We start from the raw sequence: 72,089 nt of genomic DNA, 5'->3' as shown, positions 1-72,089 counted from the left end.
GTGTGTAATTTTGAAAAGAATGATACAACCAAAAAAAAAAAGAGTGGAAAAAAAACCGATTTAAAAAATTAATTTTTTTGTTTTGTATTCTCTAATTTCAAAATACGATGTGGCAACAAAAAAGGACAATCTCGAATTTTCCATTTATTTTTTTATCTTTCCTTTTAAAGATTTTATATATAAAAATTTGGTAATTATGTGTAAAAATATGTTTTAAAGAGAAAAGATTATAATATTATGTGTGTGTTATAAGAGCGAGAAAAAAAATGTAAATTTTGAGATTTTTCTCATTTAATTACATATTCAAACACTCATTTATTTAGGAGTATTTTTAAGAAGGCTAAATATTCTATAATTAGATGAATATAAATAAGCAATAACTTGAAAATGCTAATGCTCTTGTAGAGAATAAAAGCTGAGGGGGGTTTTGAAAAACTACGTACTAAATCTTTTGCTTTATTTTTCTTTTTCTTTTTCTTTTTTCCTTTTTCATGTAATTGCTCTTGCATCTTTTGGTACGTGACAAGGACATATAGCAGAATTCCGAAACTGTTAAGTTTTAATTTGTAGTTATGTGAAACAGTGTAAATTTTAATTTGTGCCAGTACAATCTGCCGATTTCGATGGAGTTGCATTAATGTTGTGACAGTGTACTCTACCGCTTATTCTAAAAAAAAAAAAGAACAAAGAACAAACAAAGTTTCTTTCCAAACTAATTTGAAGAGAAATTTTTTAAATTTTTTGTATATTTCGTTTTGGGAAATAAATTTTGAAAATCTAACTGTTGAATTTCATATTTCTTATATTCTTAATATGCATATCAAATTTCGTTCAAATCGGATATTATTTACTATTTGATCAATTAACTTATATTTTATATACAACTTTAGATTACAAAAACTTGAAATTATAACATTTATTTAATGACATAGCAATTGATCTTTGATTTTCTTAAAATTTTTGTAAGCATTAAGGATATAGTAAGAACATGCAATCTAACTGTTAGATTTTCAAAATTCACACTCAATATAAATATATATGATGAGTTTGTAAGGATTCTAACCCGAATCTCTTCTTTTTTCCATAAAACAATGTTAATGTGAGAATCTCAATCCTCTGCGAAACATTGTGTTGTGTTAATTCAAAGAGAGAAAGAGAGTAGACTGGCACAACTTTTGAGGAGAACAGTGTAGTTGTGAAAATTTCCAACCAATTCTTTGCCCCGCCAAGTACTCTGAGAGAGGGAGAGGACAAACAAGTCTGGCATGGTGTATGAAATTTCCAACCCTTCGTTTGACATTTTAGGAGTAGATTGCAGTTCACGCGTATGTAGAAAATTTCCCAAAAGCCTTCGTTAGAGCATAAAAGAGGACAAACAACTTCTTATAACATTGCTTTGTGACCAGTTTTTTTCTTTTTGCTGAATATTGTGACCCATTCATTATAAAGTTCTTTTTACATTGCTCTTCACAAGCTTTTTAAGTGAATTTTACATTACTTTTTGACCAGCTATAAAGGTTTTTATTTTACATTACTTTTTAACTAGTAATATCGGTTTACATCATTTAATAAAGAGTTAAATAAATCTTAACTCAAACTCAACTTGGGTTCCATATAAGATAGGAAATTAAATGATCTTAGAATTTTAATAATCAGCTTGATTCAGTTTAGCACAATTACAACCTATCTCACAAAACCCGAGAATACTTTATTATTGCCCATGTTATTCAAACAAATTTAAACATATTTTGAGGTTCTTAGAATTTTAAACAAATTTAAACATATTCAAAAAAATTTATTGTCCACAAAACATTTAAACTAGCAACTATGTACTTTTGTTTTCTCTATGGTTTCTTTTTCCTTTTCCTCTTTTTACTAATAGAATATAATTGAAGCTAATTCTTCAAAATGCATAGCACAAGGTTTAAGGTTATATATAGGTCATAAAGAATAGCAAGAAAAAATTTCAAAATAAAATTATAAAGTATTTGTGTATCGCGTGAGATATCATCTAGTCTATATTTATATCTATATATTACTAAAAGCTGAAGTGTAGCATTTATTGCTGCTGAGCTCCTGCTGCACCACCTCATCACCACATAATTATTGTTTTTTTATTCCTATTTTTTTTTTTACAAAAAAAAAAAATAAATAGATTATTGACTTTACATATTCGTCTTTGTTGGTTTTAACACCTATGTATATTTCATTTTTTATTTCCAATTTCCTATAATTAACCTGATGTACAATGCTATATCATTATATTTTTTAGGACTATATTTTAATTTTAGTTTTACTCAAAAAATTTTATGAAAATATTGTCGACGTAACACTTCTCTTAAAATTAAGCCTTTTAATCTTCTATCATAGTCTTTAAAACAATATTTTGGATATTGTCAAAGAGTCTTGCCCAGGTCCAACCAAGTTGGAGATCAACCCGAAAACTTAGTTCCAAGGTAAGGTGTAATGCTATCTAGCGGTTGTTTAATTTTCATATAGATTTATGTCATGAAAAAAGAATAACTAGTTCTACTTTGGTTGACAAAGGGATTCCTTTAAGCATCTTAAGGAAGTGATTGATGATTAAAAATATTGGTATTAATTTTTTTAAGAGAATTATAAAATTTTTATTCATAAGATGAAATCAATACATCATGAGAAATAGCTTGCTCTATAAAACTTGGATGGTCCTCCATCCATGTTACATAATTTGAGATGTCTCTTGCATCAACATGGAACCCTAACAAAAAAAATCCATTATCAATAATAAAATTGTCACATATACTCACTAACTGTCAGAAACATAAATTAAACCAAATCCTTAGCACACTGAAAGATGCTCTCATACTAACGCATAATCCAAAACTTTGTTTTTTGTCCCTCACACACGCCAAGTGCTACAATATCAAACCCTTAACCTTGCTTTTTAAGTTCCTCACACATACCAAATGCTACAACATCAAACCCTTGTAGTGCCACTGCCTATATCTAATGAGTCCATTTTCGAACACAACAATTTCTATACTTAATTTCACAACTTACTAAGTTGTGTGATTGTGAGCGATTTATGTAAAGTGATGGGTCGTACAAAGCAAAAAATGTATGTCCACCACTCACAATCGCATAACTTAGCGAATTATAAAATTGGACATATGATTGGCTATATCCCTACAATTATTATTATATAATACTTTTGATACTTCTGATAATACTTTTGGTGAAACTAAGAATAACTTAATGGACAATGAATATGAAATAATAAGTCCACATAGGCAGACTCCATTCCCTTGGCACATGAGGGTGGATCTCTATATGGGACTCATGATTTGAGCTCGCTCTTCTCGTGAAAGGGGGATGAGCCTGTTGAGTGCCAATAATTTCTTGAGATGATGGCAAGAGAAAAGCAATAAGCCAATAAGTGCAATTTGTGTGCACATTGTTCAGCCAACTTATTTAAAGGAGGGACAAAAAATTAATTTTAAGCAAATAAGATGAGTTAGAAACAAGCTTAGTTTAGCATCTTTTTTAGATCCGCTTATTTTACTGAAACTGAAATTTTTTTGCTAAAAGTACTGTAAATAAAGATAAACGTTAACTGAAATAGTACAGTGGGACTCAAAAATAGTATATGTACAGCCTCGTGATGCCCAAGCCCATTTGGGCCTTAATTTCTAGCACAGTAATGTGGCCCATGGGCCCAATCTTTTTCCACCCAAAATACAAGTCCAAGCCCACACAAACTGCAAGCCCCGGGCTTCATCACCCAATTCTTGCTCGGGGAACCATGCCGAACAAGGAAGGAAGAATAATGACCGGACGTACCATCGGTAGCATACCCGGCTGCGCTCGGGGAGCCTTAGCCGAGCATGGCTGTTGGAGTGGGAACCAAGTTCCAAGGCCACTCTCACCCCACTCCGCTCTCACCTACCCACCCACGTAAAGTTGATGATATTAGACCTTCCATTACACTAACCAGGAATGTAATCATGGCCTCTCCACTAGCTTAGAGCTATAAATATGAGAGATTGGGGGAAGGAAAGGGGATTGGAAAAATTTGGGGTAAAAGAAACAGAGAGTGAAGGGAGAAGAAAGGCTTTGAAGAAAGGGAGAAGCAGCCAGAAGGAGAGAGAAAAGTGATCTCATTGAGTCTCCTTGCCAAGAATGACCCAGCGTAGGAAACCCAAATCCATCATACAAGTAAGTTGTGAGTCCAAGGGAGGCCTAGCCCATTAGCCTCATTTTCGGTGTGCACAGTACCAAAAAGTGCATGGATCCAATGATTAGTAGCAAAAATAAGCTGAATAGTGAAATAAGTTAGCTTTTTAATTTGGAGCCAAACGCACAAGCATCAAGAGCCAATGTAGAAAATTTCACGTGAATTATCCAAAAAGAATATAAAATGTAAAGTGTTTATTAAACAGAGCAGGGCTTCCATCTTATGCACACGAGACAAGACTAGCACGTAGCTATATTTTATGCTAGGTGTTAGTCCTGTGTCATCTCTAACGTACAAAAAGACTAGAGGGGAGCCAAACTCCATTGAATAAGATGATTTACAAACAAACATAAGAAAATCTAGAATCACAATTTTTTTATAATCACAACTTTGATGTAGTAATCTGTGAATAGTGAAGAAAAAATAATGATCATCCATGTGGAAGTGATAGGCAACAGCTCTCAATTTATCATATTAAAATTTTGGCAAAGTTGTGACCAAAAAAAAAAAATTTGTGGTCCTAAAACTGCTGAACATGCAGAGACAAAATTAGGATATTAATTAACTTGTGTAACTTTAAAAAATATATATATATATATATATATATCAACAAGAAAATTGATCAAGCTACTACTAATTTTACAAATGGTAAACTTTAGATGTCGTTACTTAAATGATACATATGGTTCCCCAATAAAATTCATACATTAAGTTATATTGAAATTAATTGCCTCTGAAAAATATAGCGATGTTTGTATTTTATTAGTAGATACTTGAATTTAATTGGGGAACATACTTAATTTTTGCTCATTAATTAAAAACATTACAAATTGATATGGCAATAAACATGATTACTACCACATCAATAACATAATAAATAAATTAAAAAAAACCAAACCTACTTCCAACTTTATTACAAAATAATGTGACAATAAATATAATTGTCATTACATCAACAATATAATACTTTTTTTATTATGTTTTAAAAATTGATACATCTGTTTTGTAAATCCTATATTTTAAAATTTATAGTAGTTGTAGCATTATTCTAAATAAATTTCTTTGACCAATCAATTAAAGAAAATACATCCCATAAAAATAATAAATAATTAAAAGAAAAAACACAAAATAACTTTGTGATTATTTGTATTTTTATTTTGAAAAAGCCAAATATTATAGTTATATTTCATATAAATTACCAAACAAATAAAAAAATTTCTATATATTATCTATTTATCTATTTAATATTATGGAATTAAAAAACTGATTAATATTACCAAGGATAAATAATTAAAAAAGTCAGTTTTAACTTTGGATCACAAACAACTTAACAACAAAAGTCATTTGAATAAAGGAAAAAAAAAAAAAAAACCAATTCTAAAAATACCAAAGGAAAAAAAATTAATAATTAAAAACAACACACCTTACTGGCATATTTGGTCTTACAAACAGTCACATAAATGTGACGACTAACTTTTTTTTTCTTTTTCTTTTTCTTTTTTTTATTGGGTTCTTTCACATATTTTTTAAATAGAAAATTCTTTAAACTCTCCTTGTCTCTTTTTATTTATTTATTCAATATGAATTTTAAAAATTTAATTGTTAAATTTCATGTTTTTTATGTTCTTAACATACATATTAAATTTCGTTTTAATTAGGTTTTATTTATTATTCGATCAATAAACTTTTTTTTATGTATAATTCTTTACCACAAAAGCTTAAAATCAAAATATGACATTATTGACACAGTTATTGATCTTTGATATTTTTAAAATNTCTCCAAAATAAAGAAACAAGAAATAATCAAGGGGGCCATGGGTCCAAGGCCCCTTAGTGTAGCTGTGGGTCCGTCGCTGCAAACAAAGCTTAGCCACAAGCACATAGTTAGCAAGAGACAAGGTAGACAAGTGCATGTAAAGTTCTTAAAAAGAAGACAAAGTGAAAACTGTTTTATAACATTAATATTTTTAAATACTGAAAATTGAACAATAATATCTAAATAATGTTACCAAGTAGGCTAATATCTTCAAAATTCACATCTCACCAAAAAAAAACTAAGAGATAGGTTTAGAAAAAACTTTTATATATATATATATTATTTTTCAGGGGAATAACTTTATATTTTCGGAGAATATAAATAATAAATCCTCCCTCCAAAATAAAGAAACAAGGAATTCAAGGAGGGCCATGGGCCCAAGGCCCCTTAGTGTAGCTGTGGGTCCGTCGCTGCAAACAAAGCTTAGCGACAAGCGCATAGTCAGCAAGGAACGATGTAGACAAGTGCATGTAAAGTTCCTAAAAAGAAGATAGAGTGAAAACTGTTTGATTGCATAATGCCAAAAATGGTCAAAAGTTACAATAATGCAAGGCTGAAAAGTATTCAAGCGTGAAGGTGAAGTTGGGCCTGACCTTCATAGATTAAGGTTAATATTGGATCAAATTAAAACTACCTGGATTAATTAAAAGGTGTCACAACTTCTAGCTTAGATCAACCCATAAGTTTTTCTCTCTTAAACTTTAAGATAGATTAATGGGTTAATCGATTAAAATATAAAAATAGATTAAAAAAAGATCAAATATAATTCTAAATAATGGCATCCAGCTGGAGGAGTCTGCTAAAGGAGAAAATACACAGTGTACTATCAAGAGACAAAGAAATAAAGGAGCAATTCATTGAAAGATGACAATTGACAAGAGATAGATTAGAGCAGAAAGTGCCCCATGCACGGTGCACTATCAAGAGACAACGAAATAAAGGAGCAATTTCTTGGAAGATGACTAGAGATAGAGCCGAAAGTGTCACAAGCATGTCGACTGACCAAAGCCTGTCAAGTTGTTGACTGCGGATGTACCCAATCAAAAAGATCTTGATGACTTATTTAACTATGAAAAAAAATTGAGTTTTATGGAACTAACTTCTCACGGTGAAAGTAGTCGAATATTATGTTTTAGCAAAATTTATAGTAAATTAACATTGTTTTGAAAATATTTAACAATTTATTATTATTTTTTTTTAAGAATCTTAACGGTGTAATCGGCATATGGTTTAATAGCCACGATTTATTTCTTACACTAAAATAGATTAGCATTGCCCATTCCGAAAATGGTTTCAAGGCATGGAATAAAGGCTCCTATGTGGATGCTCTTAGGAAACGTTATCTAGTTTGATTTCAATGTACACCTTGGGTTTTCTTCTCTATAAGGATTTTTCTTACAAATTACTGTTTACTGATTGAGTCTATATGGTAGCTGTAGGTGATAATATTTGTCCCTGCATTCCCATGAGTATTTCAAACTTGCCAGGAAACACACACGAAAGAGGGGGCTGGGGAAGACTTGACTCAACATCCTGAGGCACGGCTCTTCGTAGACTTGACTCAACCTTTTCTCTGCTAAAGTACTACATCGAAATTTTTGAATCATAACGACCAAGACTATCTACCTCTCAAGAAAATGAGTATCAAAAACTAGAAATGGCTTGATTCAGTGTCAGGCTAACTAGGAAATCCTGATTGGTTTTGCTTGCAATCGTGAATCACAAGGACCGAAACTTAAGCATTGATTAAGTTACACTTGTGTATTCTTTTAATTTCATACTGCATATGTTAAAACCACTAATGTCAAGCCATTAAGTCATTCCAACATAAATAACAAGTAGGAAAGAAAAAAGATACTCGACTGTACTAAGATCGAGTATTATAAAAAGATACTCGATTTCACTAATATCGAGTACTACAATATTTTTTTTAGTTCCACAAGTTCTAAGTTAGTAGTGTTACACTAACGACTCACTAGAAATTGAAGTACTAAAAAAGTGATAAATTATTAAATATTTTTAAAACAGTGCTAATTTACCACAAATTTTATCAAAACATGATATTTGGCTATCTTTACCAGGTTCCCTCGATACCTTGACATCGGTTTCAGTTCCATGAAACTTGGTAGGGCATTGACTGTATTGTTGGAATCCAACAGGCTTGTCAACTTGGAAGACACAAAGTGCTCACCTAAACCTAACCAAGAGTAGGATTGCATTAAAATCTAATTAAGAAGTCTGAATACATGAACATCATGCCTATCATAACAAATGCATCGCCTGTCCTATCCTATCATAATAAATACACATCCCACTCGGCCTATCCTATCCTACAATAATAAATATGCATCCCCATGTGGCCCTGTTCAGAAAATTACGATGAGAAGGTAAATGTATTTATGGGTCTTGTTAACGTTGTGAGTCTCATTATAAATTTAATTTATAATTTTTTATTATAAATTTATAGTAAAATTACACTTTAGTGCCTATTTCAATCCCTAAAAATAGAAAATTATTTATATTTTGGTCATTGTCATCAACCTACTAACTGAAAAGACTTATATGGTAGACAAAGTGCGTTGTTGCACAATAAATACTGGTGTAGCTATTAGAACAAGAGAGATGCTACGTCTACAATATTTTTACAACAAATCACAGGTGGTTAGTTGTTAATGGTTCAAATTTGAATTTAATACTAAGATTACTTTTTTGCTTCAACAATAGCAACTAGTAACAACCTGTTACTTAAGATTTGTTGTAAAAATATTGTTAAAATATTGTGGACATATTATTTTTTATTAGGATAATATTTAAAAAAATTATTTTTTATTAGAATAATCGCCTAACTTTTTTTTTTTTTTTTTTTTAATTTTTTTATTGGGTTCTTTCACATATTTTTTGAACAGGAAATTCTTTAAACTCTCCTTGTCTCTTTTTATTTATTTATTAAATATGAATTTTAAAAATTTAATCGTTAAATTGCATGTTCTTTATATTCTTAACATGCATATCAAATTTCGTTTTAATCGGGTTTTATTTATTATTTGATCAATAAACTTATTTTTTATGCATAATTCTTTACCACAAAAGCTTAAAATCAAAATATGACATTATTGACATAGTTATTGATTTTTGATATTTTTGAAATTTTACAAGCAAAAAGAATAACAAGCACATGTAATCTAATCATAAAGACTGTTTGGTACCCGCTTTTAAACAAAAGTTTACATTGTTTAAACGACAATAATACTTTTGATACGTATTTTCATAACACTCAAACACGTATTTTTATAACATTAAAAATTGAATAATAATATTTAAACAATGTTACCAAGTAAGCCATATTTTCAAAATTCACATCTCACCAGAAGGATAAGAGATGGGTTTAAAAAAAACTTATATATATATATATATATATTATTTTTCAGGGGAATAACTTCAAATTTTTGGAGAATATAAATAATAAATCCTCTCTCGAAAATAAAGAAACAAGAAATTCAAGGGGGGCCATGTGCCCAAGGCCCCTTGGTCTAGCTGTGGGTCCGTCGCTGCAAACAAGCTTAGCCACAAGCGCATGCTCAGCAAGAGACGATGTAGACAAGTGCATGTAAAGTTCTTAAAAAGAAGATAAAGCGAAAACTGTTTGATTGCATAATGCCAAAAATGGTCAAAAGTTACAATAATGCAAGGCTGAAAAGTATTCAAGCGTGAAGGTGAAGTTGGGTCCGACCTTCATAGATTAAGGTCAATATTGGATCAAATTAAAACTACCTGGATTAATTAAAAGGTGTCACAACTTCTAGCTTAGATCAACCCATAAGTTTTCCTCTCTTAAACTTTAAGATAGATTAATGGGTTAATCGATTAATATATAAAAATAGATTAAAAAAAGATCAAATATAATTCTAAATAATGGCATCCAGCTGGAGGAGTCTGCTAAAGGAGAAAATACACAGTGTACTATCAAGAGACAAAGAAATAAAGAAGCAATTTATAGGAAGATGACAATTGACAAGAGATAGATTAGAGTAGAAAGTGCCCCATGCACGGTGTACTATCAAGAGACAGCGAAATAAAGGAGCAATTTCTTGGAAGATGACTAGAGATAGAGCCGAAAGTGTCACAAGCATGTCGATTGACCAAAGCCTGTCAAGTTGTTGACTCCGAATGTACCCAATCCAGAAGTTCTTGATGACTTATTTAACTATGAAAAAAATTGAGTTTTATGGAACTAACTTCTCATGATGGAAGTAGTCAAATATTAGGTTTTAGCAAAATTTATAACAAATTAACATTGTTTTAAAAATATTTAGTAATTTATCACTTTTTTTTTTTAAGAATCTAAATGGTGTAATCGGCAAATGTTTTCAAAGCCACGATTTATTTCTTACACTAAAATAGATTAGCATTGCCCATTCAGAAAATGGTTTCTAGGCATGGAATAAAGGCTCCTTAGGAAACGTAATCTAGTTTGATTTCAATGTACACCTTTGGTTTTCTTCTCTAAGGATTTTTCCTACAAATTACTGTTTACTAATTGAGTGAGTCTATGTGGTAGCTGTAGGTGATAATATTTGTCCCTGCATTCCCATGAGTATTTCAAACTTGCCAGGAAACACACACGAAAGAGGGGGCTAGGAAGACTTAACTCAACCTTGTGAGGCACGGGTCTTCGTAGTCCAGTCATTTTTCTCTGCTAAAGTACTACACTGAAATTTTTGAATCATAACGACCAAGACTATCTTCCTCTCAAGAAAATGAGTATCAAAGACTAGAAATGGCTTGATTCAATGTCAGGCTGACTAGGAAATCCTCATTAGGATAATATTAAAAAAAATTATTTGACATTTAAAAATTACCACATCAGCATATAAATTAGTAAAAAAAAAAAAATAATGTATCAAAAACCAAAATAAATAATTAAAAAACTAAAATAATTCTAGTATCTCTTAAATAATAAAAAACTGAAGAATTTTGATTTTTTAAAACTAAAATAATTCAAAAAAACAAAAAAAAATAAATTTTAGTTGAAATTTTTCCCAAAAACAATAAATTTAGTTGTATTTGTAATTTGCCCCAAAAATAAATAATTTTTTTTTTCAAACAAGTTTTCTCTCTCTCTCAAACCCGTTGGAGCCCCCGGATTTGTCTCTCTATCTCTCTCTCAAAACCGGTAGAGCTCCTGGATTTGTCTCTCTGTCAATCAAGCCTTAACATGATTTAAAGTTACTGGAAAAGCTGTATAAGATTCCGTGGAAGAGGGATATCTACATGTTTCACATAGATTAATTGACCACAATGACCCCGGTATGGTTCGTTGAAGGTTCAAAGAGTTATTTTGGGCTTTACCCAGAAACTTCCATGACAGTGCGATTAATGAAAAATTATTGTATCAATCTCAGCATCCAAAAACATTCTAATTTCAAAGAGAGAGAGACCGACAGAGAGGAGAAGACGGGCACAACTTTTGAGAAGCAAATTGCATAATAATGCTACGTAACGGGAAAGTTTCTATCCCGAATTTTTTTTTTTTCACCAAAACAGTGTTAATGTCAGATAATCTCAACCCTCATATGGTGTTGTGTTAATTCAAAGAGAAAAAGAGAATAGACTGACACAATTTCTGTGAAGAACAGTATAATTGTGGAAATTTTCAATCGATTATTTTCCCTACCAAGCACTCTGAGAGAGGGAGAGGACAAATAAGTTTGGCATGGCGTATGGAATTTTCAACTTTTTTTTTTTTTTTTTAATGTTTTAAGAGTAGATTGCAGATCACGCATATGTAAAAATTTTTCCAAAAACCTTCGTTAGAGCATAAAAGAAAACAAACAACTTCTTATCATATTACTTTGTGACCAACTTTTTTCTTTTTGCTTAATATTGTGAACCATTCATCATTCATTATAAAAAAAATTTTACATTACTTTTCGCAAACTTTTTAAGTAAATTTTACATTACTTTTTGATTAGCTATAAAGATTTTTATTTTACGTTACTTTTTTACTAGCAATGACCCCGGTATGGTTCAATGAAAGTTCAAAGAGTTATTTTGGGCTTTACTCAGAAACTTCCAGGATATTGTAATTCTATGTAAAATGCGTGTCACTTTCTGAAAGTGAGACTATATATTAAAGTCTCGCCTCTTTCATTCATTCACTCACCCTCAATTCCTAATTCGTCTTTCACTTTCCTCACTTTCTATATTGACACTGCTTTCACAGCTTTCTTTCTCCTCCTCCATTCAACTTTTTTCAACTCTCTGCTCGTGAATCCCAATGGCCTCATCTCACCAACCCAAGGACTTTGATGTTTTCTTGAGTTTCCGAGGTGAAGATACTCGCCGTGGTTTTGTAAGCCATTTATATAAGGCTTTGGATCAACATGGTATTCAAACCTTCATTGATGATAATCTCCATAGGGGAGAAAACATTTCTGAAGAGCTTCTCAAAACCATTGAAAAATCAAGATCATCAATAGTTGTATTTTCTAAAAATTATGCATCCTCTCGTTGGTGTTTGGATGAACTTGCTAAGATTATGGAGTGTAGCAAAAAAGTGCTACCAGTTTTCTATCAAGTGGATCCATCTGAAGTTTGTAAGCAAACAGGGGATTTTGGAAACGAACTGACTGAGCTTGAAAAAAAAATTGAAGATAAGACAAAGGTACAAAGGTGGAGGGACGCTTTAAGTAGAGCAGCCAATATTTCTGGCTGGGACGACAAAAACCGGTATTTGTATAGTACTACGTACTCCTATTTGTTGATCTTTAAGAGTTTTAATTGTTTTGTGATGTCCATTAAATTTTATTGTTAATTAAACAATAGCTAGAATTAATTGTTAGCTTTTATTTTCTCTTTAAATTTTATTAAATTATGAAAGTAAAATTTTCTTGTCATATCTTTTATACAATGCTTTTTTTATTTATTTATTTTTTTAAAAAATTTTTGAGAAGAATCATTTATACTAAGCTAGTTAGCTATAGATTAAAGATGGAAATAAAAGAATTTAATATTAGATTACTTACCGTTATTAATTAGGAATTTCACTCCTCATAATATTTGGAAAAATTTTAAAGAAAAAAACTTAATTCATTTTTTCTAAGCACATAGTGAGATCCAGTAAGATTATGTTGTCATCTAAGTGGACTTTTAATGCCACTTCATCCCAAAAGCTAATTGCTACTCAAAAAAATGAATTATATAAAAATTTTCAATCTGAGTTACATGTCGCTCACTTCATCTAACTGTGATGTAAAAATTAAACGTCTTGCATTCAGTTTATGTTATTTATTTTTCATAGTCCGACTCGTTACATGTGTTAATTAAATGCTCTGTGAATGACAGTGGCACTGAATCTGAACTTGTCCAAAAAATTGTTGAAGAGATCTTAAATTCTGATATCATTCAGATGCCATCAAATGGTGCTACAATGCTGGTTGGAATAAATTCTCGCATGGAAGCGGTAACAAAACTTTTAGATTTTGAATCAAATGATGTTCGCATGGTGGGGATCACTGGCCTTGGTGGAATAGGAAAAACTACAATTGCAAAAGCTATTTATAATAGCTTTTCAAAACGTTTCAAAGCAAAAAGTTTTCTAGAGAATGTTAGAGAGTCGTCAAAGACAGAGGAAGGCAAAATACGTTTACAAGAGGCACTTCTTAAGGGTATCTCAGGGGATAAGAATTTGAGGGTGAGTACTATATATGAAGGAACCACAAGGATAAATAGAATTCTTCGCCTAAAAAGGGTTCTTATCATTCTTGATGATGTGGATAATGCCGACCAGATAGAAACATTGCTCGGACAATGTGAATGCTTTGCATTTGGAAGTAGGATCATTCTGACAACAAGAGATAAAAGCTTGCTAGCTGATCGAAATGGTCTTTCAACCTATGAATATGAGGTTGAGGAATTAGATGAAGAGGAAGCTATTGAACTCTTTCGTACGCATGCCTGCCCAAGTAACGAAGTCCCGGAATATTATTTAAAACGAGCTATAAGTTATGCCAAAGGCCTTCCTTTAGCTCTAAAAGTAATGGGTCGTGATTTGTGTGGGAAACCAATAGATAAATGGGATGAAGCGTTAGAGTATTATAAAACAAATCCTCATGAAGATTTCAAAAAATACTAAGAAGAAGTTATGAAGGATTAACCGAAGTTGAAAAGAATATTTTCCTTGATATTGTATGTTTCTTCAAAGGATATGACATGAGTTATAATATGATTAAGGATGTACTGAAAGCTTGTGCATATGGTATTCAAAAACTTATTGATAAGTGTCTCTTGACTATTGATGAAGATAATTATTATCTGTCGATGCACGACTTATTACAACAAATGGGTATGGACATTGTTCGACAAGAAGCACCACAAAGCAGACTATGGTGTTATGAGGAAGCTTGCATAGAGTGAAGAGGTTTCTGATGGAGATGCAATGCAGATTTCAACGATGAAGACCCCAATTTGATGATTGGTATGTTTCTTGTTTCAGCATTGAGAGCTTTCCCCAATAATTCAAGAACGTTATTGTCTGCTTCTTTTGTCTTATATGTGTTGTTCCTTAACCTAAATATCAACGTTCTTTCAGTTGCATTATTTCATTTTCTGTATTGCTATCCTAAAATCTGATGTTATAGTACTGATAATTGTGCTTATTTCTGCTTGATTTATGAAAATCCAGCTACTGATGTTGTGACTATGGGGTAGAGGAATTAGATGAAGATGAAGCTATTAAACTGTTTCGTAAGCATGCCTTCCCAAGTAACGAAGTCCCTGAAGATTATTTGGAACTTGAGAAACAAGCTATAAGTTATGCCAAAGGCCTTCCTCTAGCTTTAAAAGTAATGGGTCGTGATTTGTGTGGGAAACCAATAGATGAATGGAATGAGGCGTTAGATTATTATGAAACAAATCTTCATGAAGATATTCAAAAAATACTAAGAAGAAGTTATGAAGGATTAACCGAAGATGAAAAGATTATTTTCCTTGATATTGCATGTTTCTTCAAGGGATATGACATGAGTTATAATATGATTAAGGATGTACTGAAAGCTTGTGGTTTAAACCCATATGGTATTCGAAAACTTATTGATAAGGGTCTCTTGACTATTGATGAAGATAATTATTATTTGTCGATGCACGACTTATTACAACAAATGGGTATGGACATTGTTCGACAAGAAGCACCACTAATGCCTGGGGAACGTAGCAGACTATGGTGTTATGAGGAAGCTCTTGATGTATTAACTGAAGATATGGTATGTGTGTTATTTTGATACACTTCCTCCCTTTACTTCACATGAGAGATGTATTACACTTTTTTTTTCCCTTTTTTTGTTTATTTATACTGAATATTATTTTTGTTTAAAGTTTATTAACTATTATATGTTTTGGTGATTCACTTACCCTATTGTTCAACTAGGGTTCAGATAAAATTCAAAGCATGATATTGTGGCCGCCTAAATCAGAGCCAGAAGAGGTGCAATTAAAGGCACAATTTTGTAAGATGAGAAATCTTAGATTGCTTTTGATTCATAATGTACGTTGTTGCAATGGACCCCTTGAATGTCTTCCCAATGGATTAAGCTTGCTTGATTGGCGTGAATATCCATTTTCTTCATGGCCATCTAATTTTTTCCCTAAAAAATTGGCTGTGCTCAACATGCCTTTAAACCTATTAAAGGAACCACTCATCCAGGTATGACCATTAGCATTTATAAATTATTATTTTTTCAAAGTTTTTAATTTTTAATTTATTTATATATACTTCATTTTTTTAAAGTTTTTAATTTTTAATTTATTTATATATACTTCTTTAAAGATTAAACCATGTTCTAACTTTCAAAAAAAAAAATTTCTACAGAATTTTTTCTGTGTGACACGTGTTGACTTCAGTGAGTGCGATCAGATTACGAAAATACCTGACTTATCAATGACCCCAAACATAACGAACTTGAAACTTACTTTTTGTACAAATTTAGTTGAGATTGATGACTCCGTGGGGTGTCTTGATAAGCTTGAAGAGTTGGTCCTTTTCTTCTGCGAAAAACTTGAAACTCTTCCGAACTGTCTCACGATGAAATCTCTTAGACATTTTGACCTGGGAGGATGCGGGAGGATTAAGAAGTTCCCAACTATCTTGCACAAAATGAAAGGGGTTAAATATTTATGTATGGGTGGGAACTATACTAATGAGTTGCCTCTGTCATTTGGGAATTTGATTGGGCTTAAGGGCTTAGAAATATCACCGTATTCAGGAGAGGCACATCTTCCGGGTAGCATCTATAATTTACAAAGTATAGAGAGGCTTGAACTTAATGGCAATTTCATATTTCCAAAGAATGTGGAGATTGATAGACAGCCAATGTGCAATTCTCTTGGTTGCTCTTCCAAATATGTTTTTCCAATGTTGAAACAACTAAAAATTTATGGCTTTAAAATTCGCTCAGAAATAGAATTTATTTTGAATTGTTGTTGCCCCCTCACACTAGAAGTGTTAGAAATCCAATACTGCATTGTTGTCACCCTCCCAGAAAGCATGAGCAGATGTGAGAGATTACATAAGCTTACTATTAGAGATTGCCACTCGCTGGATTTACAATCATTGTTTCAGGTATATCTCTCTCTTAAAGATATTAAGAAACTATTTGTGTTACCTTCACAAAATACTACATGATTTGCTAAGATGTAACTTGCTGAATTTGCTAATTGCATGCAGCTGCTTCCAGAAATCATAGGGCTTCCACCAAATCTACCACCATGTTTAGGTGTAACAAGCCACATGTTAATGTTTCCACACTCATCTACAATGCTTCCACCTTGGTGGCAAGAATGCCATTGTGAATTTAGTTCTGCGGTAACAGGAGAAGAGAATGATTTTCCAAATTGGTTCAACCATCAAAGGGATGGAAATTTAATATCATTCTCGATTGGTCCCGAATTTCCAACAATTGCTCTCTGCACTGCTTTTGGAATACAAGATTCTTGTTGTGATTTTGATTTTGATTATTATGTCTTCATTTCCATCAATGGTAGTGAACGAATTTTTGGAAGAAATTTCTTTAGAAAACGTAGGAGCTGTGGGCATTTGTATTTTTCCTGTAGACTTCAGAGCTCATTGCAGGAACTATTTCGGGACTCGCAACTAACTGATCGGAATCATGTTGAGATCCTCTGTGAAACTTTCCCTGATCCTTTCCGTGATCCTTTATCCAGAGAAATTGCTCCTCCTATTGTTACAAGGATAGGAGTCCGTGTAGAATGCAATTGCCTTTCTTTGCAATCAGGTTTGGGACTTCCAATGGATACAGAAAATGGATCAGACTTAGGTTCGGCATTTGACTCATCAAATGTTGATGGGTTTGATTTGGGTTCATCTTCAGTGGCCCAGGCCCCTGTAAATGATGATTTCGACTCCAATCAGTTTCCACTGTGGGGGAGAATGGCAAGACTCTTGATTCGACTGTTTGTGATGGTCTTTTTTTATTTATTTATTTTATTTTTAATTTTTAAGTAATTGTAATTTATCAATTGGACTGTTCAATGGGACATTGGTCTTATCATGACAAAGATGCTCTAAGCCAAAGATGCAATATAATGAAAGGGTTTCTGATGGGGATACAATGCAGATTTCAACGGTGAAGACCCTAATTTGATGATTGGTATGTTTCTTTTTTTTTTTTTTTAGTGCCCCACCTACTTTCACATTATCTCTTTGGCCGGCTCACTTCTTTTTTCTTTTTCATTTTTCCCTCAAACACTCTCTTCACTCTCTCATCCTCTCCCACCGGTACACTCCACACCACCATCTCCACCATCATTTTTTCCGGCAAGATCACCAGGAAAATCCTTAAGAACATCCAAGCACCTTCACATATTTTATTTGAGGTAAAAGCTCTAATCTCTTTTTATAGGTTTTATGCTATTGTTTGAGGTTATTTTTATCTAAGCTTTGATAAGGATACCCATATGATTTATGAGCTTTAGAAGTGATATTTATGTGTTTATATGTATGGGTTTTGTATTGGTGGAATTATTTGATGAGTGGGTTTATGGTTGTGCTAATGGTGGCTATCTAAGGTTTATTTATGTTGGAAATTTGGGGGTTTTGAGTTATAACATGTGGTAGGTTGTAAAACTAATTTCTCCATTGCTACTAGGTTTATTTGGATATTTGTGATTTTGCTTTCAATTCCAATTAGTTTCCACTGTGGGAGAGAATGGGAAAACTCTTGATTGGTCTGTTCTTGATGTTTTTTTTTTTTTTTAAAGTAATTGTAATTTATCAATTGGACTGTTCAATGGGATATTGGTCTTATCATGACAAAGATGCTCTAAGCCACAGATGCAAACATTTGAGAAGGCAATATAATGAGAAATGTAACCACTGATATTATGTCTAGTATTCTTATATCCAATCTTGTATCTTTAGAACATTTGTTGTTCTTTATGCTGCATCCTTACGCTTCATCATATAGAAATTAATTGTTCTGAGTGTCACAGATTATTGTTGCATACACTGAAGGGGTTTCTGATGGAGATGCAATGCAGATTTCGACAGTCAACACCAATTTGATGATTAGTATGTTTCTTGTTTTAGCATTGAGAGCTTTCCCAAGTAATTCATGAACGTTATTGTCTGCTTCCATTGTCTTATATGTGTTGTTCCTTAACCTAAATATCAATGTTCTTTCATTTGCATTATTTCATTTTCTGTATTGCTATCTTAAAATCTGATGTTATAGAACTGATAATTGTGCTTATTTCTGCATGGTTTATGAAAATCCAGCGACTGATGGAGGGTATTAGCAAGTTGATCAAGATGTTGGTTTCATGTAATGGTGTCTATAAGATTTTCTTTTGACAAGCCTATAACAGACAGAGAGATTTATATTTACTTTGATTTTGAATTTTTCTAAAGTTGCAAAATTTTAAAGAACTCTAAAAAATTTCAAATTAAGATCTTTTGAATGAACATACCATAATAGAACTTTCCCAATTTTCAAAGATTTATTTCTTATATACAGAAATGACAGCCATGATGAAAGGCAAAATTACCAAACTCTGGACATTGAGGACTATGAGCTGGGACTCTCTCTCTCACTCTCTCTCAATACTACCTATAGGTAGAAAAGATTGGTACAATCAATTCATGACTTCCCAGAACTAGATTTCTTTTCAGTATACAATTTTGTTTTCAACACCGTTTCAGTGTATATTCTTTTCTGTTATGCTCACCTGCTGTCCTATGTGTTCTATTATAGGCATTTAAATGATCTTCTGACTCTTGAATTTTTATGTAAAAGTCTTTTTTTTTTTTTTTTTTTGTTCTTGTGTCATGTGTTCTTTTATTTACATGATAAATATAATCACACAAGTTATTCCTTTGAAGGGTAAAAATATTAGCAATTCAGCCCTGGTGAACCATCATTCCTAGAAGTTGGCTTCCAATCAGATACTTAAATTTGTGTGCAATGATGCTTCTACCTATTGAGAAACCTTATGCATGAATCGGTATTTTGCCAGTTGAACATGTTTTTAATACATTTCTGCTTAATTAGTTTGCCTTAAAACTCATGGCTACACTTGTTTTTTTTTACAATTTTTTTTTAGCGTGCAAATTCTTCATTTTATAGGCATTTACATGATCTTTTCACTCTCTACCATCAATGTAAAAGTATTTATTTGTCTTTGCAGGCTGAGGACTTGGTATAAGTTTTTTTAAGGTCTATTGGACAATTTAATTGACTTGATCCATTCAAAGAAGATAACAAAAGAAAATAGAAAGAACATTTTTGCAGTTGGTGATTCTTCTTCTTCTTCTTTCCATTCAATATTTATAATTTTACTTGTTGATTTGATTTTTGAGAAATTCAAAACTTTTCAATTCAGCACATGTATCCGGAATCTGAATTACATACCAGAAGATATATATTGTTTATCCAAGTATTATACGTATGATTCTAAATCATAATATTCATTTGAGGGGCATCAAAATATATTAGGTTCTCTATCTCATACACACCAGTTTATGAATCAACCATGAACCATCCTATTTTATTACACTAAAAAAGACAGATTCTTGATGAGAAATAGTATATTTGTAAGCCCAATTATAACAAAGAACAAAGAAGCAAATGTAACCCATTTTTATTTTATATTTTTTTAAATATTATTAGTCATTTTTTCCAGCATAAAGAAAAGCAACATTTTCAAAAGATCAAGCAGGGCAGAAAAATATAAAATATATTGAAAGCTTGAAGTGCAATATAAAAGTCTGGAAGTCATCCAAGAAAATGTGCTTCTCAACAAAGGAAGACATTTAGTGATAGTATTGAACATATCTGAAACAGCAAACATCAGTCACATAATCTTGCAAGATTTGGAATCCCATGACTTGAACTTGATTAAAAATTCAATACTTTCCACGTGTCAGATCAAAAACAGGAAACATCAATCACATGGTAGCCAATAATATGTGGTTCTTGTGAAGAGCGATGCAGTGATGCTTGAGATACATGTATGTTGTTTTGGGTTTGGAGTCTGGATGTCCTAATTTGTTTTTGTTTTATGCGTAGGGGCATGACATTTTGTAATTTTCTTTGTATTTGTTTCAGATTTGGCTAGTCAAAATGGACTTTAGCTTGTATCTCCACTATGACATTCTCAGATCTGGTAAACATATTTTCAACTGGCCTTTGCAGCATTATAGATGGTTAAGTAAGGGGGATCCTATAGCCCTTCTCTTATGTTTCTTTTTTGTAATGAAGATGCTGAAATGGATGATTGCAAGAGCAGCAAGAGGCATTCTTATTGTGTTTCAGGTGGGAAAGGAAATTGAGATTTCTAACTTCATTATAGATGATCCCTGCATCATCTTCGATTGGAAATTTAACTGAGCTTGGTTATCTTAGTTTTCTGCTTCTTTGCATTGAGACACTTCTGCATTAAAAAGGAATATGGCTTCAAGTGAATTGGTTTGAGCGGAAGATGAATTGGCAGCTTTGTAGGCTGTAAGGTAGGTTCTCTTCCCATGCGAAATTAACTTTATTAATTGCTGCATGGATCTCTGTTTTAGGCTGCTTGGAATTTGATGATTGAACAAATATGGACATTGAATTCTATCAATATATATATATATATATGGACATTAAATTGAAGTGCATTTAACTACTTATTTTCTTTCTTTCTTTAGTATGTTGATATAGGTGGTTTATATGTACGATAAATTGAAGTGCATTTTCTATTTTTGTGTTTGATTTCATTCTAAGTATCAGATCAAATATTTGCGAAATTGTAGAAAAAAAACGTTATTTTGTCTAATATAAATATAATAAAGCAGAAACATCTAGTGAGGCTCTGCCATGATTTTTAAATGTTTGTGAAATTTAAGATTTATAAGATAAAATAGTATGGTTGTAGAGGAGGGTGGGGAGGGGGCGGGGGGGTCAAGACAGAGGGGGAGAAAGTAGAGCAAAGCCACAAAGTTCAAGTCATTACTCTAACTTGTATATATGGCGGTTCTTTTAGGTGAAGAAAATGATCAATCCTTTGCCAATAATGAGCTTAATGAAAGAGTATACAGGCATTATGGGTGTCCTCAATTAGAATGGCTTTTCTTGGGATGAATTTGCAGAACAGTGGCACTATGGCGGCTGATGTTTTAGCTTTGGGAAGCTTATATCAAGGTGCCATTCTATCCCATTAGTGATTTTGCTAGGATAATGGGTTTTCCTCTAGTTATCACTAAAGAGCACCCTAAAGCATAGCATACAAACTTGTATTTTTTTCCCCTTTGATGAATTGATATTAATTCTGTATTCATTTAGTAAACTGAGTGTTTTTGATGATCATATGGATTGTATAATAATCAATGAACTGGATAATTTTGAGTAGCTTTCATTTAAAAATGACATTTTGCAGGAACATTCGGATGCAACTGCATACAAATATAGGGGATCTCATATTTCTGATTTGTGCTTGATTTATGGTAATGAAAGTCAAAATGGAAGATCAAGTTGTTTGGACATGAAAATAGAGGTCAACAATAATGCCCTTTGAATGGGATTGACGATAACTTGGGATATGCAATATCCAGCTAGGGAGCTTGAAATATCTTATCAGGGGAAAAATGAAAGTTTGCAACTTCTTAAGCCTCAGCATGTTCTCAAAAATTTCAGAGATCATCAAGGGAGAGATACAAGAAGCACTTGAGGAAAGGCCATGAGTAGTCAAAACAAACGTAGGTACCGAGAAGGACAAAGACTACAATTGAATAGAATGTATTGATACAACACTTCAAATTGTTCCTGAAATAGATGGGAAGCTCTTTTTGGAGGGTTTTTGAACTCTTAGAAGATGCAAGAATGGCCATGAAATTTGCAACAAGGAAATGGTTATCGAGAAAGGTTTGACAGGACATCTATTTTGCTTGTCAAATCGGGATATTATGTAGATTTGATTCCGGAGTTTTGTCAATGTAAATAAGATCCAATTTTAGAGTAAAGATATTTTTGGAATAGAATTTCTTGCATGAATTTTTTATACCTATACCCAAATCATTTTCAAGTGTTCAAGGTTTTTATAAGAAGTCAGTTTGATTTTGTTGGGAGTACCTGCAGCTGCATGGTGATGTTTACTTTCTTGCTTCATTGATGAAAATGTAACTAAGTTTATATTAAATATCTGTTAGGATTCAAATTTTTTTTTTTTCACGCGCAACAGCTTTTAGGAGGCAGTGCATTGTTTATTACCTGTTTATCAAAAAAAATATTAAAAATAAGTTATACGGTACTATTTACACATTTAAAAATTATTTTACTATAGTATTTTTAATTTTCAGCAAAATAAATTGTATTTGAACGAATAAATATTAACTTGTCACTATCATTCTTTAGGCTTGAAACTTGGATAACCCAGAATAGAAAGTAATTGAACTTACATTCAGTTACATTTACATTGATTTACTTTTTAAGGCATCCTGTACTTATAAATTAAAAAAAAAAATAAATAAAAAATTAGTTATTCGTCTTTGATTAACTTATTTTTAGGTGGTTTGGGCTTAACCCCCAAGTGTGTTTGGGCTCAAGTTTGTAGAATTTACCCATCTCTTTTATTCTCTTAGCAATAAATAAATTAATGGCGAAAACACCATTTTGGTCTCTACATTTTGAGAGCAATCAATTGGTCCCTATTGTGGGGCCCAAATATTTGGCAACCTCGGCCCACTCCATATTGGGCCCAAGATCCATGCCGAGGAGAGTGCAGAATCCGAGGTTGAGTAGGAGAGGCCCAAGTCATCAAGGGACCTTGTTGAGGATGCCCACGTCCTCAGCAAACCGACATTGAAAGAAGGAAGCTGTCACTCACCCATTAAATGCACGCTACCAACAATCTGGCCGCATTAATGGTGAATTGACCCGCAAACAGTGATGCTTTGGTTACTTCAACTAACAGAAAGCCTGCAAAGGCGGCTGATGGGACGAGCCCTTAGACACAAGTTCAGATGGCCGACAGGTGGACGGCAGAGATCAACTGAACAAGACTATATAATAGATAGAACCCCCAAAGTAAAGGGGGTTGGCCCTTCATGGGAGAAGTTAGGGGGTTTTTCAGGGTGTTCAAGGACAACCCTTGTATTTATTGGTTCTAAGGAAAGAGCTCCTCGGACTGGGCCGAGGACGAACTCTCCTTAAGAACACTTAGTCAAATCCTTGTTATTATTCTTGTAAACCCACGTCGACTGTTGTCTTCCTTGCTAGTGTCTAGTCTTTCTATCTACTCTCTACAAATTTATTGTACGGGGGTCGCCTGAAACGGGTCCCTACACCTATTATTTTCAAGTCACAATCAATTTGGTCTCTATCGTTAAATGACCAATGGAATTTGCTTAGGTGGCAAACAGAATGCACACATGGCATAAATTAAATTAAAATATAAATACTCATTTCACATCAGCCTTCCACGTCAGCTTCCTCTACTATTAAAATTGCATGTGAGTCTCACATGACTCATTTATCATCAACATCATCCTCACCTGGGATTCCTTTACTTGTAAGTTGGTAAGGTACTTGGAATTCCTTTACTTGTAACCGCTTGATTTGATAATAGTGGAGTTTCGGGAGTGGTGACCTGAAAATCACTCGGTGGGGTTTTTGTCGTTAGGGTTTTCCCTATTCGTGAACTAATCACCGTGTCATTTAATTTCCGCTGCATATTTAGTTATTCGGTGATTTGTTTGTGCTGCCACGCAATTGCATGATAAATTAATTAATTAATAACTTGGCTAATTAATTAATTGGTTTAATCACAAGGGGTCATTCAGTTTGTGGCCTATTACTCTTTGCTAGGGTTAGGAGTTATGTTTCTTCTATACAGTATGAATATTCAATGTGATTCTTTCTAGGATTTTATCAATGACATATTTGATTGTTCAATTAGATTTCTCTTGATGTATTAGTTCTTCCATGCTTTCAATAAGTTCAATCATGTTTTTCTTATTGTTTAGATGAATTTCTAATAGTTTCAAATAGAAATCAGGTTTTAAAGTGAATGAGTTTTTTCTGAAAACTTTTCTAACTGCATTATAAATTGAGTTTATCATGCGTTCTTGAATTGTCTCAGTTCAACCGAATCATAAGTTTTTAATTGTATAAGAACGATTAATTATGAAATATATATTGATAGTCCCAAAAAATATATGCTCGTCATTAAGAGAAAGATAAAAGTCAAAGACGACTCTAGCGCCGTCCTAGACCAAAGGAAAAAGTGCCTTGTGAAGATGTAACCGTCGTCCTACGATGGAGTCGAGACGTTACAAAGATAATAATGAGCTACAATACCATTGGAAGCCTATCTGCCCGTTCAACACTCTACACAGGCGTTACAAATCTTGCAATAACCTCCTCATTATTGCAGGAACCAACGACTAGGAGAGAAAGGAGATCACCTATATATATATATATATATATATATATATATATATATCACGAACAACCTCATCCAAGACAAATTTTAGCAAAAAATTCTCTAAGTCCATAGAAGGACGGAGAAAAATTTCATAAAAAATCCTTCAAACCCACAAAGGGAACTCTAGAAGCACAAAAAGAGATAATTTCAAAAAGACTCTGTGGTTGAAAGAATAGGGAAAATGGCAGCATTATATGGAAAGCTGTAAATTGTCCAAAACCCCAAAACATACGGGGATCCAAAAAAAAAAGAAGAAGAATATATATTCATTCATTCAAAAGCCCAAAAACATATAGGGCATGTGTAAGTAAGACAAAATTAAAGCTCATCATGGTTAAACTGAAGGAGCATCGTCACCACCCTTGTTCGTTTCGGGAGGGTCCTCACCAAAAGCCTAAACTGTCGAGGCTGCCTCGTCCGCCTTGATCTCTTTATCTACTTCTTCAAAATCCGGGTCTTTTAGATTAACTCCGGGCCCATGCTTCACCAAATACCTCCTTAGCAATTCGAAGCCCTTAAAGTACCACTGGAATAAGATTGTGTTGTATTCTTCTGTCGTCTGAAAAGCAAGGACGGCCTTGGCTACTACAGCCTTCATTCTTTGGCCTGTTGAGGCGAGAAGCTCATCCTTCTGCTTTACCAATGACTTCTCGGCTTCAAGCTGTTCAGTCAGAACCTTGACTTGCTCTTTGGAAGTGTTATGTGCGTCCATCGCAACAATCAAGTCTTTTCGTAAGCCTGAAGCCTCAGCTTCTAAAGCCTCGACCTTCGAAGTGGCCATGACGGCCTTCTCTTTGTTCGCCAAAAACTACGAAGTAAGATGCATCGTCTCTCCCAAAACCTGCCAAGAAAAGCTTAAGTAAAATGCATTGTCTCACTCAAAAAAAAAAAAAAAAAAAAAGAAAAAAAAAGAAAAAAAAAAGGGAGATTACCTACACGAGTTTATGAACATGCTGGTTCACCAGCTCATGGGAAGGCACAGAGGAAAGCTCTTTCATCTCCTCGGGAGATAGAAACTCATTCGCCCTAGTTACTGCGACTTCAGCATCAGCCCAAATATTGGAACCTACTTTTTCCTTGCCCTTATACCCTGTCTTCCGCTTCTTAGGGGCAGGGACCTCCTCAATGGAGATGGCCGGAGAAGCAATTAGTCCTTCATCCAGAGTAGGGGTGGACGAACCTCTCTCAGCTGTTTCCTTCTTTCTCTCTTTCTCTTTATCAGTGATCCTTAAGGTTCTCTGACCTATGCTGGAAAGGAGCTCATTCTTCTTCCCCTTGATTTTCGCATACATGTCCTTGTTGAATTTGCTCATCATTTCTTAAAAAAAAAAAAAAAAAAAAAAAAGAAGAGAGAGAAAAGGGAGTAGTTAGGCATAACGGGGTAACTGACGTTTCCTTTGCTCTCGGTCAATTGTTTGAAGGACGTATACTGAAGGTTCAGGCCCCAGGCAGTGATGAGCCAATATACGTAGATCAACTAGCTCGTCGAAGTCGTCAATCGTCTTGGCGAACTCAATTGCCTCCTGCACACTTCCTTCGAACTGACTCTCAAGATCAAGACGCTCCTTCACTGCAAAAAGAGAAATGAGCACAAGGTCAAAGAAACGATCAAAGACGACCAAAGTATTAAAACAAAAAGAACACAAAAGCAAACGCACCAAGACAAGGGATCTCCCACCGGCGCTGCAATCTAGAGACATTCCCCCAAAAATCGTCAGATAAGGTCTCCCAACCATCGCCTGACACGAAGAAGTATCTGGACTTCCAGTAACGGAAGGACGAAGGGAGGTCACCGACGAGGCGAGATCTCCTATCCCAGGGGACAAACTCGTAATATCCAAACTCCTTGGATTCTTTCAAACGGTAAAGATGAGTAAACTCATTTAGGGTGATCATATCTCCATCTGCTATGGTCATCCAGATCACTATACAACTTATGACAATCCTCCACGAATTCGACATAAGCTGCCCAGGGGCAATGTGCAGGTGATCTAGGAGTTCCATAATGAAGGGATGAATAGGGAATCTCAGGCCACAGGTGAAAGCCGCTTCATAAAAAGCAAACTTCACCATGGGCGAAGGTGCAAGCTTTCTCTCCCTTCCCAGGAAGACGAACCCTAGTCTCATCAGGGAATTGAAACCTATCCCTAAATTTATTGAAGACATCTATCTTTAGGGAACACCTCTCCTTGAGAGCATGAAACAGACGAGGAGTGGCAGAAGTTGAAGGAAGGACGGACGAAACAGGAAGACCAGAGGTAGCTGTGTCCATAACAGCCCCGTCCGCAATCAACCCCGGAGACGAACCCCTCTCCTGACTGCCCAATCTCACAACTGAACCCATAGTCTCCCTCCTAAGGTCACTTCGAATGGACTTAAACCAAAAAAGAGATTGCTACAACAATGGGTATAGTTCACCTAATGCCAACTCTAAACCACTACCCCCTCCAACAAATTCCCTAATTTGTGGGTATCGATCACTGGAAAAGCCTAATAACCCCCCTAAGCGAGCAAAAAGGAAAGCGATGGAAGGGGAAGTATGCCTAAAATCAGTATAACCCACCATTAAGGAAAGTTGCACAGAAGGAAAATTAGAATGCGAAACAAAGAAATATAGAACAGCCAAAAAGGAAAGAAAGCGTAAAAAAAAGGGAAAACGTACCTGGAAATTGGGAGAAAAAGTTGAAAAAGACTGGGGGCAGAGTGCACAGTAGCAGCAGTGAACTCAGAAAAAATCGCAGAGAAAATGGAGAGCTAACAGTCAAACAAATGTAGAAGGAAGAAAAGAGATGAAGCAAAAGAAAAAGAAAAGCAGTTAAAAAGGTTTGTCTTGGAAACTGCAGGAAATCGAAAAGGCCTCACTGGGAACGAGGCATCCCCACCATTCCCAACGGAACACGTGGCCACGATGTGTGCCATGCAGCCATGGAGCAGTTAATGCAGAGAACATACCACCGAAAAAAAAAAAAAAAAAAAAGCCTCATATTCCTAAGGTCGTCCAAAAGTATGGACGACCTTGGAATAGGAGGGGGGGGGGGGGGTAGCTGATAGTCCCAAAAAATATATGCTCATCCTTAAGAGAAAGATAAAAGTCAAAGACGACTCTAGCGCCGTCCCAGACCAAAGGAAAAAGTGCCTCGTGAAGATGTAACCGTCGTCCTACGATGGAGTCGAGACATTACAAAGATAATAATGAGTTACAATATCGTTGGAAGCCTATCTGCCCGTTTAACACTCTACACAGGCGTTACAGATCCTACAATAACCTCCTCATTATTGCAGGAACCAAGGACTAGGAGAGAAAGGAGATCACCTATATATATTCATGAATAAGAGTCCAGAAGGGTACGAAAAAAACACTTACTAGAATTACACTTACTAAAGCTATATCATCTTCCTTTGATTCAAGGCTTTTTCTAACTTTGGCATCGGAGGCTCTGTGGCTGGTGCCACACCGGTTACCGCATTCTTTGTAGTTTGAAGTGTTACAGGGTCTGGAACGATTGTGGACGAATTCGATCTGGACAAACATCTCTACTGACAATCCTAGCATCATCATATATTTTCTTAGATCACAAAGAATCTCATATCGATATAGGAAAACACCCCGATGCCTGGTATTTACATTATTGATTTAAATAAGTTTTTATCATTATTCTTATTAACAATCACCAAGCAAAAGTATTTTTCTTCTTCACCCATAACGGAAATGGATGCTTTCCTAAACCATTCAGGTGCAAAATACCTAATCGTCCCTCTTATTCCTGTCCGAGCAGCTCGAGTTTGCTCAGCCAACAAAAGCTTTGCTAATCCAAAATCAGCCATCCTTGGTGTAAAGTATTCATCTAGAAGTATGTTTTGAGGTTTTATGTCGCAATGGATGATTTGGGTGCTGCACTCTTCGTGTAAGTACATGAGACCTCTGGCAATTCCAAAAGCAATCTGCACTCTTTGGTTCCAATGAGGCCTGGATAGCCCAAAGAGAAAGTTAGCTAAAGAGCCATTACTCATGTACTCATATACCAATAGCCGGTGCTACCCCTCATCACAATAACCAAGCAACCGGACTAAATTCTTGTGATGAGTCTGACCGATCACACTCACTTCTGTTTTGAATTCCTTCTCGCCTTCTTCTACCACCTTACCTAACTTTTTGACTGCAACAAATCTTTTTGAATTTGATGGAAGGACCCCTTTATAAACAGTTCCGAACAGGGACAGAGCTATTCTTGGACCTGGGGGGCAGTGGCCCTCCAGATTTTCAAAAAAAAAAATTTAATATATATATAATATATTATTTTTAGCAATTTGTTTTAATAAAATTGAACTTTGCCCTCTTAACAATATTATTGATATTTTTAAATGCTATAAAAAAATTATTAGCCCAAAAACCAAACAACACCAAAAAAAAAAAAAAAAAAAAAATCAGAGCCGGTTCTAATTAGATATCTACCTAGCCTAGAGTAGGAAACACCAAACTTACCTCACACATATAATAAAAGGCATATAATAAAAGGGAAAAAAGAAGGGGATTTCTAAACCATTCAGAAAAAAAGAAAAAGAAAGAAAGAAGGAAAACCTAACTTACGGCTGAACATAAAGGAGAGGAAAGTGGCAGCCAGCAGCAGCGACAGAAGCAAAGGTAGTCAGCCAGTCAGGGACAGGGATGTTGAGCGGCTAGGGCTTGGGAGCCTGGGGGCTGGGACGGAGAGACCTGATACCAGAGGCAGAGAGAAAGAGTTAGAAGAGAGGTAAATAAAAACTGAACCAAGACCATCTTTGTCTTTAGCATTCTTTTATAAATGAAAAAGTTGCATCTGATCTGACAAACACAACTACACACGCAACAGTCAACAAGTCATTGATATTTTGTAATTTTTTTTTGGTTGTTGTTTTGTCTTTCGCAATAGTGATAGCCTGTGTTTTGTGATATTTTTTTTTGGTAGTTTTGTCATGAGTGTTTTTGCCTTTTAGTTAGTGTCTTTTAAAACATTAAAATTAGATAAATAATTAAAGAGATTATTTATATCTTTAAAATTTATTGATTAATTGTAGAATGTTTGTGTGCATAGTATTTGTGTATTGTGTGTAATGATTATAGATTATTGACCATATAATAACATAATAATTTCAAATTATATTTTATTTGTAAATTATGAAAAAGTCAACTACCATATTTGATTTTTTTTAAGGAAAAGTTTCAAATGATTTAGAAGCTAATACTAGTGGTGCAACATTGCTAACCACTAATGTTGAGGAAAATCCTGATGTCCCAATTGAGGAAAATCTCGACGTCCCAATTGAGGAAAATCTTGATGAACCTATTGAGGAAAATCTTGATGTCCCTATTGAGAAAAATTCTCAAACAAAATTTCAAAAGGTTGATATGAGTTCATTGCAATTAGAACTTGATCCTGGATTGCGTAGACAAATATATACTTATCATGTTGATCAACGAGATGAGATACGGCGACATTACATTAAGTTGGGTCCATATACCAGCCTTGTTTTAAAAAATTTTAAAAATTTGAGAAGGGTCGAAGCTTTCAAGGTTCTTGGTATGAAGATGATCGCTTTAAGCCGTGGCTTGAATATTCTCCTAAAAAAGATGCTGCTTTTTGTCTACCATGCTTTCTCTTTCATAAGCCAACTGGGCATGACGGACAAAATGCATTCACAGTTAACGGATTTAAGAGTTGGAAGAAAGTTAAAAATGGTGAAAGTTGTTCTTTTATTCTTCATATGGGGAAAGATTTTAACTGCACTCATAGAATTGCCCAAAAAGCGTGTCTAGATTTGATGAACCAGTCTCAACACATAGATAGGGTAGTGAGCAATTTCACTTTAGAACAAATTGCAAATAATCGAATACGATTGAAGGCTTCAATTGATGTTGTTCGACATCTTTCCTTGCAAGCTATTACTTTTAGAGGTCGAGATGAAAGCTCTACTTCAACCAATCGGGGAAACTTTTTACGACATTGGATTTGATGGTGGGCTATAATAATAATATTGTTGAAATAATGGCAAAAGCTCCAAAAAATGCCACCTACACATCACCTCGATTCAAAAAGAAATTCTACATGTTATTTCAACCAAAGTGAAGAAGGCAATTAGGGAAGAAATTGGTGATGCAAAGTTTTGCATATTGGTTGATGAAGCTCATGATGAGTCCATGAAAGAGCAAATGGCTGTGATTTTAAGATATGTTGATACAAATGGCTTTGTGCGAGAACGATTTTTTGGGATTGTTCATGTTGTTGACACTACAGCAGTAACCCTTAAAAATGAGATATATTATTTGTTCTTTAATTATTGCTTAGATATCCAAAACATTCGGGGGCAAGGATATGATGGTGCAAGCAACATGCGAGGTGAGTGGAATGGATTACAAGCTTTGATTTTGAATGATTGTCCTTATGCTTACTACATTCATTGTTTTGCACATCGCTTACAATTGGCATTAGTGGGAGCATCATAAGCAGTTGTCTTTCTTAATAGATTTTTCACTAAATTGATTTTGGTTATCAATAATATTCGTGCTTCATGCAAACGTATTGAGCAATTAAAAATTGCTAGAGCTTCTGACATTGCATATTTGATTGATATTGAAGATCTTGAGACTGGAAAAGGACTTAATCAGATGGTCACTTTACAGCGACCTGGAGATACTCATTGGGGTTCGCATTATAAATCAGTTTCTAACTTGATAAAGTTGTTTAGTCCAATATGTGAAGTTCTACTGAAAATTATGGATGAAGGAAATTCTTCACAAAAAGTAGAAGCAAAGTCCGCTTATGAGGTATTAATTTCATTTGAATTTGTTTTCATCTTGCATTTTGTTAATGAAACTATGGGGACCATGGATAAACTTTGTCAAGCTTTGCAAAACCAATGCAAGACATTTTAAATGCTACGCATTTAGTTTCATCCACTAAAAAACTTATTCAACAATTTTAGAGATGAGAAATGGGATGACTTATTCAATATCCACAATAAGTCATCCCGTACAAAGCTTACCTGCCCTTAATTTTCTTCCCATCCATTGTCGCAGTTGGGTAACGGAAAATCTGGTTTACACCCTGCCCAATCCTCATATGGGTTCAATTGAGAAAATCCATAAGGACATGAGCAAAATGTCCCGCTCCCACTTGAAGCATTTGAGGTACGACAAACACCATTCAGTCCACAGAACCCACCTACAAAAGTATTAGCATCAAATACACCACAAATATCAGTAATACCAGGAATGCCTTGCACTGGATCCCATGTTGAAGGACAGCTTCCACAACTTGTGTCCTGCTGTCTGAGGTGTTTGTTTATTCTGAAGATCCCATCATAATCAATCCTAGCCATGTGGTAGAAAGAGTCTTTTGAGCCTGGATCTTCTTGGGTAAGGTTGAAGATGTTGGTTGAATTGTTTGCATCTTGGACGTACATGTATCCGGCTTCAGTAAAGATCAACTGTNGGGGGGGGGGGGGGTAGCTGATAGTCCCAAAAAATATATGCTCATCCTTAAGAGAAAGATAAAAGTCAAAGACGACTCTAGCGCCGTCCCAGACCAAAGGAAAAAGTGCCTCGTGAAGATGTAACCGTCGTCCTACGATGGAGTCGAGACATTACAAAGATAATAATGAGTTACAATATCGTTGGAAGCCTATCTGCCCGTTTAACACTCTACACAGGCGTTACAGATCCTACAATAACCTCCTCATTATTGCAGGAACCAAGGACTAGGAGAGAAAGGAGATCACCTATATATATTCATGAATAAGAGTCCAGAAGGGTACGAAAAAAACACTTACTAGAATTACACTTACTAAAGCTATATCATCTTCCTTTGATTCAAGGCTTTTTCTAACTTTGGCATCGGAGGCTCTGTGGCTGGTGCCACACCGGTTACCGCATTCTTTGTAGTTTGAAGTGTTACAGGGTCTGGAACGATTGTGGACGAATTCGATCTGGACAAACATCTCTACTGACAATCCTAGCATCATCATATATTTTCTTAGATCACAAAGAATCTCATATCGATATAGGAAAACACCCCGATGCCTGGTATTTACATTATTGATTTAAATAAGTTTTTATCATTATTCTTATTAACAATCACCAAGCAAAAGTATTTTTCTTCTTCACCCATAACGGAAATGGATGCTTTCCTAAACCATTCAGGTGCAAAATACCTAATCGTCCCTCTTATTCCTGTCCGAGCAGCTCGAGTTTGCTCAGCCAACAAAAGCTTTGCTAATCCAAAATCAGCCATCCTTGGTGTAAAGTATTCATCTAGAAGTATGTTTTGAGGTTTTATGTCGCAATGGATGATTTGGGTGCTGCACTCTTCGTGTAAGTACATGAGACCTCTGGCAATTCCAAAAGCAATCTGCACTCTTTGGTTCCAATGAGGCCTGGATAGCCCAAAGAGAAAGTTAGCTAAAGAGCCATTACTCATGTACTCATATACCAATAGCCGGTGCTACCCCTCATCACAATAACCAAGCAACCGGACTAAATTCTTGTGATGAGTCTGACCGATCACACTCACTTCTGTTTTGAATTCCTTCTCGCCTTCTTCTACCACCTTACCTAACTTTTTGACTGCAACAAATCTTTTTGAATTTGATGGAAGGACCCCTTTATAAACAGTTCCGAACAGGGACAGAGCTATTCTTGGACCTGGGGGGCAGTGGCCCTCCAGATTTTCAAAAAAAAATATTAGCCCAAAAACCAAACAACACCAAAAAAAAAAAAAAAAAAAAATCAGAGCCGGTTCTAATTAGATATCTACCTAGCCTAGAGTAGGAAACACCAAACTTACCTCACACATATAATAAAAGGCATATAATAAAAGGGAAAAAAGAAGGGGATTTCTAAACCATTCAGAAAAAAAGAAAAAGAAAGAAAGAAGGAAAACCTAACTTACGGCTGAACATAAAGGAGAGGAAAGTGGCAGCCAGCAGCAGCGACAGAAGCAAAGGTAGTCAGCCAGTCAGGGACAGGGATGTTGAGCGGCTAGGGCTTGGGAGCCTGGGGGCTGGGACGGAGAGACCTGATACCAGAGGCAGAGAGAAAGAGTTAGAAGAGAGGTAAATAAAAACTGAACCAAGACCATCTTTGTCTTTAGCATTCTTTTATAAATGAAAAAGTTGCATCTGATCTGACAAACACAACTACACACGCAACAGTCAACAAGTCATTGATATTTTGTAATTTTTTTTTGGTTGTTGTTTTGTCTTTCGCAATAGTGATAGCCTGTGTTTTGTGATATTTTTTTTTGGTAGTTTTGTCATGAGTGTTTTTGCCTTTTAGTTAGTGTCTTTTAAAACATTAAAATTAGATAAATAATTAAAGAGATTATTTATATCTTTAAAATTTATTGATTAATTGTAGAATGTTTGTGTGCATAGTATTTGTGTATTGTGTGTAATGATTATAGATTATTGACCATATAATAACATAATAATTTCAAATTATATTTTATTTGTAAATTATGAAAAAGTCAACTACCATATTTGATTTTTTTTAAGGAAAAGTTTCAAATGATTTAGAAGCTAATACTAGTGGTGCAACATTGCTAACCACTAATGTTGAGGAAAATCCTGATGTCCCAATTGAGGAAAATCTCGACGTCCCAATTGAGGAAAATCTTGATGAACCTATTGAGGAAAATCTTGATGTCCCTATTGAGAAAAATTCTCAAACAAAATTTCAAAAGGTTGATATGAGTTCATTGCAATTAGAACTTGATCCTGGATTGCGTAGACAAATATATACTTATCATGTTGATCAACGAGATGAGATACGGCGACATTACATTAAGTTGGGTCCATATACCAGCCTTGTTTTAAAAAATTTTAAAAATTTGAGAAGGGTCGAAGCTTTCAAGGTTCTTGGTATGAAGATGATCGCTTTAAGCCGTGGCTTGAATATTCTCCTAAAAAAGATGCTGCTTTTTGTCTACCATGCTTTCTCTTTCATAAGCCAACTGGGCATGACGGACAAAATGCATTCACAGTTAACGGATTTAAGAGTTGGAAGAAAGTTAAAAATGGTGAAAGTTGTTCTTTTATTCTTCATATGGGGAAAGATTTTAACTGCACTCATAGAATTGCCCAAAAAGCGTGTCTAGATTTGATGAACCAGTCTCAACACATAGATAGGGTAGTGAGCAATTTCACTTTAGAACAAATTGCAAATAATCGAATACGATTGAAGGCTTCAATTGATGTTGTTCGACATCTTTCCTTGCAAGCTATTACTTTTAGAGGTCGAGATGAAAGCTCTACTTCAACCAATCGGGGAAACTTTTTACGACATTGGATTTGATGGTGGGCTATAATAATAATATTGTTGAAATAATGGCAAAAGCTCCAAAAAATGCCACCTACACATCACCTCGATTCAAAAAGAAATTCTACATGTTATTTCAACCAAAGTGAAGAAGGCAATTAGGGAAGAAATTGGTGATGCAAAGTTTTGCATATTGGTTGATGAAGCTCATGATGAGTCCATGAAAGAGCAAATGGCTGTGATTTTAAGATATGTTGATACAAATGGCTTTGTGCGAGAACGATTTTTTGGGATTGTTCATGTTGTTGACACTACAGCAGTAACCCTTAAAAATGAGATATATTATTTGTTCTTTAATTATTGCTTAGATATCCAAAACATTCGGGGGCAAGGATATGATGGTGCAAGCAACATGCGAGGTGAGTGGAATGGATTACAAGCTTTGATTTTGAATGATTGTCCTTATGCTTACTACATTCATTGTTTTGCACATCGCTTACAATTGGCATTAGTGGGAGCATCATAAGCAGTTGTCTTTCTTAATAGATTTTTCACTAAATTGATTTTGGTTATCAATAATATTCGTGCTTCATGCAAACGTATTGAGCAATTAAAAATTGCTAGAGCTTCTGACATTGCATATTTGATTGATATTGAAGATCTTGAGACTGGAAAAGGACTTAATCAGATGGTCACTTTACAGCGACCTGGAGATACTCATTGGGGTTCGCATTATAAATCAGTTTCTAACTTGATAAAGTTGTTTAGTCCAATATGTGAAGTTCTACTGAAAATTATGGATGAAGGAAATTCTTCACAAAAAGTAGAAGCAAAGTCCGCTTATGAGGTATTAATTTCATTTGAATTTGTTTTCATCTTGCATTTTGTTAATGAAACTATGGGGACCATGGATAAACTTTGTCAAGCTTTGCAAAACCAATGCAAGACATTTTAAATGCTACGCATTTAGTTTCATCCACTAAAAAACTTATTCAACAATTTTAGAGATGAGAAATGGGATGACTTATTCAATATCCACAATAAGTCATCCCGTACAAAGCTTACCTGCCCTTAATTTTCTTCCCATCCATTGTCGCAGTTGGGTAACGGAAAATCTGGTTTACACCCTGCCCAATCCTCATATGGGTTCAATTGAGAAAATCCATAAGGACATGAGCAAAATGTCCCGCTCCCACTTGAAGCATTTGAGGTACGACAAACACCATTCAGTCCACAGAACCCACCTACAAAAGTATTAGCATCAAATACACCACAAATATCAGTAATACCAGGAATGCCTTGCACTGGATCCCATGTTGAAGGACAGCTTCCACAACTTGTGTCCTGCTGTCTGAGGTGTTTGTTTATTCTGAAGATCCCATCATAATCAATCCTAGCCATGTGGTAGAAAGAGTCTTTTGAGCCTGGATCTTCTTGGGTAAGGTTGAAGATGTTGGTTGAATTGTTTGCATCTTGGACGTACATGTATCCGGCTTCAGTAAAGATCAACTGTGATTCCCAGAACATTGTCATGGTGGCAAAATAAGCATGATGAAGGACTTCAGATGGCATATTTATATAATAAAGCACCAGATTGCCATCAAGCTGTAAAGAAAGCTAGAAGCGGCCATAAGAATAATTTGTAATAGATTGGTGAGAACTGAGTGTGGTATTCATGTACAGTATTTGGCCAGGCAAAATCGTATCAGTAGGCTCTTTGAAGCTTTCCCATATAGAATTATATTGCTTATCTAAAATCACCAAGTTCCCATTGTCCAGTATAGCCGCACAACTGGATTTGGAACCATTCCCTGGAGCCTTCCATAACTCTTTGCCATTAGGGTCATTGAGAACAAATGCACTGCTGCTATTCTGCGTCAGTGTAGAACCTTGTGGTGCTGGTTCATTGCCGTTTGCAGACCAAACTATGGTTTGGTCTTTTGTTTTATTAAACCAAATTGCAAGCAAGAATTGAGACTCTTTCTCATTGATTTGGAAACGGCGGAATCCAAAGGAAAATTCACCTGAACGCAACGTGAATAATGAATTAATATCTCGGTCTGTAACTGAAGCCGGTGAGTTCAGCAATATGTTACAGTCATCTTTGGTGTAGGTAAAAACAGTGGGAACGAGAGGAAGAAGCAGAAGGAGAAGAAAGCGAGAACAACAATGATGAAGTGTTGAAGTAACCATTGCCATAATAATGGTTATGGCTTATGGGTTTATGATTTAGAAAGAAACCATTACAACGACATTTATAATGTTTGATAGGTTTTAAACATGCTGTTCCAAGCAGTTGTTGTAGTCTTGTAATCAATATATATATATATATATATAAAACCAAAACCTCTGGCCTCTCCACAATTTTTCACATTAGCATTTTTTATTTGATTTAATTCATATAAAAAAAAAAAAAAAAAAACTCACCTAAAAAAACTTTAGGGTTAAGAAAAAAAGAGAGACTCCTGTTAGGACTCTCTCTTATATATATAAAGACTTGAAATTTACAACTTGTGTTTCACCACTAATTTGGTGCATGGGCATTGGGTGTCTGTGGTGGAGTGTATAGAAAGGTTAATCCAGGCAGTATCCATGAGGGTGACCATCAATTGGAGAGTGTTTCCTCTCTTGACCTTTTGAATAGATGTATTCACAATTTGATCAATAAGGTTCAGGCACTACTTTCTTCAAGTGATTCTTCTTTGTTTATGTGCTTTATTTTATTGGCAACTATTAAGTAGATAACATGAAATCACGCTAACAATTCAATCTTTGCCCAAGTCTTCCTTGCAAATCAGATCTGGACTTTTAATGGAGATTTTGATATGGGCTTGGATCTCTGGTTTGATCGTGGATTTTGATACGGTTTTCAATGGGGTTTTTGATGTAAGTTTCTTATATTATGATGGTTAGTTATTTGGATATATAGTTAGATCATATGGATGATATTGATAATGGTTTAATCATGGTTAACATTGGTATATGCGGTGGGGGTTGGTCAGTTTTCTTTAATCTTTGGTGGCTGATTTTCTTCCATCCTTGGTATATTGTTTATTGTGATTTTCTTTAATCTTTGGTAGTGTTTTTTTTTTTTTTTTTTTTTTTTGGGAGAATTCTTTGGTAGTTGTTTTTTTGAAAGCAATTTTTTGGTAGTTGATGTTGTATTAGAAGAGATGGGGTGCGTTAGAAAGAGAGTTTTGATTGGGTTTTGCTTTTAGGGAGAAGGAGAGTATTTTTTTTTTTAATTTCTAATCAAAATTTTGTTTTGTTTTTTTTTTTTATAATTTTATTTAAATAGTGCTGATGTACAAAATGTGGGAGCTCTAAAAAAAGTCAAAGGCACATTAGCCGCATATTCAACAAGACATAAATTTAGGTAATACAATTTTTTTTTCTCTTTTTATTTATATTTAATACATGCAGACTAGGCTACAATAAAGTTCTCATGTTATTAATATAAGTATGATGAGTTAGGTAGTTGGATCAGGATTTGATCAAATAAAGAAGTTTTATTTATTTATTTATTTTATTATAAGTATTTGTTTGGTTGTATAAGAATAAGAAATAGTGAAAAAAAGAGTTTGAAGAACTTTTGAATCAACAAAAAAAAACCTTTCATTCGTAATCCTTATAGTTATTGTGATTTTTTATTTAACTTTTTTTTAACTACATAATGCACGTTTGTTTTTCAAACCGTTCATACTAGCCACACTTCTCCTTCTCAAGCTACAATTTCAGCCGTTCATACTTTCTCCTTCTTTGGTCGCTACATTTGAGAAATCAAATCAAGGTTAGGCCTTTTCTATTTGCTAAATTTTTCTATTTGAATATAATATATTCAATCGAAGCTTTGTCTCCTAATTGTATCATTTTATGAGGATACAACCAAGTGTGTTGTTTATAAATTATTTTTGTTTTTTTTCTTTCTTTTTTATTTATTTTTAATGTTAAGATAGTCTTAAATTTGTGGTTGAAATTAGTTTTTCTTTCTTCTTCTTCTAATCTATGTGGGAGTATCTTCAGAGGGTGGATTTCCTTAAAAGCTAGCGCAGTTCTTAAAAACCAATTGATTATACTAAATTACACAAAAAAAAAAAAAAAAAAAAAAACAACAACAACAACAACGTTCTGATTCCATGGGTAGTTATAATTTTTTCCTATTTGCAGAAATACTAAAAACCCCTAAAATTAATTTGGGGTTTAGTCTCTGTTAGGTTCTAAAGATTTAGGAATTTATGTATTTAGAACTCTAATTTGTATTGTTGGCAAACCATGATCAAAACAGGTTGTTTAGTCTTGTTTAGGCTTGCTCAAAGTATGTTTATTTGTAAAACTGGAATCGAGTGAGTGCAGATTTATTGGACTAAATCTGTAAGGCTCGATCGATCGAAAATTTAGACTCGATCGATCGAACACGTACAGATTTATTTTTCTGCAGAGTTCCAGTTCAGCCCAAACTCTATTTAAACGTCTTGGGGTTCAAGTAAAACACTTCTATATATAAGGAAAACCCTAGAACGTTTTTGGGACTTCTGTGAGAGAGATTAGAGTGCCTCTTGTGCCTCCTTTTATTTTTAGGGTTTTGTACCCAAACCTCTTTAAGTCTTTGTTGCTCATATTTACTGTTTATGTGAATCTCTTGTGAGATCTTAGAGGAGCTTTCCTTCACATAAACTTAGGGTTTCAAGGTAGAGATATTTTCTACATCTTGAAGATCATTATAGTTGCAACCATTGAAGATTAAAAGAAAAGCAAGCGGGGAGCTTGTAGCTGATTGAGGAATTCAAGAAAGAAGTAGTCCGTGGATTCGGAGCCTGCGCGTGGTCGTGTCAGGAAGTTTTGCTGGTGGGTAGCATTAGGAAGTCGAGCGGAGAGCTTGTAGTCCTTCTGTAAGAACTTCAATTCTTTCATAGTGAATTCTGTTATGCCTTGAGGATCGGTGGGTCAAATCCTCCCCAGGTTTTTACCGTGTGGTTTCCTGGGTGATCATATCTTGTGTTATTTATTTTCCGCTGCTTTATATTCTTGATATGATTGTTTGGATTGTTTTAACCTAGAATTGCTTAATTTGACTAAGTAACAACTTGGCTAATTAATCTAGGCTACGCAATCTGTGTGTTTAAGGGGTCTAAAAACCGTACAGTCTCTTATTGAAAATTTGAAATTTGATTTCTTTTAAGCTCATACACCATGTTAATTAGAATTTAGAGGTGCATGATGTTTAAAAAGTAGTCATACATTTGTTTTATTTTTGTTACTAGAAATACATGTGATTTTAAATTTAACTATCCCGTGCATCGCACAGGTTAGCAACTAGTTGAGATTATTTAAGAAACACTCATTTTCACGGTCTATGACTTCTTCAGATATTTGAATTAACTAACACCAAATTGTTTGGAAGAAGTCTAACTAATAAAACTAGTTAGCGTCAAGAAAGCGTGAATGCTTCGACTAGTAGCAATGTTATCAAATGAGAAATCCTTTTCAATTAATAAAGATAACTATTTAATCCCTCTCCCTTAAATTAATAGTAGCTTCTTAATTACTACTAGTTTTTTTATTATTCAGACAGATGTTGCTCTGCTTTAGCATTTGTATGATTGTTGAGATTTTATTTCTTGTATCTATGAGTGTAATGTCCTATAAACAACATGATTCTATGTACACCTTTTGAGTTTATAATAATTAATCTAAACCAAGAATGATCAAGAAATTTATACATTTTAGGTCTAACTTGATATATTTTAAGTCTTTTTTATATATAGAGTTTCAACTTATAGCGTCGGTTTCTGATAATTGTGTTCTTTACCATCAAACAAAGGCACTAATCAATTTTTGGTATAAGTGAATACTATTTATTTAATTTTCTACTCTCAAGTCTCTAGCTCTTAAAAGAATTGAGCGTGAATATTTTTTTATTTTTTATTTTTTTTACAATTATCCAATATTTAGAAGCCTTTCAAGGAGAGGGAAAGAGTGCAAAACTCATCTATACATACATACATACATACATATTATATATATATATATATATATATATATATCTTTTTAAAGAAAATTAATTATCAACCCAAAATACATTTGAAGTGGAGAGAATTCTAATTCTCTGGTTTATGTTTTGAATTAAAAATTATGATATGCGCTTAAAATATTTAATTATCTCAAGTAAGAGCATTTGAAGTATTCAACCTGTCGTGCAGTAATAAGCGCAACTCAATTAGACCTCACTAGCTGCGTCATTCGCTTAATGCATGGTCAATGACTCATTAACCAAGCTTATAATAGTGTCAATTTCCACGCTGTTACTCCTTGATTTAATGCATGTATCGTTCCAAGTCCTCACACTCTCTCTCTCCCAATTAGTTTGAGATAGGTTCAAGTTACACCTGGTATAACTTTAAAAGAATTACACATTTTTGTAACCATTGATTTTTATAAGATCTAGTGGTGAGAAAGAGAGTAATTTCTACTATCATTAATATTCTAGAAATTAATAACTTAGCTGCCTCCACAATAAATGTATATTATTTTATTCTTTATTTTCTCAAATTCCCTTCTCTTTTTGGCGTCACCTCTACCACAACTCCATCCTCTTCACCATAAAACCAGCTGGCTTTATGATTAGGTTAAAGAACTAAACGTATTAAACCAGTTGGGTTTCAGATGGAGACCCACCCTCACAAATACTAGTTATAAGTATTGATTGTCTCTTCAGACTTCCTGGTTAAAAATTGAAAAGGAAGTATTGATTTTGTTTGCCCTTTATAAGCAGATGGTACACACAGAGAAAACGGGATCAATAATTTATAGAGTCTCCTTTATTAAGCTCTCACCAATATCTTTATGTATATGAACACAAGCCAAGGCTAAAATGGTGAAATCATCAAGTTTTATCTCTAACAATTACTTCTTTGTTGTAAACTTTGGACACCAATTTTGCCACACGGTGATAGTCCCCGCACATTTTAAGGTTCTTTACGATTCTAATTGATAGTTGCATATGCATTACAAAGTGATAATGGGTTTAGACCAAAACCATCATTGTTAACCAAGGACCAAGCCTTTCCTGCCACCATCGAGTTTTACCGAGACCCAGCCTTTTTGAAAAACCCAACTCATTTAAGAATTAAACACCACCTCCAAAAAATTTTGTTTTTGAGAAAAACAACCTCCACAAACTTAGTTGGTTAAGTATGTTTTGTTCCTTTGCTGGTTTTGTGGTCAACGTAATAAGGTGGAGCCATGGGAGAGATGAATTAGCGAGAGAAGGTGCATAATTTTTGTAAAAAAATGAATAATAAAGTGATGTACATTAATTTTGGGGGGGGGCAGTTATGTAATTAAATTTTAATATATTAATGATGTGAAAATTAGTGTCTTTCTCACCATTAGATCTTATAAGAATCAAAGGCTATAAAAAGATGTAACTCTTTTCAAGTTACAACAGGTGTAACTTGAACCCATATCAATTAGTTTTTCTACAACTAATAGCGCAATTACTCTATCAATTACTCCATTTGTTGACAATTGTCAATTGTGGCTTGATTGCCTATTAATTAAAAGGTGTATATATTTGCAATTTTAAATAATCATTAGGTCCTTCTCCAAAAAAAAAAAAAAAAAGTAAATAAATAAATAGTCACATTTGGTATCTTGGTTGAAGCTCATTGTGTTATTTGTGAAACTTGATCAAATCAAATTAAAATAGAGAGTAGTTAATGTATGTGGCTTGATCACCTATTATTTAAAGTTTTGGCTTTGAGTTCTTTCCATGCACAGCTACACAAAATTGCCAACTTTAGTTGTCCTTTTTAGGTATATCTATAACTAGTCACTAACTCGTACAATGCACGGAAAACTTTTAGATCAAATGTTAAAATGTTCTTGTTTAAATAGTTGTTTAATTTCAACTATTTGAAAGCTAAATCAACTCCAGTATAAGATGAAAGATGTAGTATGAACATTTCTTATGAAAAATTGTCAAAATTTTATCGCATAATATTGTTAAAAATGAGAAACATACAAAAATATTACAGGGTAAAATAATACAACAATTATAACATGCTCTTACATTTGGTTTAATAATTATTACAAAAGAACTAGTAAACTAAATAATATATAATTGTCGTTTTGGGTTTTGCTTTCTATGAAAGTTTCTAATTTTCTTTTGTTCATTGTTTAAAAATTAGATCCATACTAATATTCTACTCCCTCCGTCCCATTTTTTTTGTCCTCTATTCCATTTTGAGATGTCCCAAAATATTGTCCTGTTTCTAAAAATAAAAGTCATTAATTTACTAATGTTCCTATTATACCCCTATTAATTTACTAATTCAATTTTTTAATAAATTTTTTTAAGGGTAGTTTTGGTAACTTATACATTTTTAAAAGGTAGATAAGATAATAAATGATGTTCCCTTAAAAAGTTTGACTTTTCAAACAGGACAAAAATATTGGGACGGAGGGAGTAAAAGATTAGACATACTAAAAACAAAAGATATTTGACCAAATATGATTGTGCCCTTAACTCTTCCAATTAGCAAGTAACATAGGACATTAATTGCAACTAATCAAATAATTCAGCAAGTTTAGACCCTACAAAGCATGACAACAACTATATATGTTACCAAAAAGCCAAAAGCTTAGGACATTGCATAATTCAGCAATACTATGCAAATCTTATATAATCAGTCCATCAAACTTTTTCTCATTTAAGAATAGTAATCAAAAAGCACTATGAAAAAAAATTGCACAAGAAAAATAAGATAAAACCAATATGAGTATAAGGCTAGAATCTATACTCTAAATTATTGCAATTTTTTTATTAAAAAAATCCATAATAAAAAAAAAAAAAAAACATAGAGTTAATATAAATTACTAAGAAATCAAACAAATAAAATTCTAGCAATGTTTTATACAGCAATATCTAAAAATTCAAACAAAATCATGCTGTATCACAGCCAAGAAGTACCCATAACCATAAGCCTAGAACGAAACCCAAAAAAAAAAAAAAAATGATATCGAGATTTGAGCAACATGGAGATTGAAGCATAATATAAAGAGATTCAAGTGAATGGGTACCATATTGATGTAGAGAGAGTACAGTGGCTAGCTTTTTGGTTAAATTTGATTTAAAAAAAAAAAAAAAATTCGAACTTGTGCAATCATGCCAAACAGATACAAAAGACAATTTAACGCATTGGCCCCTCTTTATTTATAAGGTGGCTCTTTCGTCAATCTTGGAATTCACATTGCACAAAAATTGCAACTGAGAACAAAGAAAATAAAACAAAGACAAAGGAAGTCAAATTCATAGAGAAGAGGAAAAGAAGTGTTACGTTTACAACGGACCAAAGCAATCAGGTTTTTTGGGTCTTCATTGTAGATAAGAGATTGGATTGGAGTGAGAGAGAAGGAAAGTAGCAATTGAAGCTAAAGGTTTTCATTGTGTGTTGAGTTAAAAAAATTTGGAGTCAGGTTCTTCAAAATAAATAATAAAGAGAATAAATTAAATTTAAAAAATAATAATTATGTGGAAAATTGTGGAGGCTCAAAAGCTTATGTGACACAATATAAGGAAGTCAACAAATAGTCAAACGTGTTCGATTTTATATTATATATATAGAATATATTATTTATAGGGTAAACTACTAATTTGGTAATCCTTTATACTATATTTCAATTCCTAACTTTTCAACTATATCAATTTAGTCCCTAACTTTTTAGTGCTGTGTCAATTTAGTCCATATTGTTATTTCTTTGATAGAAATTATTGACGTGGCTAACGGTCAAAATAAAAATTTAGTATCTATTGATGTGGCAATAAACTAATTTTTATTTTGGTTGTTTGCCACATTTGTAATTTTCATCCAAGAGATAACAACAGGGACAAGATTAACATAGTACTGGAAGGTTAGGAACTAAATTAACACAATTGAAATATTATGAACCAAACTAAAATATGGTGAAAATGATAGGGACTAAATACATCATTTACTCTTATTTATATCTAAAAGATGAAGGTGAATCACATTTATGTCATCATTTTCTTTACTTCATTTCTTAAAAAAAAAATGTTTATAAGTATTAATGTATGTAATAATGCATTATCTTTTTACTCGTTCTCAAAACTAATTATAACTTGTAAATCATGATAAAATCATCACTTTCACTAACATGACTTTACACATTCTTGAACATAAATATAACTTATCATATAAAATACATGTAATACAAACATCTTCGGTGGAGACACCATTTATTTATTTTTAATTAGTTTATACTTGCCCAAAAAAATCTCATTCCACTATTGTATTTATATCCATATGTAAATTTAGTATTTAAGGCTAGGTTGAAGGGCTTAGTTGCGCTCCTACTTAGAGAATCATGTCATCTTCATCAATTTCAAGAGATAGAGAAAATAAAGCTCTTAACAAATAGTTTTTTTTTCCCCCTTTCTTTTTCCTTTTTGTATAAAATATTATATGTAAGAGGTTTTCCTGATATGATTTTTGTGGTGTACCAACTTTCTCTACATGGTTTCAAATTCAACTTGAATAACACATAGAATCACATACGCATGCATAATAATTTATTTAAAAATATTAATTTCCTAACAAATCTAATTGATGTTACTTTAACAACAAACCACTTCCATCATACTGGAATAAATTATTCATCACAGATTATGGTTTTACATCACTTTATTCTTATAATTATTATTAATTTTTTGAGTTATGTTTACTAATTATTGTTCGTTATTCGGTCCATTTTGGACTATTTGGTCCAGTTTGATCAACTTGGGTCCAATTTAGTCTATTCAGTCCATTTAGGTTCGTTTGGTTCAAGTCGGTCCATTTTGGTCCATTTCGGTTAAGAGTATTATTAATTGTTTGTGTAATATCAGTTGTAATTATATGATAATCTTTTATTACCATGATAATCTCCTTAAGAGAGTGAGAATTTGAATAATAAATTTGAAAATTAAAAAATTTAGTTGTACTAAAAGAAATTAGGAAAATATAGTGCATATTAACAATAAATAGAAAAATACGGACCACTTCAAAAATGAATAATATCAATTAAAAACACCAAAAATGATACAATTATATATTTGGAAAAATAGAGAGATGAAAATTACTTTTAGAAATTATTTAATTTTTAGAGAGAACAAATTATTTACAATAAATTATACATTATACCACATCTCAAAATAATTATAAATTCTCATGAATTCCTTGGGTCTGCGACTAGTATGAATAAAACCTATTACACACTTGTGTGTATTACACAAGTGTTAAATAACACTAAATCTTGAGTCTAACTCACATTTTCTATTTTGAAATCATGAGTTAAACTCAAGATTTTAGAGTTATTACACACTTGTGTGCATATACACAAGTGTGTAATAAACAATGCCCATAATTATATATATCTTGTGCGGTTTTGAAAAAAAAAAAAAGAAGGTAAATAAATAAATAGGATGCCATGAGACAATTGAGTAAGGTAAATCCGTACTTATTCTTTGTGATTTGTGAGAGCTTTTTGGGTGTATTTAAAGTTTGTGAAACTGCATTTATACTACTTCTCTATTTTTCATATTTGTTAATGGAAATTCCCCTCGTCAACGTCTATGAACGTAGGCCTAAGGTTGAGCCATCTAAATAATATTCACTCTTGTAGTTCTACTTGACTGTGTCTATTTTTCTTCGTTTCTATCTTTCTCAAACTCATAATAATTTTTCACACAATCTTATATGAGAATGCTATCCAAAAGCCCTTGCACACAACACTACCTCCATAGTCCTCATATGCATTTCCTCAACACAGGATGCACCTCTGGCAAACATGACACCCTCCATGCCTAATATTTCTATATTTACCATATTAAGCTAGGATTTCTAAATTTTCAAATATCATTCCTATTTCCAGACCATGAGTCAAGTTTAGTCCTTATATGCATTTCCCCAACACAAGATGTAACTCTGGCAAACATGACACCCTCCTTGATTGATATTTCAAATGTCATTCCTAATTTCCAGACCATGAGTCAATTTTAGACCATATCAATAAGCAAAATTATTTCTTGATGTGAGTCTTCATTTTTTGCTGAGTTTGGAAAATAATGGGCTGTTTGGCTTTTAAAAAACCATCACTCCTCACTCCTTACTCAATTTTCATCACTCATCACTCATCACTCCTCATTCATCACTTAAAATACCCCAATTTTCTAAACTCCACACTTTTTGTGGGATCCATATCTGACCCACAGCCTGAGTACCTTACCCATGTATACATCACCTTTTCTCCCCTTTTTTTTTCCATCACTCTCCCCCAATACCCAGACACATGATTCTCTCTTCCTCTCTGAGTACAAACAACGCCGATCTCCATCTCTGATGGGCAGCGGCAGCGCCGATCTACGGGTATATCAGTTTGGTGCTTGTAATCTGTGGGTGAAGAGGGAAAAATCTTCATAAAACGGGCCTGATGGGCCATCCTCCATGGGCCGAGGCTGGACGGGCCCAATATCCACAAAACACATCAAAGAATCCCAAGATCAAAGGAATTCTAGCACAAATAAGATTTTGGAAGATATGCTCGTTAATATGAGTCTTCTCCACAAGAAAATACCTTGTCCATCACGTTTAGGATCATACAAGAAGAGTCCTATAAGGAAAAGACTTCCGCGCCAAGGAAGAGATGTTAACCCTTTACTATTATAAAAGCCCTAATACCCTTATAAATTACAGTACGCATGATTAACCCCTCTCTAGCACTCTAGAGTTGAAAGAAATTCTAACTTGACCTTCGGAAGGTATTTGGCCGGCACCACACCGGTTCTCTCTATTAGGTCTTCCCCTTTTATTGTGTAGGTGTTGTTTAGAGTGTGCGAGTATCGTGTGGCTCACTGGTGAATTTTTTGGCATCATCAGTTGGCATCGTCTGTGGGAACCGCACAGTTGAGATTCGTAAACCATATTACCGTTTCCCGGACAAAAGGGTTGCATGGTACTCACCCACTTAATGGTAACCACAAACGACGTTCAAGGAGAGGAACCACCCACAACTGCCCTCGAGAGACAAGTTCGAACTCTCGCCGCAGCCGTAGAACGCCTCACTAAACAAAATCATGACTTGGAAGAACAACTGCACCAAAAGAATGCAGCGCTGAATGACCAACGAGAAGATCAAGAAGGGAACAACGCTGAAAGAAGAAACCAGGAAAGACCTAAGGGCAGCAACGCCCCAAGCAAACCTGTAAAACAGAACTTAAGCATGCCATCTCTGATGAATGCAACTCCGCCACCTATAGTCACTGAGATGCAGGCGATGAAGGAACAAATGGAGGTTATGATGAACACGCTCAAGGGGCGAGTGTCCAGTGATCTTGATGATTTGGTCAATTGCACCGACTCACCGTTCACTGCGGCCGTCAACTCTTTCCCCTTACCCCATAAATTTCGTATGCCACATATAGACAGTTACGACGGAGTAAAGGATCCTCTGGATCATCTAGAGACCTTCAAAACCCTGATGCACCTTCAAGGGGTAGCAGACGAGATCATGTGCAGGGCCTTCCCAACATCGCTCAAGGGCCCCGCACAGGTATGGTTCAGCCGATTGACGCCAAACTCCATCAGCACCTTCAAGGAGCTAAGCGCTCAGTTCACTACACACTTCATCGGAGGGCACAGGTATAAAAAGTCCACGGCATGCTTAATGAGTATCAGGCAACAGGAGGACGAGATGCTGAGATCCTACATAACGCGCTTCAATAAGGAAGCACTTTCAATCGACGAAGCCGACGACAAAATACTGGTAGCAGCATTCACAAATAGGTTGCGGAAGGCCAAATTTCTGTTCTCTTTATACAAGAACTACCCGAAGACCATGTCAGAAGTACTCTACAGGGCAACCAAATATATGAATGCCGAGGACGCATTGCTGGCTCGGGAGGAAAAGCCTAAAAAAAGGGAGCGACAGGAAGAAGGACAACGGGACCAAGGATTGAAGAAACCAAGAATGGGAGACAGAAGGGATGAGAGACGCTCCAGACCACCAGGAGGAAGGTTTATAAGCTTCACCCCGCTGACTGCCCCAATAGACCAAGTCCTAATGCAAATCAAGGACGAAGGGACACTAACCTTTCTTGGGAAACTGAAAGGGGACCCCAGCAAAAGATCAAGAGACAAATATTGCCGTTTCCACCGCGATCACGGCCACGACACAGCCGATTGCTACAATTTAAAGCAACAGATAGAGGCCATTATCAGACAAGGGAAATTACAGAAGTTCGTCAACAAAGAGAGGATGGAACCACCACCTCAAGAGCAGCAGCCCCGAAGGGATAATGAGCATCCTAAACCCCCAATCGGAGATATAAGGATGATCGTAGGAGGTACAGCGACAACCGGGTCATCCAAAAAGGCATAGAAGACTTACCTCCGCGTGGTTCAGAACGTCCACTTGACAGGCTCAGTACCAAAAATAGTACGGAGGGATAGCCCAATCATCGGATTTTCAGAAGAAGATGCACGACGTCTTCACCACCGGCATGACGATGCATTGGTTGTCACCCTACGAGTGGGAGAATACAACATGCACAGAGTGTTGGTTGACAATGGCAGCTCGGCAGACATCCTATATTACCCAGCGTTCCAACAAATGATGATTGACAGAGAACGACTGATACCAATGAACGCCCTGTTGGTGGGATTTGGAGGAAAGAGAGTATTTCCATTGGGTGAGGGCACACTTTCGGTGACAGTAGGTGACTACCCCCTACAGATTACTCGAGATGTGACATTCCTTGTGGTCGACTGCTTATCAACGTATAACGCTATCCTTGGACGACTAACCCTTAATGCATGGAAGGCAGTAACCTCAACGTACCACCTGATGATTAAGTTCTCCACGGAGTATGGGGTCGGGGAGTTACGGGGAAATCAGGTGGCCGCCTTGAGTGCTACATAGCCATGTTGGAAATGGACGACCACCAGTAGACCATGTGCATAGAAGAGCAGCGGATCGCGGCGGAACCAGTCGAGGAACCAGAAGAAGTAATACTTGATGAGTCAAGACTTCAACGAACGACTAGAATGGGGACGTTGGCCAGCCAGCAAACACGTCAAGCACTTACAGCATTCCTCAAGACGAATCAGGATGTTTTTGCCTGGAACCATGAGGACATGTTCGGGATTAGTCGTTCAGTCATAGTTCACAAGTTAAACGTGAACCCCGCATTTTCACCTGTAAGATAGAAAAAGTGAGTGTTCGCTGAAGAGCGAGACAAAGTAATAGCAAAAGAGGTCAGGAAGCTACTCGAAGTAGACTTCATTCGGGAGGTATATTACCCTGATTGGCTAGCGAACGTGGTAATGGTCAAAAAAGCTAACAGAAAATGGCGAATGTGTGTCGACTTCACGGACCTCAATAGGGCGTGCCCAAAGGATAGTTACCCGTTACCTCAGATTGATACCCTGATAGACTCAACGGCAAGACACCAACTCTTGAGCTTCATGGATGCCTTCTCGGGCTATAATCAAATTAAGTTAGACAAGGCTGATGAGGAGAAGACATCCTTTGTCACTAGCCAGGGCCTTTTTTACTACAAGGTGATGCCGTTTGGGCTCAAGAACGCTAGAGCAACGTACCAAAGACTAATGAACAAAATGTTCGCGCACCAGATTGGGAGGAACGTACAAGTGTATGTCAATGACATGCTGGTAAAAAGCCTTCTCAAACCTGATCACCTGGCAGATCTACAAGAAATGTTCGACACTCTTCAGTCGTATAATATGAAGCTAAATCTAAAAAAATACGCGTTCGGTATTACGGCAGGGAAATTCTTGGGATTCATGGTTTCCCATAGAGGTATTGAAGTTAATCCGGAGAAGGTTCGGGCCATCATAGAGTTAGAACCGCCAAAAACGATCAAGGAGGTGCAAAGATTGAACGGTAGAATTGTAGCCCTGAACAGGTTCGTCTCGAAAGCGACGGATAAATGTCTTCCATTTTCCGTACTTTAAGAAAATCATTCAATTGGACGGATGAGTGCAAGAAAGCATTTGAGGATTTGAAGAAATACCTATCATCTCCACCATTACTCAACCCGTCAAAGTCAGTGGAAGTGCTCTACCTCTACTTGGCAGTTTCTCAAGCAGCAATCAGCGCGGCCCTAGTCAGGGAGGAGCACGGATCACAAAAAACCGTCTACTTCATAAGTAAGGCGTTCCGGGGAGCAGAAGAAAGGTACCCTCAAATAGAGAAGTTGGCCCTCGCGCTAGTAACAGTAGCAAGGAAGCTCAAGCATTACTTCCACGCCCATACAATTGTAGTTTTGACGGACCAACCCCTAAGGAGAGCCATGAGCAGCCTAGAGACTGCCGAACAGATGGCGTTATGGGCAGTAGAACTAAGTGAGTTCGATATACAGTACCACTTGTAAACTGCGATAAAGGGGCAAGCCGTTGCTGATTTCATTGCAGAATTTACTAGTTCGGAAGGCATAGGGGTAGAAACAGCCCCACAGTGGAGCATCTACACAGACGGATCTTCCAACAGGCACGTAGGAGGGGTTAGTGTAGTAATCCAAACCCCTGAAAGAGATGAGATTAAGTGCATGATCCGCCTGGACTTCCCTACAACCAACAACGAGGCTGAGTATGAAGTATTAGTAGCAGGGCTAGACCTCGCTAAAGCAACAGGCGCTCAGAACATGGTCATACATTGTGACTCGCAAGTGGTGATAAGTCAGATCAATGGCGGCTACGAGTGCAAGAATGAGAAGATGAAACGGTATCTGGAGGAAGTGAAGAGCCGTATCAGCGGCCTCGAAGTCAAATTCGTCCAAATCCCAAGGGAGGAGAACAAATGTGCCGACCGTTTAGCAAAAGCCGCATCGACAGAATTTATGCTTATCCCTGAACAGGTATTGTCCTTCGTCCAAATCTCCTCACTCATTGATGACAAGGTAAATGTACAGGAAGTAAGTACAGAAAGCGATTGGACCACGCCAATATTATCTTACCTGAAGGAAGGTGTACTGCCCGTCGGAAAAGATGCTGCAAGGAAACTAAGGGTCCAAGCATCACGGTTCGTGCTAATAAAGGACATCTTATACAAGAGAGGATTTTCTCAACCCTACCTAAGATGTTTGACCCCTAACGAAGCAGATTACGTAATGAGAAAAGTCCACGAGGGTGTATGCGGCAACCACTCGGGGGCAAGGTCATTGGTACAGAAATTGATCCGAGCTGGATATTACTGGCCCACAATGCTTAAGGACGCACGGCTTTACGTCAATACTTGAAACAAATGTCAGAGGTTTAGCAACCTCACCCGACAACCATCTGAGGAACTAACCCCCATGACAGCCCCTTGGCCATTCGCTCAGTGGGGATTAGATATAATGGGCCCCTTCCCTACAGGAGTCCGGCAGTTGAAGTTTCTTGTCGTTGGCATTGACTATTTCACCAAGTAGGTGGAGGCAAAAGCATTGGCCACCATCACGGAAAGAAACATTCGAAGTTTTTTTTTGAAGAAATATTATCTGCAGGTATGGGATCCCCAGAATACTTGTTTCCGACAACAAAAAGCAATTTGACAACAGTACCTTTCGAGAATTTTGTTCAGAGCTGGGCATCAAAAACCACTACTCCTCTCCAGCACACCCACAGGCCAACGAGCAAGTTGAGGTCACGAACCGATCCTTGCTCAAAATCATCAAGACCCAGCTCAAGGGAGTAAAGGGTATCTGGCCAGACGAGCTACCAAGCATTTTATGGGCATACCGAACCACTGCAAGAAGAACTCCCACAGGAGAAACGCCATTCCAACTTACCTACGAAAGTGATGCTGTCATCCCGGCAGAAGTAGGACTCACAAGCTACAGGGTAGACAACTATGACGAAGACAAAAACGAAGAAGCCATGCACCTTCAGCTCGACCTAATAGATGAAGTTCGGGCTGCAGCGGAGCAAAGGCTGGCGCGGTACCAGAATCTCATGGCTAAACACTACAACTCCAACGTCCGGCATAGAGAGTTTCAGGTGGGAGATCTTGTACTTCGGAAGGTGATGGGTACTACCAGAAACCCGTCACAAGGAAAGTTCGGCCCCAACTGGAAAGGACCTTACAGGATCGCATCATGGCAACGGAAGGGAACCTACCACCTCGAGACTCTGGACGGGCAAAAGCTACAACACCCATGGAACGTGGAGCACCTACGGAAGTACTACCAGTAGCAGATATGAAGAACAACGGCGTTTTACAATTTTCCAGTTTATTTGGCTTTTCTACAAGTTACTAGTTTTACTTAAGAACAATTTTTGTTTACTACATATTATGTTTTAAGCCCGATGGGGCAAGTACTTTTCTACAAATATATGGTTTTTTAATTAATCAAACGACTATTTAGGCAACTTTGTTTTTCTACAATTTTTACAAAGTCCATAAAGTGGACGAAGTCCATAAATTGGACGGATCACCCTAAGAGGGTTAGAAATTTTACAAGGTCCATAAAGTGGACGGATCACCCCAAGAGGGTTAGAAATTTTACGAAGTCCATAAAGTGGACGGAGTCCATAAATTGGATGAATCACCCCAGGATGGTCAGAATTTTACAGTCCATAAAGTGGACGGAGTCCATAAATTGGACGGATCACCCCAAGAGGGTTAGAATTTTTACAGTCCATAAAGTGGACAGATATAAAGTCCATAAATTGGACGGATCACCCCAAGAGTGTTAGAAGTTTTACGAAGTCCAAAAAATGGACGGATGTCAGGTCCATAAGGTGGACGGATCGGCCCTATAGTATGGAAATCCTTACAAAGTCCACAATGTGGACGGTTCAACGCTATAAGATTAAAATTCTTACAAGTCCATAAAGTGGATGAATATTAAGTCCACAACGAGGACGGATCATCAATATAGGATAAAATTCTTTGAAGTCCGCAACTTGGATGGATGTCTAGTCCACAGAGTAAACGGATCATGTCTAGTCTACATGGATGGATTCTGAGTCCAAAATAGATGAAGTCCCTAACATGAACGGATACAAAATAAGGCCTACTTAATGGACTAATTATACCAAATTGCTAAAATCCTAAGTAGACGGATTGAGCATACAAAACACCATAGATTGATGAATAAACAAAATTATAATAAAAGGACGGTGTCTATCTTAATTCGAGGAGTCCAAAGGTGGACGGTACAATTCATTAGCCAAACAAAATAAAGTGGACGGATGAATTCCACCCAGTAGAATATGAAAAATTGTTCTCCAAATACCCTTACATAAATATGAAAAATGAATAGATAAAACTAAATTTAATCCAATTTGGGGGCTTCCTTCTCTTCACTACGACGGGCCTGGCCATCCTTCGGGTCACTTTCAATGGCATGCTGTTCTCCAGGAGCATTGACAGGTGGGTTCTCGCCAAAGAGCTCGTCGGTATCCTCAGATTGAGCAGGACGAACGGACGTAAGTTTAGGGGCATTGATACTGACGGACGACAAATCAAAGTCAGGATATAGCGCCTTCACTTGACGAACAGCCTCATCAAAACTGTCACCATAGGAATCTCCAAGCTCGAACAAAAGGGCGTCGGAGTCACGGTACTCTTGTATAGCAGCATCCTTAGCCAAATGGAGCTCTTTTTCTTTGTCTTTAAGTACCTTCCTCAGCTCCTCCGTCAGCTTGAAATACTCATCCCTCGCCGTCTCAACCATTTTGAGTTTCTTCTCCTATACGACTTTCCAGGCCTTCAGCTCGACAAGCTCATCCTCCATCAACTTGGCTTTATCCCCTACACAGGTTAAGGTCGTCTTATGATTGAGGCACTGTCCCATCAAGCCCTTCATCATGACCATGGCCTGAAAGATGGGAAATAGTTTAATTTCAAACAAAGGCATTGATAAGATGGATGAAAGATAGACGGATGAGAGATGGACGGAGTTTACCTGAGCAATGCTAAACAAACCCGTCTCGCCCATAGCCTCCGTCGAGTGATTACTCAAGTCTTCGTAATCCTCGGAGGTGATGATGAAGGAGATCTATTCCAAAGCATATTTGGGACCGTCTCGAAGAAGGGACGGTGGCTTCTTAAGGTTGGTAGACGAACCTTTCATAAGGTCTTTACCGGCCCCATGTTTTGGTGGGGTGGCCGTCTTGGCACCCTCAGCCATGAGCCCCACGATGGGGTCTAAAGAGACCTTTGGCTTCTTTGGAAGACGGTCTTCTTTGGAAGGCTGCTTTCTCTTTGCAGAGACCGTCTTCTTGGGATCAGTAGCACTGGCCTCCTTGTTCTTTGCAACATTGGCCTTTATTATTGCCCTTCTCTTGGCGACATCCATTTCTATAAGGATGAACGGATGAAGTTAGTTTCCTAAAACAAAGGGTCAATTATTCAATCAAGATTGGAACGACGGACTTACGTTGACGGATCCTTGCTTCGTATTTGATTGCTGCTTGTGTTGGTGCAGGTCCGTCACAGTACCAGTGAATGGTGTCAAGGTTGACCAACTTAGCCCAAGTCCTTTCCTCTGGTGTAGTCTTTTGGAAAATTTTCTCAAGAAAACTGTACTCCTCGAGGTTAACTTATGGACGCCGTCGGACTGCAAAGAAAAAGGGAGGACGGTTAGAAAAGGTTTTGAAATAAACTGAACAGTTGAGAAAAAATCCTCACACATTAGGACGGATACATACCATTCTCAGATAGTGTGCTCATGTTGTGTCAACAGGCATATAGTCTGTATCCCCTAGACGACATTCCCACTCATCACCCTCTAAGAAAAAATAACGACTTTTCCAGTCTCTGTTGGAGTCTGGGGTTTCATATATTACCTTTAACAACAGACTCCTAGCTACAAAACTATATATACCCCTAGATTTGTCAATTTCATCTGGACGGTAGCAGTGAAGGAACTCTCGCACCGTCAACCTCCTAGCTTCGTCTGACTAAGCACCATACAGAATCTCCATTGCTATGAAGACCCTCCAAGCGTTGGGGGATATTTGGTTGACAGAAAAACCCAGATATTTGAGTAGCTCACGATGAAGGGTGCTCAGTGGAAACTTGAGTCCTGCCTTCAACATTTGCTCGTACACTCCAATACCTTCTACCCCTTCATGATAGCATTTCTCTGATTTGTAAGGCAAACGGATGGGAATGTTATTCGGGATCTGATAATTAGCCCTAAGTGTTTTGAAGTGGGTCTCCTTGATGGTAGATGTAAAGTCATTTACTGTCCACTCTGGAAGCATAATGAACTCCATTGGTCCATCAGCCCCTACGACGGGTCCTATTTGTTGTTCTTCGCCGTCATCAGACCCTACCTCTGGTTCGACCAATTCCATATCCTCATTTGTTAAGGATGAAGAAGAGGCAGATGGACTCCTATTGTCGCTTGGACTATCTTGGTCTTTATGACCTGACGGGTATACCTCCTCATAATTTGCCCCGTCACGGACAACTAACTGATTACTCGACGCACTGGACATTGCCTACAAGTGACGACAAAACTTAAGACTATGACGGGTCTATGAATAGGGTAACAGAAGTATAAATTTTTGAGGTATAAAAATTAATCCGACGGTAGAAAGACAGGACAAAAAAGTACTTACCAATCAATATGTATGTGAACGGAGGAAATATGTTGATGACAGATGCTAGTAATTAAGCGATGTGGTCTGACAAGGATGACAGATTGCACTCTGACTAGTGTGTTTCTGTGCAAAATAGGAAAATGAGAGGCGAAGGTTTGGTATTTATAAAGAAAGTACATGGAAGACGAGGCGACGTCTCGATCCAAGACAACATTCATTGGAAGAACGACACCTGTCATAATGTCCGTTGGATTTTTTTCCAGGATGTGAAACCGTTGACCCACAGGCCTTTGACCCGTCATTCCCTGACCACGAATCGTCACCCCACGTGTCCTAAAAAGAATGACGGACTCATGGGGTAAGGGGGCAACTGAAGAGGGAAAAATCTTCATAATACGGGCCTGACGGGCCATCCTCCGTGGGCCGAGGCTGGACAGGCCCAATATCCACAGAACACATCAAAGAATCCCAAGATCAAAGGAATTCTAGCACAAATAAGATTCTGGAAGATACGCTCGTTAATATGAGTCTTCTCCACAAGAAAATACCTTGTCCATCACGTTTAGGATCATACAAGAAGAGTCCTATAAGGAAAAGACTTCCGCGCCAAGAAAGAGATGTCAACCTTTTACTATTATAAAAGCCCTAATACCGTCATAAATTATGGTATGCATGATTAACCCCTCTAGCACTCTAGAGTTGAAAGAAATTCTAACTTGACCTTCGAAGGGTATTTGGCCGGCATCACACCGGTGCTCTCTATTAGGTCTTCCCTTTTTATTGTGCAGGTGCTATTTAGAGTGTGCGAGTATCGTGTGGCTTATTGGTGAATTTTTCGGCATCATCAGTGGGTATATGGGTTTTCTTTGTATGGTTTTGGTGCTTGTAATTTCCTCTTTGATTGATGTTGATGTTGATTGAATTGAAGTGGGTCTGACTTAATATGAATTGGATGGTGTTAATGTTAAATTGAATGTCAAAATTTGTTCTGATGCATGAAGATCATGTTGCATGAAACCCAGTGAAAAGGAATGGAAAAAAAAATGCAACCAAACCCAGAAATCAACGTGAGAAAAAAAAAAAAAAAAAATAAAAAAAAAAGAGAAGAAGAAGAAGAAGAAGACAACTGTGTTGGAGAGAGCAAAAGGTCTGATCGTGGGTCCCTCAATGTGTGTATATTTACAAAAATGTCATCATAAGTCTGTTTCCATAACTTGAAAACACCTAAAATGTGTTTTCAATTTTTATAACTCATCACTCAAAAATCAGAGAATTGAGTGATGGAAACAAAACTTGAAAACAAATCCAAACAAGCTTCTCTTCGTTGGTCCCACCATTTTTGAATGGTGAGTGATGGAAACAGAGTGATGAGTGATGGAAACACCAAAAACCAAAGAGCCCCTAATTCTCCTTGTGTCTTAGTAGCACCTTTTGATCTCCTCATAGAAAAATCTTGAGTTTGAATGCACAACTTACTTAAGCCAAAAAATAAAAAGTCCTTTTGCAATAATGAATTTGATAAACTGGGGTGCCTGCTATGCCTACATCAAGTTTCCTGACCAATCAACTACATTATCAAAGTGCCAAGTACGAAGGACTCCTTATTTATATATTACTAAAACCTGAAGCGTAGTATTTAATGTTGCTTCTCTCACATTGAGCCACATCAGCAGCCATGTCATTTTTATCATATTTTCTAAATTTGTCCTACAATTTTAAAATAGTTTTTATCAATTTCAAATACAGATAATTATAAAATAACTTTCATCTCTATCTTCACCATAAAGCCCACTTCTTACAAATTTAATATCCCATAAAGCCCATACCCAAAGCCCTTTCAACTGAAACTCTTTGCTTTCACGGTTTCAACTTTTTGTTTTTCCTTTCCTTTTGCACACGGTTTTAATTTCCTGTCTCCCACGTTTTAGTTCTTTCCCCTTCCCCACCTTCTCTGTTCTACGGTTTCCTACGGTTTCACATTTTATCATCGCCAGTCTTTCTGCCTTTTAACGGAAGCCTCTCTGTTTTCCTTCCTTCCTGTCTTCCTCTCCTTACAATATATAAATACTGACAGCAGCTAGACGATTTAGTTAAGGTATCTCTAAATCCAAGTTTCTTTTGTGCTCTATTCTTTTGTATGATGTTTTTTATTTTCCCTTTTTACTGCTTCTTTCGTGCTGTGGTGTGGATAATTGTTATGTTGAATTTAATTACTTTATAAATCATTTTTCTTAGTGTGTTGAAGTTTTGATTGCTGGGTCTTATGTTGTGTGATTCCAACGACTTAGTGTGACTCTGATTTATTAGTGTAGTGCTGTGGTGTTTGCTTCTACTGTTTGTTTTGTATGAGATGCAAAACCAACAATTGGTATCAAAGCCTACTTCAATATCATGATTGTATAACATATTGATTGGGTTTTAGAATCAAAGAAAATTGTTTTCCTGGTGTTCGAATTTTCTGCAGTAATTTTTCTGCATAATTGTGTTTATCATGGTCTTTGGTTTAGACATGGTTTGATATTCATGGTTTGAATTTTAAGAATTTGTGAATTTCTTTAATCAAATTCGTGAAACTCAAATCACTGTGCAAGCGTTTTTAAGTTGTGCTAAGATTGTGTGCATACTTCTACAGTTCTACCTAATAGTTGGTTTTCAGTGTTTTCTAGATAAGCTATACAAACTAGACGTAAGCCTATTCATATTAAGTATTAATCTCTTAAAAATAAAGATAAAGATAAGTAGAATTGAGCATACGGCTCTAATACGACCCTAAGAGACTTTATATATATATATATATATATATATATACATATATAAGTATAAAACTATCCCGAACCCAAATTATTGTTAGTTACAGTAACTATTCTTTTCTCATTCAAAACCTCTTGGAAGAAAGAGTTTGGAACACGTATTACTCATCATAATTGTATGCTTGTGTGAGAATGTTCATGCCTCAACATTGGTGGGAGAAGATCAAAATATGACTTGGATCCACACAAGATTTAAATATAAAATAATTCCATTCTTTTAGTTTTTGAGAAGAACCATTCTTTTAGTTAGTGGGGTTTTAAAACGTGAGTGATGATGATTGATAGATTTATTTGAGGGAGTGTCGGTAAATATCTCATATAAGTCCCGCTCCTTAAACAGTGAGGGTTTTTAAAAAAATATTTATTTATTTATTTTAATATGGGCTCCAAATTTCCAATAAACTCAACCCAACCTGTCCAATAAAAGACCTAAAATTGAAATATATATATATATATATATATATATATCTATACTACTATTTAAGAGGTTTTTCCTGTTTGGATTCCTCATTTTCATGGTTCTAAAATACCCCTACATTCCTATGTTTAAGTAGAGACAAAACTAAAGGACAATTTGGTAAAAATACAACTCTTAACTCCTACTAAAATATTGCCTAAAAAATAGGGTCACTCTCTTATTGATTTTCAAATTGCTTTTATCCACTTATAAATTAAATTTTCAAAACAAAATTATATATATATTTAAAATAAAAAAAACATGTTTTTTTTTACTACAAAATAGGACCATCAAAAAGAAAAAGAAAAAAGCCTCATCTCACGCGCGAAGCGCGTGTGATGAGGCTAGTTTCCATAAAAGTTTATAAAACTATTTTACAAATAAAAAAAAATTCAAACATTCAAACTTATAAAATAAAATTTAGAGAAGTCTACGAACACAAAAAATTTGATAAAAAATTTTCATGCAATAATTTGTAGTTCTAGAATTATTTGCAACTCTTTGCTTTGACATTTTCAAACAAAAAAAATATCATATAAGACTAGCACGTACTTGTATATATATATATATATATAAAAGTTGAAGTGGAGTATTTTTTGTTGTTACATTTCTGTTGAGCCACATCAACATCCTCATCATATATATTTTTTCCTTTTCTATTTTCTATTTTTTTCCCTCTTTCTTTACCTCAATTCAACTTGGACTTTCTGTTTTCTCTGTCTCTCTATTTAGTATTAATTGTGCCCTTCCAGTGTCCTTCCTTGTCCTGATGTTTGCCCATAAGTTTCTGTTACTAAATAAATCGGATTGAAAGTGTAGAACCATAGAAAATTCAATGTTATGACAGAGAGTTTCAGATGATAGTTACTTTTGAAGTAATTTAGAGAGTCGGTTTGTGTCCATCTCCCATAATTGCAGCACAAACATGGTATTGTTCCACTTTCAGTCAGTATATTATATTTAGAAATCTGTTGAACTCGAGTTCACGTAGAGTAGTGGGTGGAATTGATCAGGAAGAACAGCACATAACATAGGAGAAGAGAAGCTTAAAGACAGTAGTTGGGATTTTGGAGTGGCATGTCGGAGAAGACTTACAACTTAATGTTCAATTTGCTATATAAATCTCCAAACAGCATTTTTTTTTTTTTAAACATTATCATTTAACCTTTTCAATTTAATTGTTATGCCATAGTTCATGGATTGCAGGTGTTAAAAACTTACCCCGTTTGTGCAAAAAGATTGTGTAGAAAATCAAATGGCTATATCTGTTAGGTCTTTGACCAAACCTCTAAAGAGATTTGCATGGTGTGAAAAGCTTACCACTATTTGTGTAGTAAGATTTCCTCTATTTTTGTTTCCTTCTTTTTCATTTTCCCAAAATACAATGTTCCCATATTGAAATAAATTAAGCATGGAAAATCAAAATTGTTCCAATTGAATCACTAATACACCAAAGAAACAATTATTGCAAGAAGATTAGGTATTCAACCCCACCTTTTTCATGAGCAAGGGGCCTTCGTGAATTGGTTACACAAGTTAGTTGATTTGGTTAATTAATGATGGTTGTTATATCTATATAGATATGAACATCTACCTCTAGATTGATTTAAATTTTTTTTTTTTTTTTTGCATCCTTGCATATGTAGGGGAAGAGTGTTGACCTACAACCATCAATGAAATAACCCCTACGTACTCTAAGGACCTATATGATTTTTTTTCCCTTTGTAAATATTATATAATCTTTAATTTTTCCCATTATAAATATAATATAATCTTAATTTAAACTATGATAAAAAGGGAAAGAGGTGACTAGGAAGTAACTCAAATTGTGAGGGTGGCCAAATGATAGTTGAAAGGAGAAAAAAGAAAGGACAAGGAAAATGGAATATGACATTCATCAGATATTGTCAACACTCTTATTTTTGGAGGCGAGAGTTGCGATTGAACAAGAAAAATGAGTGATTGCATTTTCTTCACATATAATTGATTATTTCGAGACTATGCTTTGTGTGGGAATTTTTTTTTTTTTCGATTGTATTCTTGAAGAAAAAGACTTCTCTCATACAACTAAACATTAGATGATGTTGTGTTCAAAGGTTAAAAGTTGTTTGTAATTTATGCCAAGACTACGGACATACATATATTTTGGATGAGAATAGGTGATGTCGTGTTCATAGGCTAAAAGTTATCTATAATTTATGCATTAAATAAACACAAGTTAATTCAAGGCAGCATTGTCTAACAATTAAGAGAGCCAAATAGTTTGCATTATATAAATTGATTTTTTTTCGCACATTCAGATTTTTTAAAAGGAATAAATATCAAAGATTTATCAAGAAGAAATATTTTTGTATAAATTTGATTCTCTTGCATTTGTTTAGTAATTATCAAAATACAAATTGTTACATTTGATGGAAGTCAAAAGTAGATAAGACGTTACATTGTTGCTTGTAGTATAGAAAATAATACTTGGAAATTCTTTGGAATTAGTGAATTTGAATTGAGTGTGTTTAATGGACTTTGTTTGTAATTTGAGGACATAGAAAGTGGTAGAGTGGCTTAATAAAATATTAATTGGTCTAGGATCGTTACTTTACTCTTAAATTCAACCTCTTTTAAAATTATGTGGTATTCAAATCCTATAAATGTTTAATAGCTCATTGTTGTGATTTATATAATTTTGTTAGTATTTATCCACCATTATTTTCAGTCATATCATTTTTTATTGTGATAATTGGTAATAATCTCTAAGTAGTATGGAGTTTGCTTATTTTTTTTATTTTTTTATTTTTTTTTATCTAGATAATTTAAAAAAGAGAAAGTATTACAATGTTTGATGTGGATAGCTCATTATTTCTTAGGGACGAGGTTTCATTCCAAAAATTGATATGTTGTAATTATTTGAAATGAGTTTTTATTGGAACATGCTTGAACCATATCATTGTGGCTTTTAGATGAATGTTGTTTATTTGACTAATCTATTTATACATATTTTCAACGATTGTTTTGAATTAGAATTATCAAATTTGATTGGTTTCACCAATAAAAGTGAATGTGTATAACTTTCGTTCAAATATCTCATGCATCGCACGGGTTAGCGACTAGTTCTATAAATTCTGGAGAAGCAATTTATAGACAACTTTACTACCAATTTTTTGGAGAAACAAATTTCCAGACTCTATCTGCGACACATTGCTTAAGCAGAAGATACTTCTCACCGCATCAAAGTCTGACCACTAAATTACCAACTCCATAATCAACTAGGATTCAAAATAGTACGAGCAGACCGTACTTGACCGAATCAAGTTTCTTTGCTCGTATATGGTAGTTTCTAGTTTACATGACAATTGACTCGTCTTCAAGTTTAAGTTAGGTGATAAGGTACATAATGTATTGAATTAAGGCTTGAACAGGCCCATGATAATGAGATCCAAACCCCCGGTCTGCTAAGTGCCATGACAACTAGTGCCAACAAAATTGACAGAACTTTAAACAAAGATTGAGCCATGCATAAAAGTATAAACTTGTAATCCGGACTTACTACTTAGTCTAGAATAACATGTGCAAATGTTTCCACATTAGAGCTCTAAAAACACAAGCACCCAGAGAACACAAATCATGCTCAAAAGCCTAAGAGTCTCTAAATCTTCTCTATTCTCATTTGTCTGACCAATAGGGTGCCAAGAAAGATAGTGTGGTTCTCACAGAATACCACCACTATAGCTTCCCAGAAGACTTTTAAAAACCTGCCCATCCACAAGGTTGAGAAGCTGGCTTGGTATCTGTGATCTTTGGCTTTGCCAAAAGGCTGAACATTATTTCCTTCACTAACGGGTTTTGATATCTGAGGGCTACTAGTGGGGCTAGGAAAGAAACTCTCTGTTCCAAGACCCCATGTATCAAAACCAGAGTTTACTCGTGTAGCCTGCTTACTTTGGTGACCATTTCTTGTCGAAACAGATTGGGAAGGGTGTTCTGTTAAACATACGCCACCTCAGACAAAAAGTTCCTCATCTTTTTTATTCAATTTCTTCTTTCTTTGTGTTAGTATTGTTTAGAGATGTCTGAATAAAGGACCTATTTAAATTTCTCTGGAATCTCTGTTAATTTGATAAGGCATACTTCACAAAAATACACTTCCTTTCTCTCTCTCTCTCTCTCTCTCTCTCTCTCTCTCTCTCTTTAATTGGTTTTTTTGCACTTTATCCCTTAATTTTAGCCCCTTATTAGTTTCTTACTAGATTTAAGATTGAATTCCTACATTTTTAGGGTTTTAGAATTTGAATTTCAAAAATAGTGCTTTTTTCTTTTGGCAATTTAAGTTTAGCTTTTTGCTTTTTGTCTAACTTTTTTTTTTTTTTTTCTCCCCTAAAAAAGTAATAAAATTGGTTGTTTTTTGAAAATAAGCTACCAAAAATTTTGAGATACCAAAGGGACAAGTATGACACAAATGATTTGAATATCAAATATGCTTGACTAGCATGTTTCATTTCCTTTCCTCTATTAGAATTCAAAGTTAGTTGGAAAACATGATTGCTGTAGGTTTTTTCATTTCCTATTTCAAATTTAAATTTGAACATGTTTGAAGTGATTTGCTCAAGGAATAATTATAACTGATTCTCGGCCCCCTTGGGTCGCAATTCTCAAAGTTACAAATACAAATCAACCCACACACAAGTATAATTTAATACCACAAAAATCACAGCAAGAACAATTTAACAAACCCATGATAAAAAAAAATAAAAAAATCAGATTGAACTATGAACTTTATTCCCAAGAACAAACCACAGTGCAAAAGATAAATGCATGAAGGAAACCAACTGCTAATCATCCTGACTATGATAGCATATTAATATAAACAAGAATAGGTGTGGCACTACTGCCGTTTCATTCTAAAAGAAAAAAGAAAAGAAAAAAAGAATAGGGATTGCTAAGTACTCAGTTGTATGTACAAAGTTACCCATTCTCATCCATCATAAATGGGACACAGAAACTAAGGACAATGAAAAATAAAAAAGTGAACTACTTTTTGAAGACAAAGAGGAAGTATACAATGGAGGACTTGGGGGTATAGAAACTTCAATTACTCCTTCAAGCATTTGTGTGACCTTTTTCATTGAGGGTCTCAGTGAAGGATGATGCGGGAGATGCAAGAAAATTATTATTTAATATTATTTAATATTATTTATGTTTGCAAGGCAATTGTATTTTTATGTTTTAGGTCTTAGTAGTTTATTGGGCTATTAGTATGTTAATGTGGGAAGCAAGATTATTTTTGTAATAAGGCAATTAGGGTTTCCTAGCCAATTAGAACTAGGGTTTAGCAATCCTTTATAATCAACCTATTGTACTCCTTGAGGAGATAGTGGATATTTTGATGAATGAAAACAATGGCCATTTGGTCTTTCTTAATTTGGTCTAATGCTGACTCCAGGTCTACCCTAGGTGCTGACTCCTAGTAGTTTTCCCGCTTGGTGCTGACTCCAAGTAAGGCCTAGGTACTGACTCCTAAATCATATCCCTTTATTTTATTGTTGTTTCAATTTTGTTCTGGTGGTCCTGCGTCGAAGGATCTCCTTAAATACACCAAAGTGCCACAATCACAAGCCTCTCTAGCCTCTTCATGTCATTGCTTGCCTCCCCATCGTTTTCTATCAACTTATCTAATCTTTTATCTTTGTATCATTCGTAAGCCCAAACTATCAATGCCTCCTCTTCTTCCCTTGCGAAGGCAATGCAGGACTTGCAACAAATGATCTCAAGTAACATCACACCAAAACTGTACACATCAACCTTAACTGAAATGGATGCTTGGGTAAACCATTCAGGTGCAAAGTACCCAATTGTCCCTCTTATTGCTGTAAGAGCTGCTCGACTTTGCTCTGCCAACAAAAGCTTTGCTAATCCAAATTCAGCAATCCTTGGGGTAAGGTACTCATCCAGAAGTATGTTTTGAGGCTTTATGTCACAATGAATAATCTGGGTGCTGCACTCTTCATGTAAATACATTAGGCCTTTTGCTATTCCAGAAGCGATTTTCACTCTTTGGTTCCAATGAGGCTTAGATATCCCAAAGAGAAAACTAGCTAGAGAGCCATTACTCATGTACTCATAAACCAGAAGCCGGTGCTGTCCCTCATCACAATAGCCAAGCAAATGGAATAAATTCTTGTGATGAGTCTAACCGATAACATTCACTTCAGTTTTGAATTCCTTCTCACCTTCTTCTACTACCTTATCTTACTTCTTGACTGCAACAAATATTTTAGAATCTGATGCAAGGACACCTTTATAAACAGTTCCAAAAGCACCTTTACCCAATATTTGCTTGAAGCCCATGGTTGCTTGTTCGAGCTCTTTATACGTATAGCTTCTCACATTTATTGCAAGTGTGCTGTCAATATTCCATGGCATATTCACCTTTTTATGGTAGATGTAGAAACTAACCACGAAACTAGCTAAGAAGAAAAGGATATTGAGGAATGCAGAGCTGCTAAGTAGTACTGCCAAGATAACTACCATTGACTCGCCTTTCTTATCTGACTTGCCTTTCATATCTGAACCACCTTTAGGTACTTCAATGAGAGCTATTCTTGTAATATCTGGGTTTTGTCTTCCATTGGACAGAGGATACTTCGTCTTCCAGCAAGATTTACCTTTATCATCATAGACTGCCACAACACACAAGCAATCATCGAGGCATAGTTGTCTACACGTTGCCTCATCAACGGCAGATCCTTGAAGAAAGTTGTTATCTGAGACCGGCCAGTGATCTGTTTGTTAGCTTTACAAAATCAAAATCTTTATTTGCTTCCCGTCCATTGTGGCAGTTAGATAGTGTGAAATTTGGTTTGCAGCCTGTCCAATAGTCTGATTGGTCCAAGGCCGAAAATCCAACAGGACAAGAGCAAGATGCATGACTAAAACCACTTTTTTTAGTACAAATGCTATTGGGTCCGCAGAACTCACCACCATTAGCATAATTAACAAATGCTTCACAAATATTATCAGGAATGCCATTTACTTCAGTCCATGATGCAGGACTACTTCCACCACTTGTGGTGTCCTCCTTTCTGAGGTGTTTGTATAATCTGAAGACTCCATCGTGATCAATCCTAGTGATGAAGTAGAAAGTTTCATTTGAGCCAGGATTTTTCTTGAAAACGTTGAACCAGTTGGTTAATAATGCATTTTGGACGTACATGTATCCGGCCTCAGTAAAGTTCAACTGTGTTGCCAAGTTTACTGTCCAGCTAGAAAAATAAGCTTTCCCACGGATTTCAGATGGCATAGATAGAGAATAAAGCACCAGATTTCCATCATACTGAAAAGCAAGCTGGAAGCGCCCTTTAGAATAATTTGTGTCAGATTGGCGAGACCTGATTGTGGTATTCCTGTACAGTGTTTGGCCTGGCAAAATTGTATCAGTAGGCTCTTTGAAGCTCTCCCACATTGGATTATATTGCTCATCTAAAATCACCAAGTTCCCATTATCTAGCATAACAAAGCAACTGGATTTGATCCATTCCTTTGAGGCTTCCATAACTCTTTGCCTAGAGGGTCATTGAGAACAAAAGTATTTGTCTATCTAACAAAAGTTGATTATTATTTTGAAAGACAAACCTGAAGAAAGGTTAGATGGAGACTAGGAGAAGATTAATAGATGAGCTTGCGCCACCATCCGTTTTTGTTTTGCCAAGGATCAAAAATATTTATTATATAAGGTAGAAAAATGATAACGAGCTATGAAAAAAAAAAAAAAAAAAAAATTGGAGAATAGGCACATGACCAAGAGTATGGAGATCCAATTCTTTTGAAGAAAAAACTCTTCCGTTTCCATTATTGTGCAAGTATTTGTCTATCAGCCAGTTGAATGATCATAACAAAATACTAGCAGATTTGCAAAATTTTGAAGTTGAGATTAGTTATGAGGATAAAGCTTTTTTGTTATAAACTTGATACCTATGTTCACTTAATTACTACACTATTGTATGGAAATGATAAAGAATGTATTTGAATTTATTGTCCAATATCAAGGTGAACTATTTTTTTGAAGACAAGGAAGTATACAATGAAGGGCGTGGGGGTACAGAAACTTCAATAACTCTCTCAAGCATTTGTGTGACCTTTATCATTGAGGGTCTCTGTGAAGGATCTTCATGAATACACCAAATCGCCACAATCACAAGTCTTTCTAGCCTCTTCATGTCATTCTATTTGCCTCCTCATCATTTTCTATCAACTTTTCTAATCTTTTATTTTGTAGCATTCGTAAGCCCAATCTATCAATGCTTCCTCTTCTCCCAATGCAAATGTGACACTGGACTTGCAACAAATGATCTCAAGTAACATCACACCAAAACTATAAATATCAACCTTAATCGAAATGGATCCTTTCATAAACCATTCAGGTGCAAAGTACCCAATTGTTCCTCCTATTCCTGTCCGAGCTGCTTGAGTTTGCTCCGCCAACAAAAGCTTTGCTAATCCAAAATCAGCAATCCTTGGAGTAAAGCACTCATCTAAGAGTATGTTTTGAGGCTTTATATCACAATGTATGATCTAAGTGCTGCACTCTTCATGTAAGTGCATTAGACCTCTTGATATTCCAAAAGCAATCTGCACTCTTTGGTCCCAATGAGGCCTTGATATCCCAAAGAGAAAGGTAGCTAGAGAGCCATTACTCATATATTCATATACCAGAAGTCGGTGTTGCCCTTCATCACAATAACCACGCAACTGAACTATATTCTTGTGATGAGTTTGACCAATCACACTCCTGTTTTGAATTCCTTCTCACCTTCTTCTACCATTTTATCTAATTTCTTGACTGCAACAAATCTTTTAGAATCTGACGCAAGGACCCGTTTATAAACAGTTCCGAAAGCACCTTTACCCAATATTTACTTGAAGCCCCTGGTTGTTTCTTCAAGCTCTTTATATGTATGACTTCTCACATTTGTTCCAAATGTGCTATCAATATTCCGTGGCAAATTTAGCTTTTTATGGTACAAGGAGATAATGGCCACAAAACTAGCTAAGAAGAAAAGGATATTGAGAAATGCAGAGCTGCCAAGGAGAACTGCCAAGACAACTATCAGAGACTGGCCTTTCTTTTCTATACCTATATTTTTAGGTACCTTGATGAGAGCTATGCTAGTAATATTTGGGCTTTTTCTTCCATTGGACAAAGGATACTGCTTCTTCATACATGCCTCGCCTTGATCATAAACGGCTGCAACGCACAAGCAATCATCTAGGCAATGTTGAATACAGCTTTCCTCGGAAACACCAGGTCCTTGAAGAAAGTCGTAATCCGAGGATGGCCAATCCATGTTTTCAAGCTTTACAAATTCTACAAGCTCTTTATTTACTTCCCATCCATTGTTGTCGCAGCTAGGCAGTGCAAAGTTTGGTACACACCCTGACCAATTGTAGGATTGGTCCGAGGAAAATCCAGGAGGACATGAGCAAAATGCCGTCCCTCTTGAATCGTCAAAGGTACTACAAATGCTGTTGGGCCCACAGAACCCACCTCCAATAGTGTCACCAGAAAGTACACTACAAATATCATCAGGAATGCTTTTCACTACAGTCCATGATGAAGAAGAAGAACAGCTCACAGTCAGGGGCGGAGCCACATAGTGGCTTGGGGGGCCCCGGCCCCTGCAAAAAAAAAAAAAATTCCATTGGAGTAGGTAGAAAAAAATTGGGCCCCCCAATATTGGACAGCCGGCCCCCCCATGTTCAATTTTCAACTATTCTCCCAAGCCCAACTCAAATACTCTCCCAAACCCAGTTTTAGTTTTAGGCCTTATCACCTTATGTACTCCAAATAAAACAAGCTGACCCGCTCAAGTCCAAATACTAAAAGCAAAACTTCACTTTCTTTTCATCTCAAAAAATCCACCCAATGACCCATGGAATCCCTTTCTTTACTTCTTATTCTTTTGTTTTGTCCTCTTTGATACATTTTCATTTGTACTGATACCGTTGCCTACCTACCAGCCCCCAACACTCCAGTCCTCTGTACTCACAGTCTAGGAAAAAAAAAAAAAAAATCCTGACCAATTTTTTCTTTCTTCATCAACTTTAGTTTTGAACTTAGTGACTACTTGGTAATTGGTGAGTTTTCTTCTCTTTCTTAAGCATTAGACATTCATCTCTTTTTAGTGTCTTTTTTTGAATTTTCTTAACTATCTACACTTAAATATTCACATGCTCTTTATATTTTCATAGATTTTTAGAGAAATACGTGATTGAAGGCATGGAGAGATTGTTTGTGATGAGTCTTGAAGGGAAGATCTAAAGTTGGAGGCAGTCAGGCAGAGGCAGTAGGCATTGCCACATGGGTGACCAATTTTTGCACTTTGTGAAGACAAAGTTTCTAAGGTAAAATTGTTTTGATTTATTACTTATTTTTGATTAGTTAGATATCATGTGGCTGTGAATGTGGTTGTGGGAGTTGTTAAATTGTATGGTTTATGTTGTGTACCAATACTTGTGTGTTTAATTTTTGCTTTTGTTTGAGGGATTATTATTAATTAAAGTCGTATTAAAAATAGGTTGTATGTTTAAATTATAATGGAAATTTTGTTTTTTCTTGAGTATGAATAACATCCATAGAACTAAGTAAAAATTTCTAATTAAAATTTTATTTTTTAAACTTCTTTTCAAGTTAATTTTTGAGTCATATTTTTAAAGCTAAAAGAATTATGAGCAAACGAAAAACAATTGATGCATTCTTTAAGAAAAAAGATGTAAGCAATTAAGAAATTAGAACACTTGTGGCTGTAGAAACAAATGTTGATACTTCAATACCTGATGAACACCTTGACCCCTCCAAATGTTCAAGAATTCAATCTGAAGAGATAGATTGTGATCCAGGATCATGTAAACAAATATGTGAATTCCCTATCAACAAACAAGATAAAATCTGACGAGCTTATCTCAAAGAATGTCTATATCAACCTAAAAATATAGACTATCCATACAACAATGATACTCATCGTTGTCGATTTCAACCTTCATGGTTCAAATCGGCCCCCCCATGTAAAAATTCCTGGCTAGCTACGCCCCTGCATAGACGCATCATTTGTGGTGTCCTTTTTGAAGTGTCTGTATAGTCTGAAACCTCCATCATGATCAATCCTAGCCAAGTAGTAGAAATCTTCTTTTGAGCCTGGATATTCATTGGTAATTAGGTTGTGCACTCTGTTTGATTCGTTTGCGTCTTTGATGTACGTGTATCCGTCCTCAGTAAAGTTCAACTGTGATTCCCAGTCCAGTGTGCCAGTGGCAAAATAAGCCTTCTGAAGGGGTTCAGATGACAGAGATTTTGTCAGAGAATAAAGCACCAAATTGCCATCAAGCTGTAAAGAAAGCTAGAAGCGCCCATCCGAATAATTTGTATCAGATTGACGAGACCTGAGTGCGGTATCCATGTACAATATTTGACCAGGCAAGATTGTATCAGTAGGCTCTTTGAAGCTCTCCCATATAGAATTATATTGCTCATCTAGAATCACGAAATTCCCATTGTCCCGTATAGCCGCACAAATGGATTTGGAACCCTTCCTTGGAGGCTTCCATAACTCTTTGCCTTCATCATCATAGAGAACAAACTCATTGTTGCTGGACAGCTGCAGTTCAGAGTTTTCTGATGCTGGTTTATTCGCATTTGCAGACCAAACTATGGTTGGATCTTTTGTTTTATAAAACCAAACTGCAAGCAAGAATTGATTTTCTTTCTCCCTTTCAAGAGGATGAAATGAGAAATCCGAAGGCCAATTCTCCAAAACTCGACGTGAATGGAATACTTTTTTGCTGTGCAACTAAAGGTTTGTCCAGCCTTATGTTACAGTCTTCTTCGGTGTAGCTGAAAACAGTGGGGAGGAGAGGAAGAAGCAAAAGCAAGAG

At 35.5% G+C, this 72,089-nt stretch overlaps 4 protein-coding genes and 3 pseudogenes across 4 annotated transcripts; 4 read left to right on the top strand and 3 right to left on the bottom strand.

The window, feature by feature from the left end:
* The first annotated feature begins 12,309 nt into the window (after nt 1-12,309).
* On the top strand, nt 12,310-14,166 carry LOC112012327 (disease resistance protein RPV1). The gene is made up of 2 exons (XM_024044720.1): nt 12,310-12,761; nt 13,377-14,166. The coding sequence occupies exons 1-2, from the start codon at nt 12,310-12,312 to the stop codon at nt 14,164-14,166; spliced, it is 1,242 nt and encodes a 413-aa protein (XP_023900488.1).
* Nucleotides 14,167-14,731: 565 nt separating this feature from the next.
* On the top strand, nt 14,732-22,647 carry LOC112026690 (probable WRKY transcription factor 19). The gene is made up of 11 exons (XM_065762474.1): nt 14,732-15,292; nt 15,457-15,732; nt 15,898-16,647; nt 16,753-17,695; nt 17,868-17,921; nt 18,537-18,615; nt 19,731-19,837; nt 20,651-20,708; nt 20,804-21,051; nt 21,564-21,721; nt 21,957-22,647. The coding sequence occupies exons 1-4, from the start codon at nt 14,879-14,881 to the stop codon at nt 17,548-17,550; spliced, it is 2,238 nt and encodes a 745-aa protein (XP_065618546.1). The 5' UTR covers nt 14,732-14,878; the 3' UTR covers nt 17,551-17,695; nt 17,868-17,921; nt 18,537-18,615; nt 19,731-19,837; nt 20,651-20,708; nt 20,804-21,051; nt 21,564-21,721; nt 21,957-22,647.
* A 10,417-nt stretch (nt 22,648-33,064) lies between these two features.
* On the bottom strand, nt 33,065-33,829 carry LOC136062846 (G-type lectin S-receptor-like serine/threonine-protein kinase LECRK1; annotated as a pseudogene).
* Nucleotides 33,830-35,524: 1,695 nt separating this feature from the next.
* LOC136062845 (uncharacterized) lies at nt 35,525-36,247 on the top strand. The gene is made up of 2 exons (XM_065762450.1): nt 35,525-35,711; nt 35,952-36,247. The coding sequence occupies exons 1-2, from the start codon at nt 35,525-35,527 to the stop codon at nt 36,245-36,247; spliced, it is 483 nt and encodes a 160-aa protein (XP_065618522.1).
* A 12,071-nt stretch (nt 36,248-48,318) lies between these two features.
* On the top strand, nt 48,319-49,728 carry LOC136062844 (uncharacterized). Its single transcript, XM_065762449.1, has one exon. The coding sequence runs from the start codon at nt 48,319-48,321 to the stop codon at nt 49,726-49,728; it is 1,410 nt and encodes a 469-aa protein (XP_065618521.1).
* A 13,986-nt stretch (nt 49,729-63,714) lies between these two features.
* LOC112026692 (G-type lectin S-receptor-like serine/threonine-protein kinase RLK1) lies at nt 63,715-67,713 on the bottom strand (annotated as a pseudogene).
* A 704-nt stretch (nt 67,714-68,417) lies between these two features.
* The window catches only part of LOC112026693 (G-type lectin S-receptor-like serine/threonine-protein kinase LECRK3), a 3,705-nt pseudogene continuing 33 nt past the window's right edge, over nt 68,418-72,089 (bottom strand).

Source organism: Quercus suber, unplaced genomic scaffold, assembly GCF_002906115.3.
Source record: "Quercus suber isolate HL8 unplaced genomic scaffold, Cork oak 2.0 scaffold_459, whole genome shotgun sequence".
In the NCBI taxonomy this organism is placed as follows: domain Eukaryota; kingdom Viridiplantae; phylum Streptophyta; class Magnoliopsida; order Fagales; family Fagaceae; genus Quercus; species Quercus suber.
Note: the sequence above shows the minus strand (reverse complement) of the source record. Positions and strands in the feature narration are given on the sequence as shown.

Excerpts from the sequence above, each read along its gene's own strand:
- LOC112026690 (XM_065762474.1), top strand. The coding sequence starts at position 14,879 with ATGGGTCGTGATTTGTGTGGGAAACCAATAGATGAATGGAATGAGGCG. Across the intron at positions 15,293-15,456 it reads ATGTATTAACTGAAGATATG|GGTTCAGATAAAATTCAAAG; the intron begins GTATGTGTGTTA and ends TTGTTCAACTAG. Across the intron at positions 15,733-15,897 it reads TAAAGGAACCACTCATCCAG|AATTTTTTCTGTGTGACACG; the intron begins GTATGACCATTA and ends AAATTTCTACAG.
- LOC136062844 (XM_065762449.1), top strand. The coding sequence starts at position 48,319 with ATGGTAACCACAAACGACGTTCAAGGAGAGGAACCACCCACAACTGCC.
- LOC136062845 (XM_065762450.1), top strand. The coding sequence starts at position 35,525 with ATGGCTGTGATTTTAAGATATGTTGATACAAATGGCTTTGTGCGAGAA. Across the intron at positions 35,712-35,951 it reads TGGTGCAAGCAACATGCGAG|ATCTTGAGACTGGAAAAGGA; the intron begins GTGAGTGGAATG and ends TTGATATTGAAG.
- LOC112012327 (XM_024044720.1), top strand. The coding sequence starts at position 12,310 with ATGGCCTCATCTCACCAACCCAAGGACTTTGATGTTTTCTTGAGTTTC. Across the intron at positions 12,762-13,376 it reads GGCTGGGACGACAAAAACCG|TGGCACTGAATCTGAACTTG; the intron begins GTATTTGTATAG and ends TGTGAATGACAG.